Source organism: Ranitomeya imitator, chromosome 2 (assembly GCF_032444005.1).
Source record: "Ranitomeya imitator isolate aRanImi1 chromosome 2, aRanImi1.pri, whole genome shotgun sequence".
NCBI classification, from domain to species: domain Eukaryota; kingdom Metazoa; phylum Chordata; class Amphibia; order Anura; family Dendrobatidae; genus Ranitomeya; species Ranitomeya imitator.
Genome location: NC_091283.1, coordinates 51,767,135 through 51,839,223, shown reverse-complemented (window position 1 = coordinate 51,839,223; position 72,089 = coordinate 51,767,135). Strand labels below are relative to the sequence as shown.

Sequence of the window (72,089 nt, the reverse complement as noted above, 5' to 3'; positions counted from 1 at the left end):
TAACACGCCCGAAGGCCATTTTGAATACCTTGTGATGCCATTCGGACTCTCTAATGCTCCATCTGTTTTTCAGTCCTTCATGCATGATATCTTCCGGAGTTATCTTGATAAATTCTTGATCATATATTTGGATGATATTTTGATTTTTTCCGATGATTGGGAGTCTCATGTGCAGCAGGTCAGGATGGTATTTCAGATCCTTCGTGACAATGCCTTGTTTGTGAAAGGGTCTAAGTGTCTTTTTGGGGTGCAGAAGGTTTCCTTTTTGGGCTTTATTTTATCTCCCTCATCTATAGAGATGGATCCGGTTAAGGTTCAGGCCATTCATGATTGGATTCAGCCCACATCCGTGAAGAGCCTTCAGAAATTTTTGGGTTTCGCTAATTTTTATCGCCGTTTCATTGCTAATTTTTCCAGCGTGGTTAAACCCTTGACTGATTTGACTAAGAAGGGCGCTGATATGGCGAATTGGCCCTCTGCGGCTGTCTCTGCCTTTCAAGAACTTAAACGTCGTTTTTCTTCTGCTCCGGAGTTGCGCCAACCTGATGTTTCTCTTCCGTTTCAGGTTGAGGTTGACGCTTCTGAGATTAGGGCAGGGGCCGTTTTGTCTCAGAGGGGTCCTGTTGGTTCCTTGATGAAACCGTGTGCCTTCTTTTCCCGTAAATTTTCGCCTGCGGAACGCAATTATGACATCAGCAATCGGGAGTTGTTGGCTATGAAGTGGGCGTTTGAGCAGTGGCGACATTGGCTTGAGGGAACTAAGCACCGTATTGTGGTCTTGACCGACCATAAGAATTTGATTTACCTCAAGTCTGCCAAACGGCTGAATCCTAGACAGGCTCGATGGTCCTTGTTTTTTTCTCATTTTGATTTCGTGGTCTCGTACCTTCCGGGTACTAAGAATGTTAAGGCTGATGCCCTCTCTAGGAGTTTTTTGCCTGATTCTCCTGAGGTCTTGGAACCAGTTGGTATTTTGAAGGCAGGGGTGGTCCTTTCTGCCATTTCTCCTGATTTACGACGGGTTCTTCAGAAATTTCAGGCTGACAAACCTGACCGTTGTCCTGTGGGGAAACTGTTCCTGACAGATGGACTAGTAGAGTGATTTCTGAGGTTCACTGTTCTGTGTTGGCTGGTCATCCTGGTATTTTTGGTACCAGAGACTTGGTTGGTAGGTCCTTTTGGTGGCCTTCTTTGTCGCGTGATGTGCAGTCTTTTGTGCAGTCCTGTGGGACTTGTGCGGGCCAAGACTTGTTGCTCCCGTGCTAGTGGGTTGCTTTTGCCATTGCCGGTCCCTGAGAGGCCCTGGATGCATATTTCTATGGATTTTATTTTTGATCTTCCTGTTTCCCAGAGGATGTCGGTTATCTGGGTTGTTTGTGACCGATTCTCTAATATGGTTCATTTGGTGCCTTTGCCTAAATTGCCTTCTTCTTCGGATTTGGTTCCGTTGTTTTTTCAGCATGTGGTCCATTTGCATGGTATTCCGGAGAATATTGTGTCCGACAGAGGTTCCTAGTTTGTTTCTAGGTTTTGGCGGGCCTTTTGTGCTAAGCTGGGCATTGATTTGTCTTTTTCTTCTGCGTTTCATCCTCAGACAAATGGCCAGACCGAGTGAACTAATCAGACTTTGGAGACCTATTTGAGATGCTTTGTGTCTGCTGATCAGGATGATTGGGTGGCTTTTTTGCCATTGGCCGAGTTTGCCCTTAATAATCGGGCTAGTTCGGCTACTTTGGTTTCACCTTTTTTTTGTAATTTTGGTTTTCATCCTCGTTTTTCTTCTGGACAGGTTGAGCCTTCTGACCTTCCTGGTGTGGATTCTGTGGTTGACAGGTTGCAGCAGATTTGGGGTCATGTGGTGGACAATTTGGTGTTGTCTCAGGAGGAGGCTCAACGTTTTGCTAACCGTCGTCGGTGTGTTGGTTCCCGGCTTTGGGTTGGGGATCTGGTTTGGTTATCTTCCCGTCATGTCCCTATGAAGGTTTCTTCCCCTAAGTTTAAGCCTCGATTTATTGGTCCTTATAGGATTTCTGAGATTATTAATCCGGTGTCCTTTCGCCTGGCGCTTCCGGCCTCTTTTGCTATCCATAATGTCTTTCATAGATCCTTATTGCGGAAATATGTGGAGCCCGTTGTTCCCTCTGTTAATCCTCCGGCCCCTGTGTTGGTCGATGGGGAGTTGGAATATGTTGTTGAGAAGATTTTGGATTCTCGTTTTTCGAGGCGGAAGCTTCAGTACCTTGTCAAATGGAAGGGTTATGGCCAGGAGGATAATTCTTGGGTTTCGGCCTCTGATGTCCATGCCGCTGATTTGGTTCGTGCTTTTCATCTGGCTCATCCTGATCGGCCTATGGGCTCTGGTGAGGGTTCGGTGACCCCTCCTCAACGGGGGGGGGGTACTGTTGTGAATTCTGCTCTTGGGCTCCCTCCGGTGGTTGTTGATGGTAATGCAGTTGTGCCTGGGCGGCAGTCCTGGACAGGTGTTTCTGCTAATTGCAATTCTGGCTGGGGTATTTAGCTTTGCAGGACTCATTAGTCCTTGCCAGTTATCAATGTTCTTTTGGAAGTATTGGTTCTATGCCTGGCCTCTCCTGCTTGCTGCCATTTCAGCAAAAGATAAGTGTCTGCTTTATTTTCTTAGGCACACAGGCTGTGTCTCTAGTTTCTGTGCTGTTCATAGTTTCTATTTTGTTCCAGCTTAGACTGTCCTGTTGTTTTCTCAGTCTGGTTGGATTCGCTGGAGTCGCAGATATACTCTCCACATCTTTAGTTAGGTGGTGGAGTTTTTGTATTTTTCTGCTGTGGATATTTTGTAGTTTTTTGTGCTGACCGCTTAGTATCCTGTACTATACTTTCCTATCTAGGTAGAAGTGGCCTCCTTTACTAATCCTGTTTTCTGCCTGCGTGTGTCTTTTCCTCTCCTACTCACAGTCATTATTTGTGGGGGGCTGCCTATCCTTTGGGGGTCTACTCTGAGGCAAGTCAGTTTTCCTATTTTCCATCTTTAGGGATATTTAGTCCTCCGGCTGTGTCGAGGTGTCTAGGTCTGGTTAGGCACACCCCACCGCTACTTCTAGTGTCTGTGATAAGATCAGGGTTTGCGGTCTGTATTGTTACCACTACTCCAGCAAAGGTTTTTTTCATGCTGCTCCAAGGCCGCCTGATCATAACAACTTTTTCCCCCGACATGCTGCGGATGTTGCAGCAGTGGGAAAAGTTTCAAATGTGGGATCGCATATTGTATCAGAAGATATTGCTATAGCCAGAACTCAGTGTTACATGGCAGATGGTGATTCCCTCATCCTTGCTGTTCCAGATAGTTACAGTGGCTCATGAAAGAGAAGCTCACTTCGGTCCAGAGAAGACCTTCCAATGGTTGCAGTGCCTGGTTTATTATCCAAATCTGAAAGGTGCGGTGGAGAAAATCTGTCAACAGTGTCGGAGCTGTGAGTTGGCCAAACCACCTTAGCAGCGGGCTCCCATGCAGACTGTAATGCCATCCACCCCCCTGGAGCTGCTAATGATAGATTAAATGACAATTGGGCCAGCACATCAGGGTTATAAACACTGCTTAGTGATGGTGGATCACTTCACGAAATTTGCTGTTGTGACCCTAATGTGAGATCAGACCGCTGAATCCGCTGCTCATGCCATCTGTAAAAACTTTATCTAAGTGTATTGATGTCCCAAATGTATCCATTCTGACCAAGGTGTCTGTTTTCTCGGCAAAATGATGGAGGAACTTCACCAGTTATACAGGATTGGAAAGTCTCGGACAATGCCTTACCATCCACAGGGAAACGGAGCCTGCAAGCAATTCAACTTAACTCTGATCGAAATGCTGAGAACCCTGGAGGAGGAGAAGAAGGCATGATGGCCTGAATACATACCCGAGTTGGTGTGGGTCTATAACAATTGTAAGCACAGCACCACTGGCTTTACACCCTACTCCCTTCTTTTCGGGCGGCCAGGGAAAGAATTGACTGAACTGGAGTTAGAGCCTGAGGAGGACTAACCACGGACCAGGGTGTCCTCCTGAATTCGAGAACGCCGCCATCAGCTGCAGACTCTCCATCATCTGGTATGGACCAGATTACAAGAGATTGAACATTTTCCGGTCACCCCTCTGCACGGGACAGCTTTATGGGCCAGAGACCGAGTTTTGGTCAGGGAGAAGCGCCCCTGTGATCAACTGGAGTACCGATGGGAGACGAGCCTGTACAGGGTGAAATGGCAAGTCAAAGCGGAAGGTCCCATTTATGAGGTCCAGCCAGAAGCAAAGGAGGGTGCCCCCACTCATACACTGCATCGGAACATGTTGTGGGCTTGTCTGTCTCGGGATCCCGATCAAGAACAGAGAGTAACTGATGCCACACAGGCAGTTCCATCAGCCATTGTTGATTTTGAAGATGAGGAAGACTTACAGCTCCCTCTGAGGGACTCTCAAGATAGATTGGTGCCTGAGGCTGACAACCCTACTGTTTCTCCTGTGCAACTTGTCTTGACTACTCCTTCTGATTTACGGCGCTCTGAACGTTCAACTGCCAGCATACCCTCCAACCGCTATAATCAAGACCAGTTCGTTTGGCAACACATTGCTCAAGGACTGGAAGAATGTCAACTGGAGATGCGAAAGCTCTCGCCCGTGGAATGGCGAGTGAAAAGAGAGGGGATGAATGTGTGGACACAAATGGGGTTATCTCCTTTGCTCTGTGTCCGGAACCACAGGGGCAGATACCAGTGTTCCTGGGGGAAATTACCGGTCCTGGACCAACCTTACCATGTGACAGAAGGGGGCGGATACCGGTCAAAAGGTGCTGCACGCAGGAAGCTGACAGGAGTCTGGTCGGGAAAGTGCAGCGGGCAGGAATGTGAGCTGCTGGCTGCGCTGCAGTCATTGAGCATAAGGGCCCCCCGACCGGGGACTCGAGCAGAGAGGCTTGACACTGTGAGCGCCCCGTGAACTGACGCTGACCCGCCGGCCTCCGTGACTGGTGGAGACTCCCCTGACAGATGCTGGTGCGGGCAGGCCCGGTGAACTGAGTCGTAGGCCTGGGCCCCTGAGAGGAGTATTTAGACTGACTGAGGAGCGCAGTACCGTTCCTGTGGTGACTTGTTCTGGATGAAGCTTTGTGACTACAGGTTACGCCATCCTGTTATTTGCTTTGGGAACCGTATCTTCGCCGTGGACTGGGACCTGAGAGACTGGATTTTCTGATGTTGACGGGGTCAACGTTGGAGAATTAGACCCCTTCAATTAAGCCTTCTATGGACTGATAAGTTTACATCTGCCTCTGTTTATTTTATGAAAACACTGTTTAACTCATTACTTGTTGCATTCATTCCCCCCAAGTGCTGTTAACCTATTACCTGTTGCATTTATTCCCCCAAGTGCTCCTCCCTAGGGTTGAGCAAAACGGGTCGAAATTTTTCAAAAGTCGCCGACTTTTGGCAAGGTCGGGTTTCATGAAACCCGACCCGACCCCAGTGTGGGGTCGGCCATGAAGTCGGCGATCTTTTGAATCTAGAATCGGAATTCCGATACCGATTCCCGATATGTTTAAGATATCGAGAATTGGTATCGGAATTCAGATTTAAGTGTAAAATAAAGAATTAAAATAAAAAATATCGCAATTCTTACCCTCTGACGCACCCTGGTACTAACCGGGAACCTTCCTTCCTTAGAATCAGCCTTCCAGGACCCTGCGGTGACGTCGCGGTGACGTCGCGGCTTGTGATTGGCCGCGCGGCCGCCCATGTGACCGCTCGCGCGGCCAATCACAAGCCGCAACGTCACCGCAACGTCACCGAAGGTCCTGGAAGGGCTGATTCTTAGGAAGGAAGGCTGCCGGAAAGAAGCAGGGCGCGTCCGAGGGTGAGTATATTCCTATTAGGTATATACTCACCCTCGGACGCGCCCTGCTTCTTTCCGGCAGCCTTCGTGAAACCCTACTCCTCCCTGCTTGGAGTGATTGTACCTGTAAATTAACCTTTAACTTTTGGTCTGCCTCAAATCCGTGGTGACATTCTCCTTACATGCAGATTACTACACAATAAGGTTGAGCGACTTTTACTTTTATAGGATCGGGTTGGGTTTCACGAAACCCGACTTTTTCAAAAGTCGGGTCGAGGGAAATCGGCCGATCCTATAAAAAAGTCGGGGTCGGGGTCGGCCGAAACTCGAAACCCAATGGAGTGCATTGGGTTTCCAATGGTTCCCAGGGTCTGAAGGAGAGGAATCTCTCCTTCAGGCCCTGCGATCCATATTTAAGTGTAAAATAAAGAATTAAAATAAAAAATATCGCTATACTCACCCTCGGACGCGCCCTGGTACTAACCGGGAACTTTCCTTCCTTCGAATCAGCGCTTGCAGGACCTTGCGGTGACGTTGCGGCTTGTGATTGGTCGCGCGACCGCCCATGTGACCGCTTGCGCGACTAATCACAAGCCGCGACGTCACCGCAAGGTCCTGCAAGCGCTGTTTGTTAGGAAGGAAGGCTGCCGGAAAGAAGCAGGGCATGTCCGAGGGTGAGTATATTCCTATTAGGTATATACTCACCCTCGGACGCGCCCTGCTTCTTTCCGGCAGCCTTCCTTCCTAAGAATCAGCGCTTGCAGGACCTTGCGGTGACGTCGCGGCTTGTGATTGGTCGCGCAAGCGGTCACATGGGTGGTCGCGCGACCAATCACAAGCCGCGATGTCACCGCAAGGTCCTGCAAGCGCTGATTCGAAGGAAGAAAGGCTGCCGGTTAGTACCAGGGAGCGTCAGAGGGTAAGTATAGCGATATTTTTTATTTTAATTCTTTATTTTACACTTAAATATGGATTCCGATACCGATTTCCGATATTGCAAACATATCGGAACTCGGGATCGGAATTCCGATACCAGATTCAGAAGATCGCCGACTTCATGGCCGACCCCACACAGGGGTCGGGTCGGGTTTCATGAAACCCGACTTTGCCAAAAGTCGGCGACTTCCGAAAATGGCCGACCCGTTTCGCTCAACCCTACTACACAAGCATGCTGGGATGAGAACGATGGACATTTTCAATACCTGTTTTAAAACATCAGTCCAAATTTCAGTATGATAGATTGTCTCCTTTAAAAGTTTACAGCAGACTGTATATATGTTTTCACAAATATTTGAGCCCATGGATCCATTATATGTCCATTTTGCAAGCAGGCGAGAAAATGTCGTCATATGGATGTCATACGGATGTCACACAAATTCTTATATGTGAGAAAATCGCAACCTCGCCCTGCACACGGATGACCTACTCATCACTGTTCAGAGAACATTTCTGTGATTCTCATCTGTGTAACACGGACCGTTTTTTTATACATTGTGTGTGACTCCAGCCTTAATGTGATGATGCAGATTATGGTTGCTGTATGCCCTGAGCAAAACACTTGATGCAAGGAGCATTTATGCACATTTTATCCTAAGTGCATTTTCTTCATAATGCCTGGCAGTTATACATGACATCAATCTAACACTCATCTCTCTTCTTTTTATATAGGTTTATATCTCCTTCATCTGTTGCACATATATGCATTTTTTAGGTTATCGTCCCTGGGTACCCTCACTTATCTTCCCTTCTTTTAAGGTCCACACTGACAGACTTTACTGCCACCCTGCGAGTGGCAGTGGTGTATCGTCCTCCGGTCCCCTCCTGTAAGTTCATGGATCACTTTGCCCACTGGCTTCCACATTTTCTATCCTGTGAAATCCCCATCCTCATCATGGGAGACTTCAACATCCCCATTGGGGATCCCCTCTTCACATCTGCCACTCACCTTTTATCTCTAACCTTCTCCTTCAGCCTTTCACAGCTTACTAACTCTCCCACACATGAAGATGGAAAACCGCTGGACCTGGTCTTCTCCTGGCTCTGCTCAGTGTATGAATTTACCAACTTCCTGCTCCTGCTCTCTGACCACAACCTTCTTTCATTTTCTGTCAAGAACTGTCACCCCGCTCTGGACACCACCACTTTCCACACTTACACAAATAAACGTGCCATTAACACCCAGATACTTATGAAGAATTTGCAGTCATCATAAGCCCCAATCTCCTCCCTCTCATGTCCTGACTTTGCACTGAAATATTATAATGATACATTGCAGAGTGCCCTCGATGCAACTGCACCTCATACACATAGAACAGCTCAGCACAGATGGTGACAATCGTAACACGTGCTGCAAACACGTTTCCTACAGCAGTAATCCAGGTGCACCTAACGTCTGTGGAGAAAATCCAATCTGGTCGAAAATTGAATAAATTACAGTATAAGTTTATGCTTAAAACATACAACTCTGCTTTTTACCTCTCCAAACATATCTATTTCAACCCCCTCCTTACTTCACTATCCAAAAATCCTAAACGTCTCTTTGACACTTTTCATTCCCTCCTCAATCCAAGAGTACAGGCCCCAACCACTGACATCATTGCTGACAATCTGGCCAATTATTTCAAAGAACAAATTGACCATATCCAGAAAATTTTCTCCCAATTCCTTCATACCGTACACTGTCCTCTCTACCCCGCTGTATCTAACTCATTCTCTGTCTTTGAATCAGTCAAGGAAGAAGTGATCACGCTCCTTGCATCTTCTCATCCTACTACTTGCACCAGTGATCCTATTCACTCACATCTCCTCCAGTCCTTTTCCCCGGCTGTCACAACTCACCTAACAAAAATATTCAACCTCTCTCTTCTGGTATTTTGTCTTCTCATTTAAACATGCCAGCATACATCCATTACTGAAAAAAATCCCTTGATCAAAACTTTATAGTATTTAAACATTAAAGTGTTTGATGATTCGAGTGGTAGGTGTAACTCTGGTGTTCTTGTGTGCCTGCATTCACTCCCCCAGGCAAGGACGCTGACTTACTCACCACCCTAGCCATCCGTCCATGGCTCCTGCCTCCACTTCAGTTCCCTAGGGCAAATCTCCTGCCAGTGCACTTATAGTGCATGGGCACATGCTTCCTGTCACTTAAAGATACAGTGCACACTCTTCTAATGCATCCCCAGCCAATAGCTGGGAGACCTGTTGTGAATTCTGTTGTCGGGCTCCCTCCTGTGGTCATGAATGGTACTTCGGCTGGTTCTGTCCATGGACTTCCTCTGGTGGGTGTTTCTGAGTTTCCTTCCACAGGTGACGAGGTTAATTCGTTAGCTGCCGTTCTATTTAACTCCACTCAGATCTTTGCTCCACGCCACCTGTCAATGTTCCAGTGTTGGTCTAGTTCACTCCTGGATCGTTCTTGTGACCTGTCTTCCCTTGTATTTCTTGGGTTTGCTATTTTTCTGTCCTGCTGGCTATTTTTATTGTTGTCTTGCTTGCTGGAAGCTCTGGGACGCAGAGGGAGCGCCTCCGCACCGTGAGTCGGTGCGGAGGGTCTTTTTTGCGCCCTCTGCGTGGTCTTTTTGTAGGTTTTTGTGCTGACCGCAAAGTTAACCTTTCCTATCCTCGGTCTGTTCAGTAAGTCGGGCCTCACTTTGCTAAATCTATTTCATCTCTGTGTTTGTATTTTCATCTTTACTCACAGTCATTATATGTGGGGGGCTGCCTTTTCCTTTGGGGAATTTCTCTGAGGCAAGGTAGGCTTTATTTTTCTATCTTCAGGGCTAGCTAGTTCCTTAGGCTGTGCCGAGATGCATAGGGAGCGTTAGTCGCAATCCACGGCTATTTCTAGTGTGTTTGATAGGATTAGGGATTGCGGTCAGCAGGGTTCCCACGTCCCAGAGCTCGTCCTTATTATCAATAACTATCAGGTCATTCTGTGTGCTCTTAACCACCAGGTCCATTATTGTCCTGACCACCAGGTCATAACAGTACAGGTGGCCCAAAGTACTAATGCATCTCAATAGAGGGATAAGAGAAGTTCTGAGACCATTTTTTTTTTCTTTTCAGTGTGTTTTGTCTCTCTGTTCCCCTTTACCTCTGGGTGGTTCAGGACACTGGTGTAAACATGGACATTCAAGGTCTGTCCTCTTGGATGGATAATCTCACTACAAGGGTACAAAACATTCAAGATTTTGTGGTTCAGAATCCGATGTCAGAGCCTAGGATTCCAATTCCTGATTTGTTTTTTGGTGATAGATCTAAGTTCTTGAATTTAAAAAATAATTGTAAATTGTTTCTTGCATTGAAACCTCGCTTCTCAGGTGACCCTGTTCAACAAGTAAAGATCATTATTTCTTTGTTACGTGGTGACCCTCAAGACTGGGCATTTTCCCTTGCGCCAGGAGATCCGGCATTGCGTGATGTGGATGCGTTTTTCCTGGCGCTTGGATTGCTTTATGATGAACCTAATTCAGTGGATCAGGCAGAGAAAATCTTGTTGGCTCTGTGTCAGGGTCAGGATGAAGCGGAGATATATTGTCAGAAGTTTAGAAAGTGGTCTGTGCTCACTCAGTGGAATGAATGTGCCCTGGCAGCAATCTTCAGAAAGGGTCTCTCTGAAGCCCTTAAGGATGTCATGGTGGGGTTTCCCATGCCTGCTGGTCTGAATGAGTCTATGTCCTTGGCCATTCAGATCGATTGACGCTTGAGTGAGCGTAAAGCTGTGCACCATTTGGCGGTATTATCTGAGCATGGGCCTGAGCCTATGCAATGTGATAGGACTTTGACCAGAGCTGAACGGCAAGAACACAGACGTCGGAATGGCCTATGTTTTTACTGTGGTGATTCCACTCATGCTATTTCCGATTGTCCTAAGTGCACTAAGCGGTTTGCTAGGTCTGCCACCATTGGTACGGTACAGTCTAAATTTCTATTGTCTGTTACTCTGATTTGCTCTTTGTCATCCTATTCTGTTATGGCATTTGTGGATTCAGGCGCTGCCCTGAATTTGTTGGACTTGGAGTATGCTAGGCGCTGTGGTTTTTTCTTGGAGCCCTTGCAGTATCCTATTCCATTGAGAGGAATTGATGCTACGCCTTTGGCCAAGAATAAGCCTCAGTACTGGACCCAATTGACCATGTGCATGGCTCCTGCACATCAGAAGGATATCCGCTTTCTGGTGTTGCATAATCTGCATGATGTGGTTGTTTTGGGGTTGCCATGGCTACAGGTTCATAATCCAGTATTGGACTGGAAATCTATGTCTGTGTCCAGCTGGGGTTGCCAGGGGGTACATGGTGATGTTCCATTTTTGTCTATTTCATCTTCCACTCCTTCTGAAGTTCCAGAGTTTTTGTCGGATTATCGGGATGTATTTGATGAGCCCAAATCCAGTGCCCTACCTCCTCATAGGGATTGCGATTGTGCAATTAATTTGATTCCTGGTAGTAAGTTTCCTAAGGGCCGATTGTTCAATTTATCTGTGCCAGAGCACGCCGCTATGCGCAGTTATATAAAGGAGTCCTTGGAAAAAGGCCATATTCGCCCGTCGTCATCACCGTTAGGAGCAGGGTTCTTTTTTGTGGCCAAGAAGGATGGTTCTTTGAGACCTTGTATTGATTACCGCCTTCTTAATAAAATTACAGTCAAATTTCAGTATCCTTTGCCGTTGCTGTCTGATTTGTTTGCTCGTATTAAAGGGGCTAGTTGGTTCACCAAGATAGATCTTCGAGGGGCGTATAATCTTGTGCGTATTAAACAAGGCGATGAATGGAAAACAGCATTTAATATGCCCGAGGGCCATTTTGAGTACCTGGTTATGCCATTCGGGCTTTCCAATGCTCCATCAGTATTTCAGTCCTTTATGCATGACGTCTTCCGAGAGTACCTGGATAAATTCCTGATTGTGTATTTGGATGATATTTTGGTCTTTTCGGATGATTGGGAGTCTCATGTGAAACACGTCAGAATGGTGTTCCAGGTCCTTCGTGCGAATTCCTTGTTTGTGAAGGGGTCAAAGTGTCAATTTGGAGTTCAGAAGGTTTCATTTTTGGGGTTCATTTTTTCCCCTTCTACTATCGAGATGGACCCTGTTAAAGTCCAGGCCATTTACGATTGGACTCAGCCGACATCTGTGAAGAGTCTGCAAAAGTTCTTGGGCTTTGCTAATTTTTATCGGCGCTTCATCGCTAATTTTTCTACTGTTGCTAAACCGGTGACTGATTTGACCAAGAAGGGTGCTGATGTGGTCAATTGGTCTTCTGCGGCTGTAGAGGCTTTTCAGGAGTTGAAGTGTCGTTTTTCTTCTGTGTTGTGCCAGCCAGATGTTTCGCTCCCGTTTCAGGTTGAGGTTGATGCTTCTGAGATTGGAGCAGGGGCTGTTTTGTCGCAAAGAAGTTCTGATGGCTCGGTGATGAAGCCATGTGCTTTCTTTTCTAGAAAGTTTTCGCCTGCTGAGCGTAACTATGATGTTGGTAATCGTGAGTTGTTGGCCATGAAGTGGGCATTCGAGGAGTGGCGTCATTGGCTGGAAGGAGCCAAGCATCGCGTGGTGGTCTTGACAGATCACAAGAATTTGACTTATCTTGAGTCTGCCAAACGGTTGAATCCGAGACAGGCTCGATGGTCGTTAATTTTCTCCCGTTTTGATTTTGTGGTTTCGTACCTTCCGGGCTCTAAGAATGTGAAGGCTGATGCCCTGTCAAGGAGTTTTGTGCCTGACTCTCCGGGTGTTCCTGAGCCGGCGGGTATTCTCAAAAAGGGGGTAATTTTGTCTGCCATCTCCCCTGATTTGCGGCGGGTGCTGCAAAAATTTCAGGCTGATAGACCTGACCGTTGCCCAGCAGAGAAACTGTTTGTCCCTGATAGATGGACTAGTAGAGTTATCTCTGAGATTCATTGTTCAGTGTTGGCTGGGAATCCTGGAATCTTTGGTACCAGAGATTTGGTGGCTAGATCCTTCTGGTGGCCATCTTTGTCATGGGATGTGCGTTCTTTTGTGCAGTCCTGTGGGACTTGTGCTCGGGCTAAGCCCTGCTGTTCTCATGCCAGTGGGTTGCTTTTGCCCTTGCCGGTCCCGAAGAGGCCCTGGACGCATATTTCTATGGATTTTATTTCGGATCTCCCCGTCTCTCAAAAGATGTCGGTCATTTGGGTGGTTTGTGATCGCTTTTCTAAGATGGTCCATTTGGTACCTTTGTCTAAATTGCCTTCCTCCTCTGATTTGGTGCCATTATTTTTCCAGCATGTGGTTCGTTTACATGGTATCCCGTGAACATCGTTTCTGACAGAGGTTCCCAGTTTGTTTCGAGGTTTTGGCGATCCTTTTGTGCTAGGATGGGCATTGATTTGTCTTTTTCCTCGGCTTTTTATCCTCAGACAAATGCCCAAACCGAACGAACTAATCAAACTTTGGAAACATATCTGAGATGCTTTGTTTCTGCTGATCAGGATGATTGGGTGTCCTTTTTGCCGTTGGCTGAGTTCGCCCTTAATAATCGGGCCAGCTCGGCTACTTTGGTTTCGCCGTTTTTCTGCAATTCTGGTTTCCATCCTCGTTTCTCTTCAGGGCAGGTTGAGTCTTCGGACTGTCCTGGTGTAGATACTGTGGTGGATAGGTTGCAGCAGATTTGGACTCATGTGGTGGACAATTTGACATTGTCCCAGGAGAAGGCTCAACGTTTCGCTAACCGCCGGCGCTGTGTGGGTCCCCGACTTCGTGTTGGGGATTTGGTTTGGTTGTCGTCTCGTTATGTTCCTATGAAGGTTTCCTCTCCTAAGTTTAAGCCTCGTTTCATTGGTCCGTATAAGATTTTGGAGGTTATCAATCCTGTGTCATTTCGTTTGGCCCTTCCTGCTTCTTTTGCCATCCATAATGTGTTCCATAGGTCGTTATTGCGGAGATACGTGGCGCCTGTGGTTCCATCCGTTGATCCTCCTGCCCCGGTGTTGGTTGAGGGGGAGTTGGAGTATGTGGTGGAGAAGATTTTGGATTCTCGTGTTTCGAGACGGAAACTCCAGTACCTGGTCAAGTGGAAGGGTTATGGTCAGGAAGATAATTCCAGGGTTTTTGCCTCTGATGTTCATGCTGCCGATCTGGTTCATGCCTTTCATTTGGCTCATCCTGGTCGGCCTGGGGGCTCTGGTGAGGGTTCGGTGACCCCTCCTCAAGGGGGGGTACTGTTGTGAATTCTGTTGTCGGGCTCCCTCCTGTGGTCATGAATGGTACTTCGGCTGGTTCTGTCCATGGACTTCCTCTGGTGGGTGTTTCTGAGTTTCCTTCCACAGGTGACGAGGTTAATTCGTTAGCTGCTGTTCTATTTAACTCCACTTAGATCTTTGCTCCACGCCACCTGTCAATGTTCCAGTGTTGGTCTAGTTCACTCCTGGATCGTTCTTGTGACCTGTCTTCCCAGCAGAAGCTAAGTTTCAGCTTGTATTTCTTGGGTTTGCTATTTTTCTGTCCAGCTGGCTATTTTTATTGTTGTCTTGCTTGCTGGAAGCTCTGGGACGCAGAGGGAGCGCCTCCGCACCGTGAGTCGGTGCGGAGGGTCTTTTTTGCGCCCTCTGCGTGGTCTTTTTGTAGGTTTTTGTGCTGACCGCAAAGTTAACCTTTCTTATCCTCGGTCTGTTCAGTAAGTCGGGCCTCACTTTGCTAAATCTATTTCATCTCTGTGTTTGTATTTTCATCTTTACTCACAGTCATTATATGTGGGGGGCTGCCTTTTCCTTTGGGGAATTTCTCTGAGGCAAGGTAGGCTTTATTTTTCTATCATCAGGGCTAGCTAGTTCCTTAGGCTGTGCCGAGTTGCATAGGGAGCGTTAGGCGCAATCCACGGCTATTTATAGTGTGTTTGATAGGATTAGGGATTGCGGTCAGCAGAGTTCCCACGTCCCAGAGCTCGTCCTTATTATCAGTAACTATCAGGTCATTCCGTGTGCTCTTAACCACCAGGTCCATTATTGTCCTAACCACCAGGTCATAACAGAGACCCTTACTACTTAAGGCACCTCCCCCTGTTGAGAGGTGCCTGAGCAATGTTTGTGCAAAATTAGTTTATACTTGCCTGCCTGCTATTAGGTCCCCTTGTCTGCTTTGTCTAATCTGACCCTGCTTTCTTTAACCTGTACTATTAGCTGTTCTGTCTGCTATCTAAAAACTGCACAGTCTGAACCTGTTCCGGTGGCCGTACTGTCTGCTATCCAGAAACTGCACAGTCTGAACTTGTCCAAGTGGCTGTCCAGTCAGCTATCAAAAAACTGCACAGTTATAACCTGTACCAGCGGCCATCTTATCCTTTCTGGAACATACAATCCAAACCAGCATCTCTGTTCCCTGTGGTCAGCTGCTTCTGCTCCAGACACTGCCCAGAATTGGCAACTGGCAGCAAACTGCCGCACAAGCCTGACCTCACCATCACTTTTATAAGTTGATGCACATGGCAACGATTCCGAATGGCCATGTCCAATTTACTGAGTCCATTTCATGGGCATTATGCATTCTCTGTATGTCATAATATACATCCAAAACCCCTATATTCTCACTTAGTAGTAAAGCAAAAAAAATCCCCAAAATATAGCTTGTGATGAAGCCAGTAGCAGGCTAAACACTGCAATACAAGTTCTAAACAGAACTGATACATAATAAGCCTTCTGCATGACGTATAACTCTTGGACTTCAGATAATTCTACTGCACTTCATGGCACAGACACTTACCCATTTAGATTGAAATAATGGTGCATTTATTTTTAGAAGAAAACTATATTTTGCATAAACAAAAACTTTTTTTTCATTAGTAAATATGTTATATTAATATTTTATAAATTTTCATTTACCTACAATATGTTACATATATTTATATAATGTTAAATACTAAGTAAAATTGCTGCTTGTGCTAGTTCTAAGACCTGGAAAGTTGCTTAAAGGGGTTATCCCGGATCATTGTTGTTAATTATTCAGTAGAAGATATAGAAAAAAACAAACACCCCCATAATCAACCTCCTTAATTCATGTGCTGCCTCTCCACTGCTACTTTGGTCTTCTTTAACAGGCTGCAGTGGTGAACTCACCACTACAATGCATGTATGCATGTGACCACTGCAGCCAATGACGGGGCTCAGCATTTCTGCTCATGTAGATGTTCAAGCTCACTAATTGGCTGTTCGGAGTCACATGCACTTGAGAAGAAAAAAATATTTTTTGAGAAGAAAAATTTTTTAAATACCAGCTCACCCGTCAAAGCATTAGCTGAGCTTCGGGAGCACGGAACCACTGTGTCCAAGCGTGTATAATCCAGCTCCACCGAATCCGTGAAGACAAAAATGCATTGATATTCACACTTATTTGGCTTGTGCTGAAGTCTGTATCCTCTATGTCACAAGCTTTGTAAATAAAGAAACTTTGTCTTCACGGATTCGTTGGAGCAGGACATTTTTCTTCTTTGGGTCACATGCACTTTAGCTTTTATAAAAGTTGGGAGCAGCATCGGAGAGGAAGTGTTAGACCTTGGGAAGGATAGGTAATGGGGTATTTTTATTTTCTATGTCTAAAACTCCATAATATAAAAAAACATTTCCGGACAAGCCCTTTTTATAAACCCTTGAGAAGATCTTAGTAGCAGCATGACTGAGAAAGTGTTCAACATCCCACTCTAGGGTCAATATTTTGCTTTTCATGTGTTGCTAATACACAATGTCGTTTAATTAACGGGCTCTAGGATTAAGAGTCAACTTCTAAAATATCATTCTTGTCAAAGCCCCAATTTCAATCTTATGAATGCAAAAAGCGAAAATAAATGTAGTAACAATAGTGTGCAAGGAATCAGCGTGGGATGAAGGCTAACTGGTAATAACGAGGAAAATTTCCAAATCCACTCATTAATGGTGTTAAGTCTATTTCTGCTATGTCCACAGGTGACCGGAGGCTGAAGTTCTGTAAAATCGTTGTGAGAAACAGAAAAAGCTCCATTCTTGCGAGACCTTCTCCAAGACAGATCCGTTTTCCTGGAGAGTTAAGAAATAATTGAGTAAATCAACGATGCGTTTTCTGACTCAAAAACATTACAAGGTTTAGATCTCTTGCTAATGCAACAGCGCCAAAGATCAATGGATATCGGGGACAAGACTAGGGTTAGTCCGAACAGGGTGCAATGTTCTGCTTTTTTTTTTACTAATTAGTGTTTCCCTGAAGGAGAAGGAGGAGGTGAAGACCTTGTTTTACTGCTGGAGGTTGTGATGGGGATTATTTTAAGTTTTGCGCATTGGAACAAAAGCTTCTTTTGGGAAATTATGCAATTTTGATACAATTTTTGGTTAAATCTAATCAATTGTAAGTGAAAATGTTTCTCACACTTCACTAAATATAAATGAGGTCAGTTGCATTGAAATGAAACTATAGGATTTATTATAGGATTGAATTTTGGTCATGGGATTATTTTATCCCATTGATAATAGTTATACTAATATACAGCAAAAGTCATTTTTAAGTACTATCATCCAGACTTGTAATCTCATGATATAAATGCAAGTTTCATAAGATGAATTGGAGAATGCTAGCAAATTATATAAAAACTAGATGGTGGCTCGATTCTAACGCATCGGGTATTCTAGAATATGTATGTAGTTTATTTCTGAAGTTTTCAGAGTAATGCAATTTATACACAGGATCCGTCCGGCCACGACCAATTGGCGAAGCGTGGTTCAAATTCCACACCAATTCACGGGCGGACTGCGCCTGTCGCTGATTGTTCGCAGCCGGGCACGACCAATCAGTGAAGCCAGGGCCGGCTCCAAGTTTTTGAGGGCACCGGGCGAAAGAGTCTCAGTGGGCCCTCCTCTTTAACACATACCACGATTCATGATGCACAGATACAGCAGAGAAATATAGCTCAGCCAAGTAGCGTATAACACAGCCCACGTAGTATATAACACAGCCCACGTAGCATAAAACACAGCCACGTATTATATAACACAGCCCATGCAGTATATAGTACAGCCCTCATAGTAAATAGCACAGACACGTAGTGTATTGCCCAGCCACATAGTAAATTGCCCAGCCACATAGTATATAGCACAGACACGTAGTATATAGCACAGACACGTAGTATATTGCTCAGCCACATAATATATTGCACAGCCACGTAGTGTATAGCACAGCCACGTAGTATATAGCACAGCCACGCAGTATATAACACAGCCACATAGTATATTGCACAGCCACGTAGTATATAGCACAGCCACATAGTATATAGCACAGCCACGCAGTATATAACACAGCCACATAGTATATTGCACAGCCACGTAGTATATAGCACAGCCACATAGTATATAGCACAGCCACGTAGTATATAGCATAGCCATGCAGTATATAACACAGCCACATAGTATATTGCACAGCCACGTAGTATATAGCACAGCCACGTAGTATGTAGCACAGCCATGTAGTATATAGCACAGAGGAGTAGTATATAACACTGCCCATGCAGTATATAACACAGGCCATGTGGTATAGAGCACAGTGATGTAGTATATTGCCCAGTCACTTAACATATACCACAGCCACGTAGTATATAGCACAGCCCACATAGTATATAGCACAGCCCACATAGTATATAGCACAGAGATGTAGTATATCACACAGCTCACGTAGTATATAGCAATGTGGGCACCATATCCCTGTTTTCTTGATAGTATCAAGCCAATGGGTTGCTCTTCTTCCTCTTCGCCTTGTTCCTTACATTCTTTTGACCATGATGTCCTTTTCCAGTGATTACTCTCTTTGTATGATGTGTCCAAAGTAGGCAAGTAGTAGCCTGATGATTCTTGCTTCCAGTGACATTTCTGGCTTGTTTTGTTCTAAAATTGATGTGTTTGTTTTTCTTGCAATCAATGGTATTGATAACATCATTTTTGCAACACCACATTTCAAAGGTGTCAATTCTTCTGTGTTGTTTTTTTATTGTCCAGGTTTTGCATCCGTATGATACCACAGATAAGGCCAAACTATGAATGAGCCGTGTCTTTGCTACCAGTGAAATGTTTCTCGATTTGATGACCTTGTCCAGTGACTATATTGTTGTTTTAACCATAGCTACTCTCATTGAGATACTGTGTATAAATCCATCCTAAATTAATAGTTATACCCTCAACAACTTTAACCCCTTCACGACATGCGCCGTACTAGTACGGCACATGCCGTGAATCCCCCTTTGATGTGGGCTCCGGCGGTGAGCCCACATCAAAATCGCGACATGTCAGCTGTTTTGTACAGCTGACATGTGCGCGCAATAGTGGCGGGTGAAATCGCTATTCACCCTCCGCTATTAACCTGTTAAATGCCGCTGTCAAACACAGACAGCGGCATTTAACTACCGCATCCGGCCGGGCGGCCGGATATGACGTCATCGCCGACCCCCGTCACATGATCGGGGGTCGGCGATGCATCAGGAAGGTAACCATAGAGGTCCTTGAGGCCTCTATGGTTACTGATGCAGGCCTGCTGTGAGCGCCCCCCTGTGGTCGGCGCTCACAGCACACCTGCATTTCTGCTACATAGCAGCGATCTGATGATCGCTGCTATGTAGCAGAGCTGATCAGGCTATTCCAGCTTCTAGCCTCCCATGGAGGCTATTGAAGCATGGCACAAGTAAAAAAAAATGTTTTTAAAAATATGAAAAAAATATAAAAAATATAAAAGTTTAAATCACCCCCCTTTCGCCCCATCCTAAATAAAACAATAAAAAAAAAATCAAACCTACACATATTTGGTATCGCCGTGTTCAGAATCGCCCGATCTATCAATTAAAAAAAAGCATTAACCTGATCGCTAAACGGCGTAGCAAGAAAAAAATCCGAAACGCCAGAATTACGTTTTTTTGGTCGCCGCGACATTGCATTAAAATGCAATAACAAGCGATCAAAAGAACGCATCTGCGCAAAAATGGTATCATTAAAAACATCAGCTCGGCACGCAAAAAATAAGCCCTCATCCGACCCCAGATCACGAAAAATGGAGACGCTACGGGTATCGGAAAATGGCACTTTTTTTTTTTTTTTTTTTTTAGCAAAGTTTGGAATTTTTTTTCACCACTTAGATAAAAAATAACCTAGTCATGTTAGGTGTCTATGAACTCATAATGACCTAGAGAATCATAACAGCAGGTTAATTTTAGCATTTAGTGAACCTAGCAAAAAAGCCAAACAAAAAACAAGTGTGGGATTGCCCTTTTTTTGCTTTTTTTGCAATTTCACCGCACTTGGAATTTTTTTCCCGTTTTCTAGTAAATGACATGGTAAAACCAATGGTGTCGTTCAAAAGTACAACTTGTCACACAAAAAATAAGCCCTCACATGACCATATTGACGGAAAAATAAAAAAGTTATGGCTCAGGGAAGGAGGGAAGTGAAAAACGAAAACTCAAAAATGAAAAAGGGCCGCGACTTGAAGGGGTTAAAGTTCATGATGATCAATTCAAGCCTCACCATTGTTGCTTAACCCTCTAATATAATGTACTTACCTGATGAGAATGGCATGAATCCATCATTCCGAATGAATTTGCCGGTATCATCCAAGAAATGTCCCGGATTGAACTGATTCGGGTATTTAAAATGTTTTGGATCTCGTAGAACAGAACTAAGCACTGTGTAGATAGTTGTACCCTAGAAATAACAATCCAGTTACATAAATAGTGAATTTCTCAACTATCTATTCATCTCTATTTAATATCCTTAGATTATTGAGCTGTATCGTAGTTATTACTTATAAACATCGACAAGCATCTATTACTGATCACAGAGAGCAGCACCGTTTTACCTGTGGGATAAGAAAATCTCTAAACTTCAAGTCTCGGATCACTTTATGTGGGATTCCCAATGGTATGAGATCAATGTGTCTTTGAATTTCATGGATTACTGCATCCATATAGGGCATATGAGGACGATCCTCTGTACATGGAGCCCTGTTTCTTCCAATCACTTTGTCAATCTCTTGATGGATTCGTTCTGTAATGATGGAAGAAAACTGAGGTATATCCCTTTGCATCACAGACTTGGCCCCATCCTGGATCTCATCATACCTAACAGACCGGACATTCAGCGTCTCCCACTCACACACCTCCTCCTCACCTCGCCCCCTACCTGTCGGAGTCCCATAAGGTTCAGCCCTAGGGCCCCTGTTCTTCTCCATTTACACCTTTGGCCGGGACAGCTCATAGAATCTCATGGCTTTCAGTATCATCTCTAGGCTGACGACACACAGATCTACATCTCTGGACCAGATATCACCTCCCTACTAACCAGAATCCCTCAATGTCTGTCCACTATTTCATCCTTCTTCTCTGCTAGATTTCTGAAACTTAACATGGACAAAACAGAATTCATCATCTTTCCCCCATGACCCCCCAACGAAACTATCAATGACAGTAAATGGCTGCCCACTTTCCCCAGTCCCACAAGCTTGCTGCCTCGGGGTAATCTTTGACGCTGATCTCTCCTTCAAACCTCATATCCAAGCCCTTTCCACCTCCAGCCAACTTCAACTCAAAAATATTTCACGAATCCGTTCATTCCTCAACCAAGAATCTGCAAAAACCCTAGTCCTTGCCCTCATCATCTCTCGCCTTGACTACTGCAACCTCCTGCTCTGTGGCCTCCCCTCGAACACTCTCGCATCCCTCCAATCTATTCTAAACTCAGCTGCCTGACTAATCCACCTGTCCCCCAGCTATTCCCCAGCTTCTCCCCTCTGTTAATCCCTTCACTGGCTCCCCATTGCCCAGAGACTCCAGTACAAAACCCTAACCATGACATACAAAGCCATCCACAGCCTGTCTCCTCCATACACCTGTGACCTCGTCTCCCGCTACTTACCTACATGCAACCTCTGATCCTCACAAGACCTCCTTCTCTACTCCCCTCTTATCTCCTCTTCCCACAATCGTATACAAGATTTCTCTCGCGTATCACCCCTACTCTGGAACCCTCTATCACAACACATCAGACTCTCGCCTACCATCAAAACCTTTAAAAAGAGCCTGAAGACCCACCTCTTCCGACAAGTCTATAACCTGCAGTAACCACCGATTGACCAAACCGCTGCATGACCAGCTCTACCCTCGCCTACTGTATCTTCACCCATCCCTTGTAGATTGTGAGCCTTCGCGGGCAGGGTCCTCTCTCCTCCTGTACCAGTTATGACTTGTATAAACAGGGTACCAGACAACCACATAATGCTTTAGATATTGCGTACAGTTACGCCATAGGGAGCAAAGTTACCCCACTCCATATAAACATAGAAGATCGGAGGAAACAGGAGTATTTAGGGTTAAAAAAAAATAAGCCTTATTACAAAAACATATCAAGTCATATACAGTGGGGCAAAAAAGTATTTAGTCAGTCAGCAATAGTGCAAGTTCCACCACTTAAAAAGATGAGAGGCGTCTGTAATTTACATCATAGGTTGACCTCAACTATGGGAGACAAACTGAGAAAAAAAAATCCAGAAAATCACATTGTCTGTTTTATTAACATTTTATTTGCATATTATGGTGGAAAATAAGTATTTGGTCAGAAACAAAATTTCATCTCAATACTTTGTAATATATCCTTTGGTGGCAATGACAGAGGTCAAACATTTTCTGTAAGTCTTCACAAGGTTGCCACACACTGTTGTTGGTATGTTGGCCCATTCCTCCATGCAGATCTCCTCTAGAGCAGTGATGTTTTTGGCTTTTCGCTTGGCAACACGGACTTTCAACTCCCTCCAAAGGTTTTCTATAGGGTTGAGATCTGGAGACTGGCTAGGCCACTCCAGGACCTTGAAATGCTTCTTACGAAGCCACTCCTTCGTTGCCCTGGAGGTGTGCTTTGGATCATTGTCATGTTGAAAGACCCAGCCACGTTTCATCTTCAATGCCCTTGCTGATGGAAGGAGGTTTGCACTCAAAATCTCACGATACATGGCCCCATTCATTCTTTCATGTACCCGGATCAGTCGTCCTGGCCCCTTTGCAGAGAAACAGCCCCAAAGCAACTCAGTATTCTTTTTCCTCCAAACACGACAAGTTGTGTTTCTACCAAACAGTTCCAGGTTGGTTTCATCAGACCATAGGACATTCTCCCAAAACTCCTCTGGATCATCCAAATGCTCTCTAGCAAACTTCAGACGGGCCCGGACATGTACTGGCTTAAGCAGTGGGACACGTCTGGCACTGCAGGATCTGAGTCCATGGTGGCGTAGCGTGTTACTTATGGTAGGCCTTGTTACATTGGTCCCAGCTCTCTGCAGTTCATTCACTAGGTCCCCCCGCGTGGTTCTTGGATTTTTGCTCACAATTCTTGTGATCATTCTGACCCCACGGGGTGGGATTTTGCGTGGAGCCCCAGATCGAGGGAGATTATCAGTGGTCTTGTATGTCTTCCATTTTCTAATTATTGCTCCCACTGTTGATTTCTTCACTCCAAGCTGGTTGGCTATTGCAGATTCAGTCTTCCCAGCCTGGTGCAGGGCTACAATTTTGTTTCTGGTGTCCTTTGACAGCTCTTTGGTCTTCACCATAGTGGAGTTTGGAGTCAGACTGTTTGAGGGTGTGCACAGGTGTCTTTTTATACTGATAACAAGTTTAAACAGGTGCCATTGCTACAGGTAATGAGTGGAGGAAAGAGGAGACTCTTAAAGAAGAAGTTACAGGTCTGTGGAAGCCAGAAATCTTGATTGTTTGTTTCTGACCAAATACTTATTTTCCACCATAATATGCAAATAAAATGTTAAAAAAACAGACAATGTGATTTTCTGGATTTTTTTTTCTCAGTTTGTCTCCCATAGTTGAGGTCTACCTATGATGTAAATTACAGACGCCTCTCATCTTTTTAAGTGGTGGAACGTGCACTATTGCTGACTGACTAAATACTTTTTTGCCCCACTGTAAATATATTCCAAAAAGTGATACTAAAACCGGATGATGTGCCAGATCAATAGCGCCACCTATGCCCCAATATTACATAATACATAGTGAGAGGTAAAGGGGAAAGTATGTTCCAAAACAAAACAAAAAAAAAAAAAAAATATATATATATATATATATATATATACAGTTAGGTCCATATATAATTGGACAAAGACAACATTTTTCTAATTTTGGTTATAGACATTACTACAATGAATTTTAAACAAAACAATTCAGATGCAGTTGAAGTTCAGACTTTCAGCTTTCATTTGTGGGTATCCACATTAAAATTGGATGAAGGGTTTAGGAGTTTCAGCTCCTTAACATGTGCCACCCTGTTTTTAAAGGGACCAAAAGTAATTGGACAATTGACTCCAAAGCTATTTCATGGACAGGTGTGGGCAATCCCTTCGTTATGTCATTCTCAATTAAGCAAATAAAAGGCCTTTTATTTGCTTAATTGAGAATGACATAACGAAGGGATTGCCCACACCTGTCCATGACATGACCACAACCCTATTTGTCAAGGAAACGGATAAAAATAATCTTCTAATGTTCAACAGCCAACATCCTCGCACTATGGTGAGGTCAATACCCCTCAGCCAAATGCTGAGGGTACGTAGAATAGTAAAAGAAGAAGATGAGATAGAGGGAGTAGTGGATAATCTGGCACAAAAGTTTTTAAAGAGAGGATACCCGAAGGAGTTACTTAACAGAGTGAAGTATAGGACACTTAATAAAAATAGAAGGGAACTAATTGAAAAAAATACAGAGAAGAAAATGTTAAATAGAATCCCATGTGTAGTGACCTATACGGAAGAGAGAGGACCAATTTCGGAGGTGATCAGAAAACATTGGGGTATGTTGGGCAAATGCCTACCCAATATTAAAGAATTTAGAGAACCCCCACTCTTCTCATACCGCAGAAGTAAAAATCTTGGAGATCATATGGTAAAATCGGATATTGGCTCCCTCAAAAATACTGGCCAAACCACAATAGTAACATAGTAACATAGTAACATAGTTAGTAAGGCCGAAAAAAGACATTTGTCCATCCAGTTCAGCCTATACTCCATCATAATAAATCCCCAGATCTACGTCCTTCTACAGAACCTAATTGTATGATACAATATTGTTCTGCTCCAGGAAGACATCCAGGCCTCTCTTGAACCCCTCGACTGAGTTCGCCATCACCACCTCCTCAGGCAAGCAATTCCAGATTCTCACTGCCCTAACAGTAAAGAATCCTCTTCTATGTTGGTGGAAAAACCTTCTCTCCTCCAGACGCAAAGAATGCCCCCTTGTGCCCGTCACCTTCCTTGGTATAAACAGATCCTCAGCGAGATATTTGTATTGTCCCCTTATATACTTATACATGGTTATTAGATCGCCCCTCAGTCGTCTTTTTTCTAGACTAAATAATCCTAATTTCGCTAATCTATCTGGGTATTGTAGTTCTCCCATCCCCTTTATTAATTTTGTTGCCCTCCTTTGTACTCTCTCTAGTTCCATTATATCCTTCCTGAGCACCGGTGCCCAAAACTGGACACAGTACTCCATGTGCGGTCTAACTAGGGATTTGTACAGAGGCAGTATAATGCTCTCATCATGTGTATCCAGACCTCTTTTAATGCACCCCATGATCCTGTTTGCCTTGGCAGCTGCTGCCTGGCACTGGCTGCTCCAGGTAAGTTTATCATTAACTAGGATCCCCAAGTCCTTCTCCCTGTCAGATTTACCCAGTGGTTTCCCATTCAGTGAGTAATGGTGACATTGATTCCTTCTTCCCATGTGTATAACCTTACATTTATCATTGTTAAACCTCATCTGCCACCTTTCAGCCCAAGTTTCCAACTTATCCAGATCCATCTGTAGCAGAATACTATCTTCTCTTGCATTAACTGCTTTACATAGTTTTGTATCATCTGCAAATATCGATATTTTACTGTGTAAACCTTCTACCAGATCATTAATGAATATGTTGAAGAGAACAGGTCCCAATACTGACCCCTGCGGTACCCCACTGGTCACAGCGACCCAGTTAGAGACTATACCATTTATAACCACCCTCTGCTTTCTATCACTAAGCCAGTTACTAACCCATTTACACACAATTTCCCCCAGACCAAGCATTCTCATTTTGTGTACCAACCTCTTGTGCGGCACGGTATCAAACGCTTTGGAAAAATCGAGATATACCACGTCCAATGACTCACCGTGGTCCAGCCTATAGCTTACCTCTACATAAAAACTGATTAGATTGGTTTGACAGGAGCGATTTCTCATAAACCCATGCTGATATGGAGTTAAACAGTTATTCTCATTGAGATAATCCAGAATAACATCCCTCAGAAACCCTTCAAATATTTTACCAACAATAGAGGTTAGACTTACTGGCCTATAATTTCCAGGTTCACTTTTAGAGCCCTTTTTGAATATTGGCACCACATTTGCTATGCGCCAGTCCTGCGGAACAGACCCTGTCGCTATAGAGTCCCTAAAAATAAGAAATAATGGTTTATCTATTACATTACTTAGTTCTCTTAGTACTCGTGGGTGTATGCCATCCGGACCCGGAGATTTATCTATTTTAATCTTATTTAGCCGGTTTCGCACCTCTTCTTGGGTTAGATTGGTGACCCTTAATATAGGGTTTTCATTGTTTCTTGGGATTTCACCTAGCATTTCATTTTCCACCGTGAATACCGTGGAGAAGAAGGTGTTTAATATGTCAGCTTTTTCCTCGTCATCTACAACCATTCTTTCCTCTCTATTTTTTAAGGGGCCTACATTTTCAGTTTTTATTCTTTTACTATTTTACAATCACAGGTAATAAACAGCATGGTTGTTTCCCATGTTTATCATGTGTAAATTGTAAACACATGATGAAGGGATCTACTTTTGACCACCCAGTTACGAATAAACAATATACAATTCGGGAATATATTACGTGTAACTCTGACCACGTTATACTTGAATGCCCTTGCAAATTATGGTATATTGGGGAAACAACATGCGAGTTTAAAACCCGCATGAATAATCACCGTTTCTCAATAAGGAAAAAAAGACAAGACCTACCAGTCTCGAAACATTTTTTAGACTTTAAACATACGGAGAAAGATCTAAAATTCAGAATAATAGATAGAGTTCCGGCCCAAAGAAGAGGGGGGGACAGAATATGTCTCCTAAAAAAATTAGAACTCCGTTGGATTTATGAGTTAGATACACTAAAGCCAAAAGGCCTAAATGTAGAGTTTAAAATCCATCCATAAACGGTCCTACCTTAAAGGGATATGTTTATATGAATTGGTTGTATATACATTCCAGTTGTATGGAACATGCAGAATGAAGACTGTTCTACTGCTCCTATTTTAATAAGTGTTATGTTTGTATTTTTTTAGATGTATCTCCACTCCCACCGAAAAGGTCCTTGCCCTGCTGTTAATGGATTGGAAGTTCACAGAGGAGGATATAATTATCAATACACTTTAATTTTCGTATATGTTTAAATTATATATATTCCTCTTATTAGTTACCCGATGTTGGTGTGCTGGCCAGTTGAGATTATCTTTATATGATTTAAAATACTCCTGTTTCCTCCGATCTTCTACAGTTATGACTTGTATTGTTTAAGATTACTGTCCTTGTTTTTATTATGTATACCCCTCCTTACATGTAAAGCGCCATGGAATAAATGGCGCTATAACAATAAATAATAATCTACTATATAAAGCTGAATGTGTGTATGTGTGTTTGTGTATGTGTGTGTGTGTGTGTGTGTGTATGTCCGGGATTGGCATCTGCACCGTCGCAGCTACAGCCACAAAATTTTGCACAGTCACACGTCTGGACCCCGAGAGCGTCATAGGCTACGTTGTGAGGTGAAATTTTAACCCCGCGCTTTCCAATTCACCAAACAATTTTGCCCCTATCTATATAATGGGGAAAAAGTGAAATGAAAAGTGTTGGAGGCGTCGCAGCTACAGCCACAAAATTTTGCACAGTCACACGTTTGGACCCTGAGAGCGTCATAGGCTATGTTGTGAGGTGAAATTTTAACCCCGCGCTTTCCAATTCACCAAACTATTTTTCCCTTATCTACATAATGGGGAAAAGTGAAAGGAAAAGTGTTGGAGGCAAATTGACAGCTGCCAGATGTGAACAAGGGGGACTTAAAGAATAAGAGCAATGGCGCCAAAGAGTATATACCGATCAGTTGCTAAGGTGGGGCCCCGACATGAGATACTCACCACACATGGGGATATGAACACACACAAAATGCGCCACACACTACCACGTGCTTGAACACATATACCACCCTCAGCACACATTTCACCACACATACACCAACCTTGCACATAAAAGTCGAAACACAAAAGTCGCCGCTCAAAACTCACCACGCGCAAAACTCGCCACATGCAAAAACTAGGCTCACGCAAAACTCGCCACAAGTGCAAAACTCACCTCATGGAAAACTCACCACACGCAAAACTTGCACATGCGGAAAAATTGCCACATGCACAAAATTTGCAACACATGCAAAAGTTGCCTCACACAAAACTTGCACATACTCAAAAGGCACCAGACATAAAACTCACCACGCGCAAAACTCGCCATGCGCAAAACTTGCTGCACAAAACTTGCTACACTAACCTGTCACATGCAACTCGACACACAAAAAGTTGCTACACGCATGTTGCCACACAAAACTCATCTCACAAAAGTCGCTACATGCATGTCGCCACACACAACTCAACACACACAACTTGACAGACGAAACTCGCCCTAAAACACACACAAGTCTGGTATTAGCCTTCAAAAATAAAAATCTGATTAATAAGCAGACAAACTACAAGAGCAACAAATGTACCATATAGGAAATACAGCAGCTGTCAGTCACATGACCTGTCTATTATGTGTATGTGTGAGCTAATATATACTGCCAGGGGGAGGGCTTCCTGTTGGCTGGGGATTTATCAGGCTGCCAATTTATCTTACAAATACTGAGGTAAAAATACTGAGCAAATAACGTGTTAACGAGGTCTAATACAGGAGATCACACAGGTATATACTATATACAGGGGAGATGACACACAGATATATACTATATACAGGAGAGATGACACAGGTATATACTATATAGAGGAGGAGATGACATACAGGTACATACTATATACAGGAGGAGATGACATACAGGTATATACTATATACAGGAGGAGATGACACACAGGTATACACTATATACAGGAGCAGATTACCTACAGGTATATACTATATACAGGAGGAGATGACATACAGGTATATGCTATATATAGAAGATGACATACAGGTATATACTATATGCAGGAGGAGATGACACACAGATATATACTATATACAGGGGAGATGACACACAGGTATATACTATATACAGGAGGAGATGACATACAGGTATATACTATATACAGGAGGAGATGACACACAGGTATACACTATATACAGGAGCAGATTACCTACAGGTATATACTATATACAGGAGGAGATGACATACAGGTATATGCTATATATAGAAGATGACATACAGGTATATACTATATGCAGGAGGAGATGACACACAGATATATACTATATACAGGGGAGATGACACACAGGTATATACTATATACAGGAGGAGATGACATACAGGTATATACCATATATAGAAGGAGATGACATACAGGTATATACTATATATAGGAGGAGATGACATACAGGTATATACTATATATAGGAGGAGATGACATACAGGTATATACTATATATAGGAGGAGATGACATACAGGTATATACTATATACAGGGGAGATGACACACAGCAGGTATATACTATATACAGGGGAGATGACATACAGGTATACACTATATACAGGAGATGACATACAGATGTACAGTGGGGCAAAAAAGTATTTAGTCAGTCAGCAATAGTGCAAGTTCCACCACTTAAAAAGATGAGAGGCGTCTGTAATTTACATCATTGGTAGACCTCAACTATGGGAGACAAACTGAGAAAAAAAAATCCAGAAAATCACATTGTCTGTTTTTTTTAACATTTTATTTGCATATTATGGTGGAAAATAAGTATTTGGTCAGAAACAAAATTTCATCTCAATACTCTGTAATATATCCTTTGTTGGCAATGACAGAGGTCAAACGTTTTCTGTAAGTCTTCACAAGGTTGCCACACACTGTTGTTGGTATGTTGGCCCATTCCTCCATGCAGATCTCCTCTAGAGCAGTGATGTTTTTGGCTTTATCGCTTGGCAACACGGACTTTCAACTCCTTCCAAAGGTTTTCTATAGGGTTGAGATCTGGAGACTGGCTAGGCCACTCCAGGACCTTGAAATGCTTCTTACGAAGCCACTCCTTCGTTGCCCTGGCGGTGTGCTTTGGATCATTGTCATGTTGAAAGACCCAGCCACGTTTCATCTTCAATGCCCTTGCTGATGGAAGGAGGTTTGCACTGAAAATCTCACGATACATGGCCCCATTCATTCTTTCATGAACCCGGATCAGTCGTCCTAGACCCTTTGCAGAGAAACAGCCCCAAAGCATGATGTTTCCACCACCAATCTTTACAGTAGGTATGGTGTTTGATGGATGCAACTCAGTATTCTTTTTCCTCCAAACACGACAAGTTGTGTTTCTACCAAACAGTTCCAGTTTGGCTTCATCAGACCATAGGACATTCTCCCAAAACTCCTCTGGATCATCCAAATGCTCTCTAGCAAACTTCAGACGGGCCCGGACATGTACTGACTTAAGCAGTGGGACACGTCTGGCACTGCAGGATCTGAGTCCATGGTGGCGTAGTGTGTTACTTATGGTAGGCCTTGTTACATTGGTCCCAGCTCTCTGCAGTTCATTCACTAGGTCCCCCCGCGTGGTTCTGGGATTTTTCCTCACCGTTCTTGTGATCATTCTGACCCCACGGGGTGGGATTTTGCGTGGAGCCCCAGATCGAGGGAGATTATCAGTGGTCTTGTATGTCTTCCATTTTCTAATTATTGCTCCCACTGTTGATTTCTTCACTCCAAGCTGGTTGGCTATTGCAGATTCAGTCTTCCCAGCCTGGTGCAGGGCTACAATTTTGTTTCTGGTGTCCTTTGACAGCTCTGTGTTCTTCACCATAGTGGAGTTTGGAGTCAGACTGTTTGAGGGTGTGCACAGGTGTCTTTTTATACTGATAACAAGTTTAAACAGGTGCCATTACTACAGGTAATGAGTGGAGGAAAGAGGAGACTCTTAAAGAAGAAGTTACAGGTCTGTGAGAGCCAGAAATCTTGATTGTTTGTTTCTGACCAAATACTTATTTTACACCATAATATGCAAATAAAATGATAAAAAAACAGACAATGTGATTTTCTGGATTTTTGTTTGTCAGTTTGGCTCCCATAGTTGAGGTCTACCTATGATGTAAATTACAGACGCCTCTCATCTTTTTAAGTGGTGGAACTTGCACTATTGCTGACTGACTAAATACTTTTTTGCCCCACTGTATACTATATATAAGGGAGATGACAAACATGTATATACTGAGGTGAAAATGAGAGGTGTGAGGTGAAAATGAAAAGGTGTGAGTGCAAAATGAGAGGAGTGAGGGAAAATAGTGTAGTGATCGGAAAATGACAGATGTGAGGTCGAAATGACAAGTGTTAGGCGGGAATGAGAGGAGTGAGGGAGAAAATGAGAGGTGTGAGGGAGAAAATGAGAGATGTGAGGGGGAAAATTAAAGATGTGATTGGGAAAATGAGAGGCGTGATGGGAAAATAAGAGAAGTGACGTGCTATAACTAACCACAGATATTTACTATGCCCAGGCAACGCCGGGCTCTTCAGCTAGTAATAGTATAAAACTTAAAGAATACTTGAACTAATTAACAGCCATGGCAACCTTCCTCTTGAGTCACACTCCCAGTGGGGACATTGGCATGTGGTGAGGTCATCAATTGCCATAAAAGTGCCTAGTATCATGACTCTGGACAGGGTTATCCAGCCTGTGTCATGGTCAGGGTTAACTCAGATTGCCTCTCTCTGGTTCTAGGGCAGCTATTTAATGCTGGTGGTTCCTGGGTCAGGTGTCGGTGATACTTCCGTTTACTGAGTTTGTACAGTAGTTGCTGACCCAGGTAACTCATCTGTAATTGCTGTGCCTCAGTGTGTGTGACCTTTGTTGTGTATGATCTGGTTCTGTCCCCTGATCCCTGTCTCTGTTTTCTGCTCGGTAAGGATCTGTCCTTCCTGGTTCTCTGACCCCTTGGCTCGTCTCATTTTACTCTTCAGTCTTGTCCCAGGTACTTCGCTCTCGTCTGGCTGTTGACCCTCGGCTCACCACTGACTACGTTGTTGTTCTCTGTCCTGTGCTCCACGCACTCAGCTGTCTCCTGGTCCTCTTGCACGGCAGCTCCGCCGCTCTGCAATCACGTGACTGTCTAGTCTCAGGTCCTGTGCTTACTGCGTGCCTTAGGTTCTGGTCCAGTGCACACTGTGTGCCTGCTGGCACCATCTAGGCTTTCCACAATCACACTGTCTGTGTCACTACACCCAGTTTTTGCTGACTAAATTACTCTTTTTGTGCAAGCTTGTGTCAATTTTGAGACTATCAACCAGTGCATTTCACAGTGTGCAACAGTTATGAGTGAGCAGGCTACTGGCCACCAATTTTCTAGTAAAAGGTACTACTAAAAGTTCTACTAATTTTTCTATAAAAGGCCATCAAAATGTTAAACCAAATAAAAATCCTTATAGTCACCTCTCTCGCCCCTCCTTGTCACACACATTTGGTTCTCAAAGCATCTTCAGATCACCCATGCCAGCATTGAAATCCCCAGTGTCTAATGCTGGGAGGGCTCTGTGCAAGCACACAAAAGGTCATCGAGCTATAATGTTATGGCATGCCCAGCGACCTTGTGCGTACCTACGCAAAACTCCCCTAGACTCCATCAAAGCGGGATGTCCAGTTCCAGCCTGAAAAATTTTGGGATTTCAGTGCGAGCTTTAGGAATGGTCTGCACATCTATACTGATTAGTATTTCATGGACTTTACTAACCTTCAACATCTGGATGCTTGAGAAGAATCATCAGTCCATAACGCAGCGTTGTGCTGACAGTTTCCGTCCCAGCACCAAACAAATCAGATGTGGTATTGACTATGGCTTCCATGTGAAACTCAGTATCAGGTTTGCCTTTTTCCTGTGGAAACAAATATAAATATTAAACAATATGTTAGGAGTCGAGTTTCCTCTGCTGCACAGGGGGAATCTCGATCCGTGTCTGCTGCGGTCTCCCATTCGGTATCGGCCGCAGTGGGCTCTGCTCAGCGGAGACGTCGCTCCCAGCGTCTCGCTGGGGCTGATTCAGTGCATAGGGTCACTACTGCCTTTTCTGGCTTTCCTATGGTACCCTGCACTGATCTGCGGCGAGCGAGCCTCTCTGGGACTAAGTCCTTGTTTAGTCACACTGAGCATGCCCAGGGCAGGGTCTCCCATTGGAGGTCGAGGGCCACATGTTCGGTCACATGCTCAGGTGCTGCGGTACATTCCATTGGTCCTTCTGGAAGGTCCTGAAAGGGCAAAACATGCTCAGGTACTGCAGCACTTTCCATTGGTCCTTCTGGAAGGTCCTGAAAGGGCAAAAACTTCAGTAGCAGCTTCCTGTGCTGCAACTATATAAACTGCGCATGACCGCACGGCCATGCGCTAGTATCGTCTTTTGCTATATGCTTTGCGCCAATGTGGTCATGTGTTTGTATGTGTTCAGGGACCCGGCTGAAATAAGCCCCTAGAATGCTGGCACCTCCGGCGAGGAGATTGTGTATAAATGTGTTCAGGGACCCGGCTGAAATAAGCCCCTAGAATGCTAGCTCCTCCGGCGAGGAGATTGAGTATGCATGCATGACCACTCACTGCTCACATCTGGGTAGTTGGCCTGTGCCTCTGTGAAAGTCTAACAGGGCACAGAGCTCACCTCTCGCGGTTACTCTGTGAAGCTAACAGAGTTAGTGTATACCGCCATATAGAGCCGCCATTATTTAGCAGCAGGTACTTTCCTGCACGGTGGATCCCGAGTTGCGAACGCACCAATTCCTTTTAATAAACAATATATTTGGTGCGTTCCGCCAACCCTAACAGTATACTAGCGCCAGGATCTGGCTAAGTAATGGCGGATGAACAGCGATTGCAGGGGTACATCCAGCTGCTGGAGGGCCGGTTGGCGTCTCTTGAGCGTGCAACCTCGGCGGTGGATGTTACCGCAATAGCTGTTCAGGCTGCTAGCGTGGCTGCAGCAGCTTTACCCACTGCCACCTCTGTTCCGACCCTATCTCACCTTCCTTTGCCTGAGAGATACTCTGGGGACAGTAAGTCCTGTAGGGGTTTCGTGAGCCAATGTGGTATACACCTCGAGCTTCTGGCTGCACGTTTCCCTACTGAGCGGGCAAAGGTGGGATTCATAATCTCTCTCCTGTCGGACAGAGCGTTGGAGTGGGCTACGCCGCTGTGGGAGCGCAACGATCATGTGGTGCGGAGTGTTCCTAGGTTTCTGGACACTCTGAAACAGGTCTTTTTAGGACCTCAAGTCACCCATGATACAGCGCTCCAACTGCTGGCTTTGACTCAGGGTTCAACCATGGTCAGCCATTTTGCTGTTCACTTCCGGACATTAGCGTCTGAGTTGGAATGGCCAGATAAAACCCTCATTCCCGTATTTTGGAGGGGGCTGGCTGACCATGTGAAGGACGCTTTGGCCACTAGGGAGATTCCCGCCACACTGGAGGAGCTCATAGCCGTATCTACTCGTATTGACCTCCGTTTTAACGAGCGGAGGTTGGAGCGAGCCCAGTGTAGGCAGAGGTTTCGGCTGGCTCCCATCTTCGCCAAACCTTTGGAATCTCCAGTCCAGGCATCCGAGTCACATGAGGCCTTAGAGGTGACACGAGCGGGATCCAAGTCTCAGTCTGCCCGTGCACATAAGGTCCGTCATGTTTGCCAGCAGTCAGGACACCTTGCCTCCAAGGGTCCTCAGCGGTCGGGGAAACGTCAGCGTCTAGTGGCAGTTGGAGGAGGTACACTAGACACGGCGACGTTTGCCTCAAAGTTGTCCTTCAAGGGGACAATTACCATAGGCCCATCCACTCTTATGGTCGAGCTATGCGTGGATTCTGGGGCAGAGGGTAACTTTATGTCTTCCGCTTTTGCCCAGCGTCACGCAATACCCTTGGTGATGCTCGCCAAGCCGGTAACCGTTCGAGTGGTAAATGGGTCAACACTACCTTCACAGATTACCCACCAAACCATTCCTTTCACGCTATCTGTGTCTCCATCACATCAGGAGATAATCTCCCTATTAGTCATTCCTGAGGGAATTGATGAGGTCCTGTTGGGGATACCATGGCTTCGCTACCATTCTCCTCATATTGAGTGGTCCTCTGGGAGAATTTTGGGTTGGAGTAAATCTTGCGAGGGTAGATGTCTGAGGGAGTGCGTTCAGGTTGCTACTACACAGGTACCCGCACTATTGGCCCTATGCAGACGTGTTCTCCAAAAGAGCTGCGGAGACCCTTCCGCCTCACCGCCCCTATGACTGTCCTATTGACCTCTTGCCTGGTGCTGAGTCTCCCCGGGGTCGAGTCTATCCGTTATCTCTCCCGGAGACGGAGGCAATGTCCCAGTACATCCAGGAGAATCTGGCAAGAGGATTCATTAGGAAGTCAGTGTCACCGGCAGGGGCAGGGTTCTTCTTCGTACAGAAGAAGACTGGAGACTTACGTCCATGCATAGACTACAGGGGTCTTAACGCCATCACCGTTAAGAACAAGTACCCACTACCCCTGATATCTGAGCTGTTTGATAGGCTACGGGGAGCGAGGGTATTTACAAAGTTAGATCTGCGGGGTGCTTACAACCTGATTCGCATCCGTGAGGGGGATGAATGGAAGACGGCTTTTAACACCAGGGATGGGCACTATGAATATCTGGTGATGCCCTTCGGGCTCTGTAATGCCCCAGCCATTTTCCAAGACTTTGTGAACGACATCTTCCGGGATATGCTCACCACCTCGGTCGTAGTCTATCTGGATGATATTCTCATCTTCTCTCCAGATATTGACTCCCATCGGAGAGATGTTCGCAAAGTCTTCGACCTCTTATGGGCAAACTCCCTCTACGCCAAGTTGGAGAAGTGTGTGTTTGAGCAGGAGTCCTTGCCTTTCCTTGGTTATATCATCTCTGCCCAGGGTTTGGCTATGGATCCTGCCAAGCTACAGGCTGTAATGGACTGGCAAGAACCCCATTCTCTTAAAGCGGTGCAGCGCTTTATGGGGTTCATTAATTACTATCGGCAGTTCATTCCACACTTCTCAACTTTGGTAGCTCCCTTGGTTGCCCTCACCAAGAAGGGAGCAAATCCCAAGTTGTGGTCAGAGGAGGTCTCCAAAGCCTTTCTCTCGATCAAGTCACACTTCGCTAGCGCTCCCATCCTACATCGCCCCGATGTTGATAAGCCATTTATCTTGGAGGTGGATGCCTCATCCGTTGATGCTGGAGCAGTCCTTTTCCAAAAGGATGCTCAAGGTCGGAAGCATCCTTGCTTCTTCTTCTCCAAAACCTTCACACCAGCGGAGAGGAATTATTCCATCGGGGACAGGGAGTTGCTGGCCATGAATTTGGCTTTTTCGGAGTGGAGACATCTCTTGGAGGGAGCTCGCTTTCCCTTCCAAGTCTTCACTGACCACAAGAACTTGGTGTATCTGCAAACGGCCCAGCGGCTGAATTCTCGCCAGGCTAGATGGTCCCTGTTCTTCTCCCGGTTCCATTTTACACTCCATTTTCTCTCCGGGGAGAAGAACGTTCGTGCTGACGCTCTCTCCCGCTCCGTGGTGTCATCGGAGGAGGAGGAGGAGCCTCGGCTTATTGTCCCTTCTGAGAGCCTGAGAACTGTAGCTCTGGTTTCGCTAGAGTCTGTGCCCCCGGGCAAGACTTTCGTACCAGCTAACTTGCGACCGGAGGTTCTCTCTTGGGCTCACTCCTCCAGAGTGGGTGGGCATTTTGGGACCAAGAGGACATCTGAGCTTCTGGCGAGAACATACTGGTGGCCGCATATGGCCCGAGATGTCAAGGACTATATTCAGGCGTGCGTTTCTTGCGCCCAGAATCGGTCTCCTCGGCAACAGCCTGCTGGGTTGCTTTACCCTCTACCGGTGGCAGACAGGCCCTGGGAGATGGTCGGGATGGACTTTGTGGTGGGTCTACCCAAGTCGCGTGGCTGCTCCATTATTTGCGTTGTCACCGACCACTTCTCCAAGATGGTGCATTTGGTGCCGCTTCCTCGGTTACCCTCAGCACGGGCCTTGGCGGTGTTGTTCATTAAACACGTTTTCCGTTTGCATGGTATGCCTGATAAGATTGTCAGCGATCGGGGTCCCCAGTTCGCATCTCGGTTTTGGAGAGAGCTCTGCCGTTTACTCAGCATAGAGTTAAACCTCTCCTCTGCATACCATCCCGAGACGAATGGGTTGGTGGAGCGAACTAACCAGACTCTGGTGACATATTTGCGACATTTCGTCTCTGCTAGGCAGGATGACTGGGCATCTTTGCTACCTTGGGCGGAATTTGCCCTGAACAACGCCGTAGCCGATTCCACTGGTCAAACTCCTTTTCTCCTTAATTACGGCCAGCATCCGCGTGTCCCTGTGCCCATGCCCGTGTCATCCACCGATTCTAGGGTGGCAGACTGGGCGGTGGAGGCACATGACATCTGGGACCGCACACAGGATGCCATCCGGGCCTCCAAGGAGAGAATGAGGGTTTTGGCTGATACACACCGGCGCCCCGCTCCGGTCTTTGCTCCTGGCGACTTAGTGTGGCTCTCCGCCCGTAACATCAGGCTGCGAGTTGAGTCCACTAAGTTTGCTCCTCGCTACATTGGCCCGTTTAAGGTTCTGGAACAGGTCAACTCTGTGGTCTACCGTTTGGCTATTCCTCCACGCCTAGGTATCACCAATACTTTCCACGTTTCCCTCTTAAAGCCCGTTCATTTGTCCCGGTTTTCCGAGTCATCTGCTGGGACATCGGGTTCATCCACGGATGAGTTTGAGGTGAATGCTATTGTGGGGTGCAAGGTGGTACGTGGCAAGAAATTTTATCTGGTGGACTGGAAGGGTCACGGCCCAGAGGATAGAACCTGGGAGCACATTCGGGCTCCGCTGCTTATCGCAGCTTTTGAGCGTAGTGAGGCTCAAGGATGGGGGGGCCCTAGGAGGGGGGGTAATGTTAGGAGTCGAGTTTCCTCTGCTGCACAGGGGGAATCTCGATCCGTGTCTGCTGCAGTCTTCCATTCGGTATCGGCCGCAGTGGGCTCTGCTCAGCGGAGACGTCGCTCCCAGCGTCTCGCTGGGGCTGATTCGGTGCATAGGGTCACTACTGCCTTTTCTGGCTTTCCTATGGTACCCTGCACTGATCTGCGGCGAGCGAGCCTCTCTGGGACTAAGTCCTTGTTTACTCACACTGAGCATGCCCAGGGCAGCGTCTCCCATTGGAGGTCGAGGGCCACATGTTCGGTCACATGCTCAGGTGCTGCAGTACATTCCATTGGTCCTTCTGGAAGGTCCTGAAAGGGCAAAACATGCTCAGGTACTGCAGCACTTTCCATTGGTCCTTCTGGAAGGTCCTGAAAGGGCAAAAACTTCAGTAGCAGCTTCCTGTGCTGCAACTATATAAACTGCGCATGACCGCACGGCCATGCGCTAGTATCGTCTTTTGCTATATGCTTTGCGCCAATGTGGTCATGTGTTTGTATGTGTTCAGGGACCCGGCTGAAATAAGCCCCTAGAATGCTGGCACCTCCGGCGAGGAGATTGTGTATAAATGTGTTCAGGGACCCGGCTGAAATAAGCCCCTAGAATGCTGGCTCCTCCGGCGAGGAGATTGAGTATGCATGCATGACCACTCACTGCTCACATCTGGGTAGTTGGCCTGTGCCTCTGTGAAAGTCTAACAGGGCACAGAGCTCACCTCTCGCGGTTACTCTGTGAAGCTAACAGAGTTAGTGTATACCGCCATATAGAGCCGCCATTAATTAGCAGCAGGTACTTTCCTGCACGGTGGATCCCGGGTTGCGAACGCACCAATTCCTTTTAATAAACAATATATTTGGTGCATTCCGCCAACCCTAACACAATAGATGCCTACAGAAACAATTGCTTGAGAAATCTATAATGTTAGACAGACCATGCATATTAGATAAAACTTGAACAAAATGGCCAAATTTCACTTTAACGAATGACTGTGGGTTGGTTTGGTGAAACGCGTGATCATTAGTTTCGACCAACAATCACCCAATGAATGTCTGTCATCATTCAAAACATTGGTCAAAGCTGTTGGATTTTTTAGGCAATGATCCACATTGGAGACATCATCGGCAGAAAAATCCAACGCTAGCCGTTGTGGTCTCTCAAGTGTTTACAGTCATTGACAAATGATCGTTCATCCAACCACATAACTATTGGTCATGGGCACATTTTCATTTAACCCCTTCAAGACGCGGCCCTTTTTGTTTTTGTGCTTACGTTTTTCGCTCACCTACTTCCCAGAGCCATAACTTTTTTATTTTTCCATCAATATTGCCAAGTGAGGGCTTATTTTTTGCAGGACGAGTTGTAGGTTTTTGTTTTTATTTTGCTTTAATTATTGTATTGTTAACGTTGTTACTTATGACTTTTGTGTTTGAAACTGTTAAACTGTAAAGCGCTGCGGAATATGTTGGCGCTATATAAATAAAGATTATTATTATTAGGTTTGAACAACATCATTGGTTTACCATTAATGTTGAGCGATACTGTCCGATACTTGAAAGTATCGGTATCGGATAGTATCGGCCGATACCCGAAAAGTATCGGATATCGCCGATACCGATATCCGATACCAATACAAGTCAATGGGACACCAAGTATCGGAAGGTATTCTCATGGTTCCCAGGGTCTGAAGGAGAGGAAACTCTCCTTCAGGCCCTGGGATCCATATTAAAGTGTAAAATAAAGAATTAAAATAAAAAATATTGTTATATTCACCTCTCCGGCGGCCCCTGGACATCAGCGCGAGGAACCGGCGTCCAGCACGGCTTCTTTGTTCAAAATGAGCGCCTTTAGGACCTGCGGAATGACGTCGCGGCTTCTGATTGGTCGCGTGCCGCCCATGTGACCGCCACGCGACCAATCAGAAGCCGCGACGTCATTCCTCAGGTCCTAAAGGCGCTCATTCTAGGAATTTATCTGAGGAATGACGTCGCGGCTTATTGTTTTATTTTGAATGGGTTGAAAGGGGGGGTGATTTAAACTTTTATTTTTTTTTATTTTTTTCATATTTTTTAAAACATTTTTTTTTACTTTTGCCATGCTTCAACAGCCTCCATGGCACAAATGGATCAGCTCAGCTACATAGGAGTGACCATCAGATCACCCCTATGCAGCTGAATTACAGGCTTGCTATGAGAGCCGACCACAGGAGACCTCAGGTTGTCATGCCGATGCATTGCTGATCCCCAATCACATGATGGGGTCGGCGATGTTCACATTTCTGGCCTGATGGCCGGAATCGGTAGTTAAATGCCGCTGTCAGCGTTTGACAGCGGCATTTAACTAGTTAATAGTGGCGGGTGGATCGCGATTCCACCTGCCGCTGCTATTGTGCGCACATGTCAGCTGTACAAAATAGCTGACATGTTGCGACTTTGATGTGGGCTCAGCGCCGGAGCCCACATCAAAGAGGGAGACACGACATGCGCAGTACATGTACGGCGCATATAGTGAAGGGGTTAATATCTATGGAGACATATATTGGACAATATAATCAGTTTTCCTGCACATAGCTGAATGTTGCCAACCGTCCAGAAATTCGTGGTCAAGCCCTTAAAACTTATTTCTCTGTCTGCAATAATAAATCGATCTGTTTGTCATTTTATTGTAGTTGGAGAAATTTGTTTAGATTAATATGACTGTAATTATAATTTACAGGTTACTCTGAACGCTGCTAATGTCATCATATAAGAATTATGGGCTGTAGACAAGAATCATTTATAATTTTAATGATTTAATATGGCTTTTCGCTGTTGGTTATCTGTGATTTTTATTACGTGGTGCAAAAAAAACCCCAAAAAAACAACTTTGCCACACTGACGTAGCCTTGATATGGTTTAGACCAATTATTGGACACCAAACATTATTAAAAATCTTTACATTACCTAAGTTGCATAAGACAAAGTCAGGGTTAGATTCTGCATTATCCTGGGCAACAATTTGTATATCAATATCTTGGTCAAGGTTAGGAGAATTCTTGGTGCTCTTTCCCCACTTCCCACATAAATACTTTAGTACCCAGGACTTGGGCCATGTGCCCATCCAGTGCTCCCTCACCCAGGTTCCTAAGTACAATCTATGGAATGACCTTACCTGCTCCATCTTAATAAGGAAACAGTCAATAAAATCCCGAGGATCATTGGGGTCCAAAGTTTCCTTATGCATTTCCACACGTTTTGCAATAAATTCCTGAATGCCATCAATGGCATTAAAAAGTTTATGATGAGGCCCGGGGATCTTTGCTATAATTTTTGGGTAGACATTGTACATCTGAAATAAATTAATATAGTAAAGTCATAGCTTGTAGAGCTTTCCATTAGCATCTTTCAGGACTGGAAGTAAATCCTTCCTTACCTGTCCCCAAACGGAGCTAAAACCTTTAAAAATGTCATTCAGGAGGCCCAAAAGCTTCAGAAATTCTTTGTCCTCATATTCAAATCGATCTCCAAATACCACTGAACAGATGACATTAGAGACCGCTTTGGCAAAGAAGAATGTTGGATCCAATGGTTGGGCTGTTACGGGAGAAGAGGCAATTATATTTAGGACTTTATTTTGCTCTAGTTTTTGGGAACTTGCAGCAGGGTGTGTGATGGCTGCCATGAACAGAAGATTACAGAATGGTAACAAAATATTCCAATTTGCAGAAAATGATGGAGTAAAGGTTCCTCTTCTAGAAAGTAGGTAGTAGCAGAAGAGCTGTATGTCGAGTGTTTTCTGTGTGTATCGTGTCTCTATCTTACCTTATGTAGATAGTGTTAAAATATAGCTGTCAACCCACTCACTCTCTAACTATAGTAAGTTGTCTCTGCTCATTCTGTCCCAGTCTACACAGCAAATCTAATAAGTGAGCTATAGAGAACAGGGTGTCTCAGATTGTTAAATCTGCTTTAGCAGGGAATCTGGAAACTATTTCAAGTTTTTTTTACTTGAATTATCATCTAAAACTATAAATACTTATTAACATATTATATCTATTATAGAACAATTTTCTTCTAAGCATGTTTTCTTTATTGGTGCTGATTTTGATGTTGTTCTTACCTTTGCTCTTTCGAAATTCTTCCACTAGAAATTGGGCCTCTTCTTGAATTCTCTGTTCAATGCTTCTTTTACCCATTCCAAAGTTCCTTAGTGTCATCAGAGAAAAACGGCGCAGCTGTCTCCAGCGCTCACCATTACTACCTACCACCCCTGAAAAAGTAAATACTATTACTTGTAGCAAAATCAATGACTTACGGAAACTGTAAGAAAGCAATAAAAGAGAATGTTCCACCCTTAAGAATTTCATAGCAGCTCTGGGATCACTGACACTATGTCTCAGTACCCAGGCGGCATTAGGAGCTGGGCTTGTTTGCCATTTTCCATACCTGTAGCCCCGAATGAACAGATTCATTTATTCTCAACTTAAATATAACATCCTCCAGCCACCTCACCTAGTGGATGGTGAAATGGAACCGTATGTTTTCCACTGACATTTATAGCATATTCTTGGAATATGTGAAAAATATGTAAACCCTTATTTAATTGTAATGTGTCCTCAGAAAATTAAATATTATTTAAACTAGAATGTTAATTGCATTTTTTTTACCATATCACAATATTTATTAAAAACTAGGGATGGGCGAAACCGAACTGTAAAGTACACACATAGTGTTCGGTCACACGGTCCCGAACATGGGTTTCCATGGGAAACTCGTGTCACAGTTCGGGTCCAGTTTGGGCTGTAAAAAAAACAGCATAAAATTAATAAACATTATAATTATACTTACCTGTCTAGCGACGCGTCCTCCTGTCCCGCTGTCTCGGGCCGCATCTGCTTCCGGTATTCACTGCACTCGGCAGTCTTTGGCTTTTTCTGGCAGTGTTCATGTGGTGACGTCATCGCACGAAAACTGCCAGGAAAAGCCGAAGACTGCCGGGTGCAGTGATTACTGCCGGCAGTTAATGAGCGGCCCCGGAAGCAGATGCGGCAGGGAGACAGCGGGACGAGAGGATGCGTCGCTGGATGGGTAAGTATAACTATAACGTTTATTATTAATTTTCCGCCTTTTTTTACAGCTCCCCCTCCCCTCCCATATAGGTAAAGTCTGACTTCAGGGTTCAGGCACAAGTTCGTGTCATGTCCGTCCCCGAACTCAAACTTTACAAAAAAGTTGGGTAAACCCACCAATACCGAACATCGGGGGGTTCGCCCATTACTATTGAAAACTAAATTAGAAATTTAGCGGTTTTCACACTTGCCACTTTGGATATCTTAGATTCTAATTTCCTGTTAAGTTGAAAAAACCGCATGACCGTTAGCAGCAATAGAATCCCTTAGACCCTATCACTTGTAATGAAGTCTCTAATTTGGGAGGGAGGGGAATCAGGGAAGCTGTGATTTTGCATATTTTGAAATTTGGATCTTGTGTTATCAGCTGTGTATAGAGGTGTTAACTATCATTGTAATCCTGTCTGTGATGACAATGAACCTGCTGAAAGTTATTACTGAAATTATGAGTCTGAAGTAGCTCTTGTGGCTAGTGTGAAAATTGCAAGATTACCAAATTGATTTGTTTTATACAGATTGCAAAATGAAGAAAGTCTCAAATATTTTTTAAGAAATAGATTTAACACAAAAACTATTTTCTAATTATACATTCCCTTTAATGTTTGCATTTAGAGAATAAAAAAATCTTAAATAATTTAGATTAATATTAATATTAAAAACAAACCCTGCATATAAATCCTCGAGACTGAAACTATCTGCACCAAGAGCATACAAAGGTAATAACAACAGTATATTCTTATCAATACATAACAGTGGATAAAATGTAAGCTGTTAATTAGTGTTGAGCATTCCGATACTGCAAATATCGTATCGGCCGATATTCGCAGTATGGGAATTCCGATACTGAGTTCCGATACGTTTGCAATATCGAATGCCGGAATCGGAAGTTCCCATAATGCTATGAGCCAGTTTGATTTAATTCAGCAAATGAGGAATCTAAAGAAATGTAGGCACATCCTGTTATGCTTGTTAGGCATGTAACTACTGGCATGGCTGTGATTGGCTGCTGAAATGATCTCATGATACACTATAAAAGCCGCCGCCATTTTGGGTTCACTCTGCTGTGAATTCAGCTAGGGACAGGACGCTGCTGTTCTGACTGAGGGATAGTTTGAGATCGCGATTTGCTTCATTGTGCTTTACTCAGGCTACTGTAGCAACCGCTGTGTGAGAACCTTTTTTTTTGCCTTGCAGCACTGTTCACAGCTGTCTGCAAGGTCTCTGTGTGTGTGAGTGCAGCTCACGCTGCAGTGTGTTCTGCAGCCACATCTGGTTGTAGTTCCCTCAGCGTGCGTCACTGCCTCATACTGTTACATTGTCCTTTTTTGCATTTGTGCTGCTGCACATTTTTGCTGATTTCTCCTATTATTGTGTTTCCATCCGTATCCAGCTAGATAGTGTGCAAACACTATATAGAAGTAGATAGAGGAGCTTTTCTGCAGCTTTGCAGCGCCATTCACGGCTGTCTGCAAGGTCTGTGTGTGTGAGTGCAGCTCTCGCTACAGTGTGTTCTGCAGCCACATCTGGTTGTAGTCCGCTCAGCGTGTGTCTCTGCCTCCTACGTTGTCCTTTTTTTTTTATTAGTGCAGCCTATTTTTCCTGATTTCTCCTATTAGTGGTGTGTTTCCATCCGTATCAAGCTAGATTGCGTGCACTATATAAAAGTAGATAGAGGAGCCTTTCTGCAGCCTTGTGCCCTGCAGCCCCAGCCAGATTAGTATTAGCCTATTTTTGGAGCCTCATCTATTGCATTGTAGGTTACCTTCCTGCATTGTAATAGCTACAAAAAGTTTGTGATACTACTGTTTTGACATCTTTGGGCACATCCAGTGTCTTTTTGTCCAAAAAAACCCTAAATAAAGTTCACCAAACACTCCACTTAACAGTTGTGTAGGCCACATTAGCTCATATTAAAGTCTAGTTTATAAAATTAGTGTTTCTTATACCTGTTAGCAGCTGTTCAGGAATAAGTACACTAACCCCTTAGTACTTTTCTGCCTATCTTTATCAGTCTACCAAGATGAAGAAGGCAGGGAGTAAGGCACGTAGTCATAGGTGTGGAGTTTCAGCAGGGAGAGGATGTGAGGATTCTGTGCCTGCTGCGGGCACCAGTGACTAAGCATCCCCCAGTTTTACCAGGGAACAGTCCTTTATGCGCAGCTTTGTAGGAGCTCTACGTACCCACACCTGCGGGACGAACAAATTGAAGCCATTGTCGGATTGATGGCAGCTAATGCATCGACTTCAATTAGTGCCACATCCTCTCAGGTCCAGAGCCCATCTGTCTCTTCACCACCTGCCAAATTGCCCAGGTAGTCAGAGAGCCCTGGACAGGAGCCATCTCTACTTTTGTTCTCTGAATCTCTTGGCTTGGAAAGAGGGGGCCAGCCAAGCAGCATTCGAGAAACTGAAGAAGAGGCAGTATGCAGTGATGCGCAACTGCTTTGTCTCTCTGAATCTGAAAAGGCGGGTGGGCCAGTGCCTACGGTCAGCACACCTCAGTACGCATCTGATGAGACTCAGGTGCCACTTTCTGGTGCGTACTATGCTGCGAGACTACCCAGGAGAAGCAGTTGTTGGACAAGGGTAGTGTAGATGATGAGGTCCTTGACCCATCATGGCGTGAGGTACAGGAAGGTGGTGGGAGCAGCTCTGAGGAGGAGATTCCCCGAATGGCCCAAAAAGGAGGAAGAGGGAGGGGGCAGACAGGGTTGCCTGTAGCCTCCACTTCGGCACCCATTAGGAGCATGCCTCTTCCAAAAACCCAAAACAGGCGCTCCCAAGACTTGCAGTCCATGGTCCTTTTTTGACACAGCTGCAGATGACATTTGCTTTGTCAAATGCAAACTGTGTAATCAGAAAGTCAAAAGAGGGAAAAGTGTTAGCAACCTCAATACCACAAATATGTGGAAACATGTGCGGACCAAGCATGTGGTGGAGTTACAAAAACACCCTGAAGACCTAGGCCAACCTACAGCGCCACCTACCACCTCTTCAGCTCGTGTTGTAGTCTCTTCCTCCAGCTCACACACAGCTGGTTCAGCTTCCTCACAGGATTGCCATGGAAGAACCTCTGTCACTGTTGTACAGAGACCCAGTGTATTTCCACCCACAGCAACACGTTCCCTGTCATCCTCACACTCCCAGCCCAGTCTACAGCCATCAGTAGCACAGGCATGGGAGAAAAGGTGGCCACTCTCAGCAAACCACCCCCGAGCACTGGCTCTGAATGATGGCATTGCAAAACTACTGTCCCTTGAAATGCTGTCATTCAGGCTGGTGGAGACTGACACCTTCCGTAACTTCATGGCATTGGCAGTCCCACAATACAACGTGCCCAGCCGCTTTTATTTCAGCAGGCAAGCCGTCCCTGCCCTGCAAAAGCATGTGGAGGGAAACATTAAACATGTGCTACTAAACGCCGTCAGTAGCAAGGTCCACTTGACCACCGATGCATGGACCAGTCACCATGGACAGGGATGATACCTTTCCCTCACTGCCCATTGGTTAAATGTTGTGGAGCCGGGTACAGATCTTGAGAGTAGCGCTGTACCTGTTCTGCCAACTCCAAGGATTGCAGGAATCCAGTCTGTACACATTGACTCCTCCTCATACTCCAGTTCCTCTGAATCAGCACTGCAGGAGCCGTCACGGTCTACCTCCACATGGACCCGTGAATGCTTACCTGATCTGACCAATATGAGCACAGCCATGGCCAAACGTCAACAGGCCGTATTGAAATTAATTTCTTTGGGGAATCGAAGCAACACAGCGCAGGAGCTCTGGAATGCCATCAAGAAGGAAAGCGACGTGTGGTTTGTGCCAGCGAATCTCCAGCCAGGCATGGTAGTGTGTGACAATGGCCGAAATCTGGTGGCAGCTCTGGGCCTAGGCTCATGTGCTCAACTTGGTCGTGCAGAGTTTTTTGAGGGACTATCCGGATCTTGATGCACTGCTGCACAAGATCCGCCTAGAGTGCGCTCACTTGTGGTGCAACAGCATGGCAAGATCATGCATTGCAGCTCTGCAGCGCCGATTCCGCCTTCCAGAACATCGCATCATATCTGACCTACCCACCAGGTGGAATTCAAGATTACATATGTTGGAGCATTTGTGTGAGCAGCAGGCTGCAGTAATGGAGTACCAGCTGCATCAGGCGCAAACAAGTCGCACTGCGCGCCGTTCCCACTTCACCACCACTGAGTGGGCCTCTATGAAGGACATCTGCCACGATTTCCATGTCTTTGATGATTCCACACGGATGGCGAGTGCAGATGATGCACTAGTCAGCATGACTATCCCCCTTATCTGCCTGCTTGAAAAAACACTGCAAGGGCTAAGGTAGGAGGTTGTGGAAGAGGTGGAGGATGAGGAGTAACAAATGTCATCTGCTTCTGGACAGTCTGCGCAATGTGGTTCCTCACAAAGGCCTAGGCAGGGGACACTTTGTGAGGAGGATGAGAAGGAGTCAATGGAGGAGGAAGACATCTGTCTAGACGAACTCAGTCGAGGGGTTCAAGAGAGGCCTGGATGTCTTCCTGGAGCAGAACAATATTGTATCATACAATTATTAGGTTCTGTAGAAGGACGTAGATCTGGGGATTTAATATGATGGAATATAGGCTGAACTGGATGGACAAATGTCTTTTTTCGGCCTTACTAACTATGTTACTATGTTACTATGTTAGACGAGGGAGTTACACAATGCTCTAGTAGTCAGTATGTAGAGCGAGGGTGGGGTGATGCAGAGCAGGCAGAGATCACACCTCAAGCAGGGGACAGCGTTTCTTGGCCAGTTGGCAGTCTGCAGCACATGGTTGATTTCATGCTGCAGTGCCTGAGAAACGACCGCCGCATCTCCCACATTCTCAACACAGCTGGTTATTGGATGTACACCCTCCTAGATCCTCGCTACCGGGACAACTTACAAAGCCTCAAAACACCATTGAAGCGGGAGCATAAAATGCGGAAGTACCAAGACACAGTGGTGAATTCCATCATGTTCTCCATTCCAACCGAGAGCAGTGCTGCTAGTGCTTTACAAAGCAGCTCAGAGCGTCGAGGCAGTGGAGGAAGCTCTGCACAAAGAGGGAGCAGAAGCAGTGCCTCAGCACAAGGCTAGACCAGTATGGCCCAAATGTGGCAAAGTTTTGTGTGCCCGCCACAAATGTCTACACCATCACAGACGGATCCAGTCAGCAGGAGGCCACGTTTCCGTCAGATGCTGACAGACTACATGTCTTGCCCTCTCAGTGTACTCCCAGACAGCTCTTCCCCATTCAAGTTTTGGGTCTCTAAGTTGGATACATGGCCAGAGCTTAGCCAGTATGCATTGGAGGTGCTGGCTTGTCCTGCTGCTAGTGTATTATCGGAACGCATCTTTAGTGCTGCAGGTGGTGTACTAACAGACCGTCGCATGCGACTATTCTCCGATAACGTTGACTGGCTTATTTTTCTGAAAATTAATGGAAGTGGATGCATTCAAAAAATCCGTAGGTGCTTAGCGCCACATTTGCTTGGAGATTATTTTTCCTTTGAAGTCGCCACCTATGTGGATCCGAAGCAGGATCAACACATAGTTCTCCAAAGTGAGCTGCACACCTTATTGGATTATATAACATATGGAGAAGAGTTGTCTAAAGAATTGATTCCTTGAGAATCTCAATGTGCATTTCTTACCGATAAAAGGTGAGCATAACCACAATTAAAATAATTTTTTTTAACTGTTGGTAAAAACGTATTACACTCAGAGGAAGCGCCACATTTGTTTCTTTTTTCTCTTTCCCTAAACCAGGGTATTTCTAAAGATTTTCTGAAAATGAGCAAGGCCTGGATCTCACAGGAATTTGCCACTCCTCTTCCAGATTAAATAATTGGTTGGCAACAGTATCCAGGTCTCCTGTTGTGTTCATGTTTCTACCACCTGAACTGTAATCCCTGGACTCCAACACTGCCAGTTGCTGCTCAGAACAGCCATCTGCACAGTCATCACTTGCTGCCGTGTTATTGGGGTACAGTAACGCCAGCTGCTCCCCTGCTGTGTATCCGGCAATTTTTCCTGCTCCGTCCACTCTTACACTGCAAAAGATATTAAACTGCCTCCAATTAGGCCTCAGCCTACACTCTGTTTCTAGCATTGACCCTGGGCTCCAACACTGCCAGTTGCTGCTCAGAAGTGCCATCTGCACAGACAACACTTGCTGCTGTGTTATTGGGGTTCAGTAACGACAGCTGCTCCCCTGCTGTATATTCGGCAATTTCTCCTGCTCCATCCACTCTCACACTGCAACAGATATTAAACTGCCTCCAATTAGGCCTCAGCCTACAATCTGTTTCTAGCATTGACCCTGAGCTCCAATACTGCCAGTTGCTGCTCAGAAGTGCCGTCTGCACAGTCATCACTTGCTGCCGTGTTATTGGGGTTCAGTAACACCAGCTACTCCCTTGCTGTGTATCCGGCAATTTCTCCAGCTCTGTCCACTCTCACACTGCAACAGATATTAAACTGGCTCCAATTAGGCCTCAGCCTACACTCTGTTTCTAACAATGACCCTGGGCTTCAACACTGCCAGTTGCTGCTCAGAAGTGCCATCTGCACAGTCAACACTTGCTGCCGTGTTATTGGGGTTCAGTAACGACAGCTGCTCCCATGCTGTGTATCCGGCAATTTCTCCAGCTCTGTCCACTCTCACACTGCAACAGATATTAAACTGGCTCCAATTAGGCCTCAGCCTACACTCTGTTTCTAACAATGACCCTGAGCTCCAATACTGCCAGTTGCTGCTCAGAAGTGCCGTCTGCACAGTCATCACTTGCTGCCGTGTTATTGGGGTTCAGTAACGACAGCTGCTCCCATGCTGTGTATCCGGCAATTTCTCCTGCTCCGTCCACTCTCACACTACAACAGATATTAAACTGCCTCCAATTAGGCCTCAGCCTACACTCTGTTTCTAGCATTAACCCTGGGCTCCAACACTGCCAGTTGCTGCTCATAAGTGCTGTCTGCACAGTCAACACTTGCTGACGTGTTATTGGGGTTCAGTAACACCAGCTGCTCCCCTGCTGTGTATCTGGCAATTTCTTCTGCTCCGTCCACTCTCACACTGCAACAGATAATAAACTGCCTCCAATTAGGCCTCAGCCTACACTCTGTTTCTAGCATTGACCCTGGGCTTCGACACTGCCAGTTGCTGCTTAGAAGTGCTGTCTGCACAGTCAACACTTGCTGCCGTGTTATTGGAGTTCAGTAATGCCAGCTGCTCCCATGCTGTGTATCTGGCAATTTCTCCTGCTCCGTCCACTTTCTCTCTGCACAGATATTAAAGTGAACCTGTCCCCCCCAGGCGTTTGTAACTATAAGAGCCACCTTGTGTAGCAGTAATGCTGCATTTGGACAAGGTGGTCTTTTAGTTATGCTCCTTGCACACGCTGAACTAAACACTTATAAAATGTGCCCCTCATACCGTGAAACCGTCCCAGAGGCGGGACTTTCCTTCTTAATCAGACGCAGCCCAGCCATCATTCATACCCCCTTGGCACCGGGCGCCGCCTCCTCAGCGTTGTTTGAATCTGTCCCGGAGCCTGCGCTGGTATGTTATCCATTGGACATGCGCAGTTAGCACTGCCTGTCTCCTGACATCATTTGACGTCAGGCTGACTGCGCCTGTGCGGCCGTGCTGCCCGAGATCCCGCCCCGCAGTGTCCTCTGATTTATTCACACTGCGGGGCTGGAATTCATGGGCATGCGCTGTGCATATCTTCGCCTCTCACTCATCTCCCTCTGCCTTCAGACTATGCGGCGTCAGCTGATCCCTAATCGCCATGGCATGTGCTTAGGGATCAGCTGACGCCGCACAGTCTGAAGAAGGCGAAAGGAGATGAGTGAGAGGCGAAGATATGCACAGCGCATGCCCATGAATCCCTGCCCCACAGTGTGAATAAATCAGAAGACACTGCGGGGCGGGATCTGGGGCAGCGCGGCCACACAGGCGCAGTCAGCCTGACATCAAATGATGTCAGAAAACCGGCAGCACTAATTGTGCATGCCCAATGGATAACATAACAGCGCAGGCTCCGGGACAGATTCAAACAACGCTGAGGAGGCGGCGCCCGGCGCCAAGGCGGTATGAATGGCGGCTGTGCTGCGTCTGAGTAAGAAGAAAAGTCCCGCCTCCGGGACGGTTTCACGGTATGAGGGAGCACATTATATAAGTGTTTACTTCAGCGTGTGCAAGGAGCATAACTAAAAGAGCCACCTTTTCCTTGTGCAGCATTAGTGCTGCACAAGGTGGCTATTTTAGTTACCCCCAAAGGGGGTGACAGGTTCCCTTTCAACTTGCTCCAATTAGGCCTCAGCCTACACTCTGTTTCTCCTGTAATTCCTGGGCTCCAACACCGCCAGTTGCTGCTCGGAAGGGCAGTCTGCACACTCAACACATGCTCCAGTGTTTTGGGGTTCAGTAACGACAGCTGATCCCCAGCTGTGTGTGCGGCAATTTCTCCAGCTCCCTCCACATTCACACTACTACAGATATTAAACTGCCTCCAAATAGGCATCAGCCTACACTCTGTTTCTCCTGTAATCCCTGGGCTCCAACACTGCCAGTTGCTGCTCAGAAGTGTCTTTGGCACGGGTGCTCCCTCCTGCCCAGTCTTGTTCCAGAACACCAGCTGTTTCCGGGTAGTGTCAAGGTCACTTTGCCTCCAATAAATTGTCTTGTTGGGTTGCGGTCAGGTTAACAGATTCTATGGTGCCTGCAGTTTAGGTGCTTCCTATGTGGGCTGCGGGAACTGGCAATCAAGGCTGTTTCCGTAGTGCCAATAGGACAAGCTCCCCTTGTAGGACTGTGGGTTTTCGGTAACCCTGGCCGGCTCGCGGCCTTGCAATTTTTTTTCAAGTGGGCCTTCTGCTGCCTATCTGAGTTCCAGCACCATTAGCTGGTTCTTTAGAAGTCAATCTTGAATAGGTCCGCCTGGGTTCCAGTTCAGTCTGCTGGTTCCAGGCATAGCCTTTGGCTTAGGTGCCTCCTTCTCAGTATCCGAGTTCCACCAACGTCTGGTGGTCCTTGGTAGTGCTTTCTGGCACAGGTATCTCCTGCTTAGTAACCAGGTTCCAGTACCGTCAGCTGGTCCTCGGTAGTTCCATTGGCTCTTGTACCTTCTGCTACCCATCCGGGTTCCAGTACCGTCAGCTGGTTCTCGGCATTGTCTTTGGCATGGGTACTCCCTCCTGCCCAGCCTGATTCCAGCATCCCAGCTTTTTCCCGGTAGTGTCAAGGTCACTTTTCCTCTAATACGTTGTCCTGTCGGGTTGCGGTCGGGTTACCCCACTCTATGGTGCCTGCAGTTTAGGTACTTCCTATGTGGGCTGCGGGAACTGGCAATCAAGACTGTTTCCGTAGTGCAAATAGGACAATCTCCCCCTGTAGGACTGTGGGTTTTTGGTAACTCTGGCCGGCTCACGGCCTTGCAATTTATTTTTCATGTGCACCTTCTGCTGCCTATCTGAATTCCAGCACCATTAGCTGGTTCTTTAGAAGTCAATCTTGAATAGGTCCCCCTATTGTACCTTCTGCTACCCATCCAGGTTCCGGTACCATCAGCTGGTTCTCGGCAGTGTCTTTGGCTCTTGTACCTTCTGCTACCCATCCTGGTTCCAGTACCATCAGCTGGTTCCAGGCAGAGCCTTTGGTTTAGGTGCCTCCTTCTCGGTATCTGAGTTTCACCAACGTCTGGTCGTCCTTGATAGTGCTTTCTGGCATGGGTACCTCCTGCTTAGTAACCGGGTTCCAGTTCCATCAGCTGGTCCTCAGTAGTTCCATTGGCTTTAGTACCTTCGGCTACCCCTCCGGGTTCCAGTACCATCAGCTGGTTCTCGGTAGTTCCTCGGCCTTCTTGTACCTTCTTCTACATTTCCAAGTTCAAGATTTTTTAAATGGTTTTTGGTAATCACTCTGGATCTCCCTGACAACTACCCTAAAGACAACGACCCAAAAGACCACCCCGAAGAAGACGACGACCCCGGAGATGACGACCCTGGAGACGACGACCCTGAAGTCCACCCTAAAGAAGACGACGACCCTGAAGACCACCCCAAAGAAGACCAAGAAGCAGAAGAACAAGAAGCTGCAGAACAAAAAGCAGAACATTAAGCATACGACTAAAAATCAGAGCAAAAGATATTATCTAAATTATAAGCAGAAGAAGACTAAGCAGTGTATGGGGGTGAGTCCGTTCCTCCTTGTGGTGCCCCTGGAAAAAACCTGCTGCTGCAGGCCAAACTGAACATGGACAAATCCTGTTGTAAATCTTTTGTGACAGGCAGAACAGAAGGTGTAATCTTCAAACTTTTATAGACAACAACTACAGGAATGCCTGTCACAAATAAGAATATGATAAAGAAAAATAATATGAAGAAGATGAAGAAGTAGAATATGAAGAAAAATAATAGTTGAATAAGAAAAATATGAAGAATGTAAAAAAAAAAGAATAATAGGAAGAAGGTGAAGAAGAAGATGATGAATAAGGTGAAGAAGAAGTTGATGAAAAAGATGCTGCTGAGGATGATGAAGAAGAAAGTGTGGGAGAAGTAAAAAAGAAGGTAAAGAGCTTGGAAGTAGTGAAACATAAATATCTGACAAAATATGAAAAAGCTTAACATAGTCAATATCTTTGTAACTCCGAACATCTTAAAAAAAAAAAAATAATAATTCCTGCTATTCTATTTGATTGGGCTAAACCTCTATGCCTTTAATGTCTTCTCTACCTCCCCCAATACATTCTACATTATTCGTAGTTGTTTTCCTTCATGTTGAATTAACCTACAAGGAAAGAAAGGGCTTATTTTAATTCCGATATTTGTGTCCCATTGACTTGCATTGGTTTCCGGTATCGGTATCAGCGATAGCCGATATTTTTTGGATATTGGCCGATCCAATCCGATACCGATATTTTTGGATATCGGAAAGTATCGCTCAACACTACTGTTAATTCATTATTAGTGAGGTAAACAAATATAATAAATATAAAAAAATAAAGTTTTTCAATTTTTTTGTCTACCATATTACCATTTCCTTATTTTATGTGTTTTTTAATCAATTTTTCTGTCAATAAAATGTATTCATTAACCTTGACGCTTTTGGAGGACCTTTGTTTCTTTGTAGATCACTATCTATATACCAGCTAGATATGTTTTACTCCTGAAAGTTGCGTTGTTTCATAGAAAACATACATTCACAAACCAGAAGACCTGTCCATCGGAAGCTTCTCCCCGCCCCCACTCCTCTTCTTCCTTTGAGTGACAGGTCACTCCCTAAACAGACATGTAGGGAGAGATCTGTGACTTAAATGGAATAGAGCAGGGAGAACCGAAATTTCGGAGTAGTCACCTAAGTGTCTTTGGTCCCGCCCAGGTTTTAAGTGAATGTTTAATCTGTTATAATCATTGAATCTCCTATATATTTGGGTTTTGGTTTGTGGTATGCTATATAAGCAATATCTAGACTTGGTTCTTACCGTGCCCTCCAGAATTTAACCTGTCCAGTAGTGGCATGTGTCCCCTGGCACCAAAGTCCTCTGCATTGTCAATGAGAGCCTCCTTCACTGCGTCACAACTGCACAGCACCACAACCGGATCCATTCCCATGTGGAGCGTATATACCGGCCCATACTTCTCACTCAGCTAGAGAAAGAGAAGCAAACAGGTCAACTCCGTATTCTACAGTGAAATATTTGTCAAACATTAATTAATTACATCAGAAATCCCTTGAACATATATAATGACCAGGCTGAACATTCCCTGCTATCCACCCCCACACAGTGTCCGCAGCCGAAGGAATTATGACACACACGGGTTATGGGGATAACAGTTGCTTTTACTTCAGCAGGAACGGGAATTATAACTTGGAACAAACACGGAACAGTCTCTCATTGGTAGTCCATGGCAATTACAGTTCACACTTAGATGCTGAGATGTGATTGGGGTCTGGAGCTTTAAGAGCACTGGACAGTGTCTTTTGATAGCTTACAGAAGGGGGTAGACGCAGCATTGAGAGGTTACAGAACTGTACTCGGGGTTAACTCCACAGTGTGTCATGGCCCATGCACACACATGTACTTAAAGGTGAATGTAAAAACTGAGGTGATTCCAGTCAGAAAGACTTTAGAATGATGTCTGTAGAGGTTTTAGAGGGATCCCAGGCTCTTAGGCCTGCAGGAGGTCTTGTAGTGAAATCAGCCTCCATGTGTCTTCTGCTCTCCCTGAGGGCATCCCTCAGACTAAAGAACATTCTAGACTTGCCTGGGAAACAGCTCCTCTTATTGATCATGTGACTAGGAGCTGGCCAATAGGACACCGGATTCAAATCTCAGATCCTTACAAAACAATAATTATGAGTCTTTGTACACTTTCACCATTAAATGACGCCAGATCACAGCAAATGAGAAATGCATTGCATCTGAAATGGAGGTGACTAGAAATGGAGAACTACAGCTCACAAATGCAGGGGATAATGTAGAGGGGCAGTTAGAGAGTGAGCTGTAGTGTACAGAAGCTACTGACAATGCAGGATTACTTAATGGGAAGGACACACTATCGATTGGGTTACTACACATGTAACTAAGTTTAAATTTCAAGGGAATGTGTCACTGGAAAATTACCTATCATTTAAATCACATTTGAATCAATTTATTTTATATAAATCATATTTTTTTAAATTCTATCTATATCACTGTCCATATACTGTAAAACAAATCAGAAATTTATCAATTTTAACACTGGCGTCTAGGTGTAATACCAGATACATACTTTCTGTTCTGTGCAGCTGACTTTTCAGCAATCTTGTTATCATCAGACACAGGCTTACAATGACTGATAACACCACTGTATACAGTAGATAACACAGGATCTACCATTCACAATAGGTGATATCACAGATCACCTCTTCCTCCTGTACAATGACTGATATCAACACTGTATACAGTAGATAACACAGGATCCACCATTCACAATAGGTGATGTCACAGCTCACCTCCTCCTCCTGTACAAAGACTGATCTTAACACTGTATACAGTAGATAACACAGGATCCACCATTCACAATAGGTGATGTCACAGCTCACCTCCTCCTCCTGTACAATGACTGATATCAACACTGTATACAGTAGATAACACAGGATCCACCATTCACAATAGGTGATATCACAGCTCACCTCCTCCTCCTGTACAATGACTGATAACACCTCTATATACAGTAGATAACACAGGATCCACCATTCACAATAGGTGATGTCACAGCTCACCTCCTCCTCCTGTACAATGACTGATATCAACACTGTATACAGTAGATAACACAGGATCCACCATTCACAATAGGTGATGTCACAGCTCACCTCTTCCTCCTGTACAATGACTGATAACACCTCTATATACAGTAGATAACACAGGATCCACCATTCACAATAGGTGATGTCACAACTCACCTCCTCCTCCTGTACAATGACTGATAACACCACTGTTTACAGTAGATAACACAGAATCCACCATTCCCAATAGGTGATATCAGAGCTCACCTCCTCCTCCTGTACAATGACTGATATCACCTCTATATACAGTAGATGACCCAGGATCCACAATTCACACTAGGTGATATCACAGCTCACCTCCTCCTCCTGTACAATGACTGATATCAACACTGTATACAGTAGATAACATGGGATGGAGCCAATCACAATATGTGATGTCACAGCTCACCTCCTCCTCCTGCACAATGACTGATAACACCTCTATATACAGTAGATAATACAGGATCTACCTATCATAATATATGACGTCACAGCTCACCTCCTCCTCCTCCTGTACAGTGACTGATAACACCTCTATATACAGTACAGAAGATAACACAGGATCCACCATTCACAATACGTTAAGTCACAGCTCACCTCCTCCTCCTGTACAATGACTGATATCACCACTGTATGCAGTAGATAACACAGGATCTACCTATCATAATATATGACGTCACAGCTCACCTCCTCCTCCTCCTGTACAGTGACTGATAACACCTCTATATACAGTACAGAAGATAACACAGGATCCACCATTCACAATACGTTAAGTCACAGCTCACCTCCTCCTCCTGTCAATGACTGAAACACCTTTACATACAGGAGATAACAGTTTCCACTATTCACAATAGGCAATGTCACAACCGAACTCATCCTCCTATTCAATGACTGATAACACTGCTACATAGAGTAGTTCACACAGGATCCACCATTCACAATAGGTGATATCACAGCTCACCTCCTCCTCCTGTACAATGACTGATAACACCACTATATACAGTAGATAACACAGGATCCACCATTCACAATAAGTGATGTCACAGCTCACCTCCTCCTCCTGTACAATGACTGATAACGCCTCTATAGACTTTGGATAACTCAAGATCCACCATTCACAATAAGTGATGTCACAGATCACCTCCTCCTGTACAATTACTAATGATTTATCTCTATATGGTAGATATAGATGGAGCATCCCCAAGGGCAGCAGGGGACTCGGATCCCAGGTCCTTCGGTTCACAGGAGGATGTCACGGTGGCTGACCCGGTCCGTGGCCCTTGGGACGTCCGTGTAAAAGGGTATGGTCTTTAAAGGGATAGTGTTCATGACCCAACAAGTGGTATTCGGTTAGAGTGACCTACACTGCTTTAAGGGGTCTGCTGCGGTGATGTTATGGCAGCTAGATGGTATACCTTTCCACAGGTGAAGTATGTCCCCAGGGCTTCCCAGTGTGTAGATGGTGGATGGTGTGAGGCGCAGTGAAGAACGAGGACACAAGGTTGCAGTCTCTTTACCTTTCACTGAATGCTTCAGCATCCACAGTCCAGAGCACTAGATCACAGGGCAGGCAGAGTCCGGCCGGATTGGAGGCAAATCAAGCGTCCCCTTGTCAAGGTACAAATCAGTAGCCTTCCTCTAGCACCGTGGTGTTGTAGTACCTTAATGCTAAGCCTCTCATAAGGTCCTCACAGATGTTGTAGATGTTATGTCTCTCTCTCTGTCCCCCAGATGGATTGGACAAACCCATATGACTGGTGGCTTGAGGCGTTTTACAGGGACTCTATCATGCACCAGCCTCTAAGCAGTGCCACCTTGCCTCCTGGGTGTAGGGGCAGATCAGTAATGTGAAATTAGCTGTCCTGCCGGTCTCTGGAGCAAGGCATAAAGTACAGTTGCTCCCTCGGTGTTCCGGTTACCGGGATCCTGCACCTCAGAAGGAGGCAGCCTGTGTCGGGCAGAACTCCTCCTGGTATCCTCTCCTTTGTTATGACTTCTTCACCCTCTCTATAATACAGTTCTCTTTTCGTGTCTCTTTCTTAGAAGCTGCTGCACATAGGGCTGGCACAGCCCCGTGTCATTCTGTCTCAGCCTCTGACAGGCTCCCACCCCTGTCAGGGACCAACTACCCAAGCCAAGCTAAGCAAGCTACTACCTAAGTGTGAAGAGTGCCCTAATAAATAGGAGCATAGCTCCCCCTGGTGGCCTGGAGTGCGAAATGTGTTGCATGTTTGTGATACCTGGATTCGTTTGTCCTTCTTTGCCTCCAAACGTAATGTCACTCCCCCTAGACGACATTACTGCAATGACCAGGACCCTGGGGCGCTGCACTGAGAGTCATGCCCACTGGCAGGGAGTATGTATAGCTCATACATATCCTCCAGTATCGGGTCTGAAACCAGCGAAACGTACTTTTATACAAGTGTTTGGAGCGAGGCCGTGCCCAATGGCCAGGAGTACGTATCACACATACATACATCTAAAATACCCACAGCGCACAGTATGTTCCCTGGGAGGATCCATAAATCTGGCGTCACACAGGGTACAAATTTGGACTGGACAACCCCTTCAAGCAATAGGTCATTTTCTGATAACAGATTCCCTATAGTGGAGGAGGAGGAAAAACTGTTAACATGTTTTTTCTCTGTCCTTTGAATTGACTGCAGATAAGAACAATATTTTTGTAAGTAATATTAGGATTGTTTTCTACCTTGTAGTCAAGTATGGCTGCAAATGTGACCCCAGAGCAACAAAGCTCTTGTTTAACCCTGCTTACCTCTACTCCAATTGTTTTGAACCTTAAACACAGAAAGTGGCAACCAAATTATAAAGATCACATTATATTTTTCTACTATCCCAATTTTTAAATCCAATTTTTAAAGGAGATCCAATTATAGAAGAGGGTTGTGATTTTCATTTCAAAAAATTTTTTTTTAGTGCTTATATAGTGGGTGGAGCTACTCTTTAATGGCTTTAATGGGCCAATCAGCATTGCAATGGTATAGTGCTCCATAAGGTGAAATAACTCATATTCCATTGATAATTAAATCTCAGCACTGTCTAGAAGCAAATAAATTAACATAGCACACATGGCAATTAGGGTTGAGCGAAACGGGTCGAAATTGTTCAAAAGTCGCCGACTTTTGGCAAGGTCGGGTTTCATGAAACCCGACCCGACCCCAGTGGGGGGTCGGCCATGAAGTCGGCGATCTTTTGAATCTGGAATCGGAATTCCGATCCCGATTCCCGACATGTTTAAGATATCGGGAATTGGTATCGGAATTCAGATTAAAGTGTAAAATATAGAATTAAAATAAAAAATATTGCAATACTTACCCTCTGACGCGCCCTGGTACTAACCGGCAGCCTTCCTCCTTCGAATCCGCGCTTCTAGGACCTTGCCGTGACGTCGCGGTGACGTCGCGGCTTGTGATTGGCCGCGCGGCCGCCCATGTGACCGCTCGCGCGGCCAATCACAAGCCGCGACGTCACCGAAGGTCCTGGAAGGGCTGATTCTTAGGAAGGAAGGCTGTCGGAAGGAAGCAGGGCGCTTCTGAGGGTGAGTATATACCTAATAGGAATATACTCACCCTCGGAAGCGCCCTGCTTCCTTCCGACAGCCTTCCTTCCTAAGAATCAGCCCTTCCAGGACCTTCGGTGACGTCGCGGGTGACGTCGCGGCTTGTGATTGGCCGCGCGAGCGGTCACATGGGCGGCCGCGCGGCCAATCACAAGCCGCGACGTCACCCGCGACGTCACCGAAGGTCCTGGAAGGCTGATTCTAAGGAAGGAAGTTTCCCGGTTAGTACCAGGGCGCGTCAGAGGGTAAGTATAAGGATATTTTTTATTTTAATTCTATATTTTACACTTAAATATGGATCCCAGGGCCTGAAGGAGAGTTTCCACTCCTTCAGACCCTGGGAACCATGGAAACCCAATGCACTGCATTGGGTTTCGAGTTTCGGCCGACCCCCGACCCCGACTTTTTTATAGGATCGGCCGATTTCACTCGACCCGACTTTTCCAAAAGTCGGGTTTCGTGAAACCCGACCCGATCCTATAAAAGTGAAGGTCGCTCAACCCTAATGGCAATTATTGAGGATTTAGAACCAAGGATTATATACATTCCCTGACAGAAGTTATGTCGCTTATCCATGTTATGTAAATAAAAGCTTACAACCTGACGTTAAATTCATCCATTGGTTGTATAAATTATTCATTTGAAAGCTGAAACCCTCCGTAGTGTGGTTTAGGTTAAGAAAATAAATTGGCATCAATGCAGAAATATTAATCAGTTAATGTACACAGAATGGTCAGATTTTGGCAAGACAAAAGTTATGTCGCCTGGTCATATAATGCACCAAATTCTAGTTTACATCCTCAACTGTGCACAGTAAATGATCGGTTAATTAGTGTGTGCGTATAAAAAGAAACCCAGCACCCCAGACCTTTACTTGAACTGCAACTTGAGCTGTGACAACATGCCAAAAATCCACCGTGTGACCAAAGCCTGGATTATCAAGAGACTGAAGACCAGCTCCACTGCAGAGGTGACTGGCACCTTTAATGTGTCTCAGAATCAAGTACAAAGAATTAAAAAAATATTTGAAGAGACCGGAGATGTGTTTGACAATCACAGGTCCGGCAGACTCCGCAAGACAACTGCTCAGGAGGAACGTTTGTTGGTTAGAAAATCCAAAGCAAGCCCCTCTTCCACTGCACAGAGCTCCAACAGGCCTGGTCACCTCAAGTTCCTGTGTCAACTAGAACAGTTTGTAGGATTCTGTCTCGAAATGGCCTCCATTGTCAAATCAGTGCCCAGAAGCCAGCACTAAACATAAGGCAAATAAAAAAACATGTGGCATGTGCAAAGTCCCACAGCCTGCTAAACAGATGAACGTTGGAAAAGTGGAAGAAGGCGGATTTCTCTGATGAATCTTCAGTAGAATTACACCACAGCTGCCTCAAATTCTGCAGGAGACCTACTGGAGCCCGTATGGATCCAAAATACACCCAGAAAACAGTTAAATTCAGTGGTGGAAAGATCATGGTATGGGGTTACATTCAGTATGGGGGTGTGCAAAACATTTGCAAGGTGGAAGGCAATATCAATAGCCTAAAATATCAAGAAGTATTAGCTACCTCTTCTTGCAAATCATAAAAGGGGTCAAATTCTGCAGCAGTATGGTGATCCATCTCATACATCCATCTCTACAACAAAGTTACTCCAGGCAAAAAAGATCAAGGTGCTCAAGGACTGGCCAGCCCAGTCACCAGACATGAACATCATTGAGCATGTTTGGAGTAGGATGAAAGAGGAAGCTTGGAAGACAAAACCAAATAATCTAGATGAACTCTGGGAGGCATGTAAGACTGCATTCTTTGCTATTCCTAATGACTTCATTAATACATTGTATGAATCATTGTTGAACCACATGGATGCAGTCCTTCAAGCTCATGGAAGTCACACAAAATATTAAACATGACTAATAGCACCACAACTTCATTCACCAATGTTATGCAACATATATTTGTATTTTAAGTTAATTATTTGTTTGAATATCACATTACTTTCTATGGGAGACAAAACTTTTGTCTTTCCAAAATCTGACCATTCTGTGTCCATTAACTGATCAATATTTCTGCATTGGTGCCGATTTATTTTCTTAACCTAAACCACATTTCGGAGGGTTTCAGCTTTCAAAAGAATAATTTATACAACCAATGGGTGAATTTAACGTCAGGTTATAAGCTTTTTTTTACATAACATGGATAAGCGACATAACTTCTGTCAGGGAGTGTAATCTAACAACTTTTGTTATGTATTTTAATTATCTCTGTTCTAGTTTGTTTTAATTCCATTCAGTTAAGCAAATAAATCTGCTGATGTAACCTGGAAACAGTCACCAGCTGCCAATGACAGATCGATGATTGTCTTTTTTGTTGTCTTTGCTTAGCACTTTCAGTACATATAGTATTATATTTCTGCTATGAATGAGTAGTATGTATAATTGTATTTTTTACTCTTTAAGTTGGATCATATCTTTACATAGGACATGGACAGGTAAACTAGACTTTGGGTTCTCAATGTTCTTTAAGGGTTATTCCCAACATTGTTAAGGATTTCCAAAGAATAGTCAAGCAGTGGAGTTCCGAACAGATGGACCGCCATCTATTCCGAGATCAGTGTTCTGAAATGTCCTTCAGGAATAGAGCAGATATCCATCTATTCTCTATAAGATTGCTTCAATGGGGCATTTCAGAGCCTTGTTCTTGGTATAAGTTGATGTCTGAGTGGTTGAGCCCTACAGATCCATCAGTTAACTTATCACATACCTTGTGGTTAAGTGATAGATAGTGTTAAGGTACCTTCACACATAACGATATCGTTAACGATATTGTTGCCTTTGGTGACGTTGCAACGATATCGTTAAGGAAATCGCTATGTGTGACAGCGACCAACGATCAGGCCCCTGCTGGGCCATCGTTGGTCGCTGAACAAAGTCCAGAACTTTATTTAGTCGCTGGATCTCCCGTGGATATCGCTGGATCGGCGTGTGTGACACCGATCCAGCGATGTCTTCACTGGTAACCAGGGTAAACATCGGGTAACTAAGCGCAGGGCCGCGCTTAGTAACCCGATGTTTACCCTGGTTACCATCCTAAAAGTAAAAAAAACAAACAGTACATACTTACCTACCGCTGTCTGTCCCCGGCGCTGTGCTCTGCACTCCTCCTGTACTGGCTGTGAGCGTCGGTCAGCCGGAAAGCAGAGCGGTGACGTCACCGCTCTGCTTTCCGGCCGCTGTGCTCACAGCCAGTACAGGAGGAGTGCAGAGCACAGCGCCGGGGACAGACAGCGTTAGGTAAGTATGTAGTGTTTGTTTTTTTTACTTTTAGGATGGTAACCAGGGTAAACATCTGGTTACTAAGCGCGGCCCTGCGCTTAGTTACCCGATGTTTACCATGGTTACCGGCATCGTTGGTCGCTGGAGAGCGGTCTGTGTGACAGCTCTCCAGCGACCAAACAGCGACGCTGCAGCGATCCGGATCGTTGTTGGTATCGCTGCAGCGTCGCTTAATGTGAAGGGGCCTTTAAGAGCTGGGAATAATCTTTTAATTCAATTATAATTCCTCTAATCTGTTTCTATCCACCAATTTCCATTGTAGGGATTTATTCTCTTGGCCTCGAAATGAAACAAGGAAACTATTTAAGCCACCCGAAACCATGATGTTAATACTACAATTGCACCCTCTATATTACCCCATTTCACATTCTTTTTTTGCAAACAGGCAGAAGTCTCAATGTGTCCTATGAAGCTTTTTACCCAATCACATCACTAACAAGTAACTTCAGTTATCATTAACTTTAATTTAAGGCATCTTTCACAAGAGCACCCCCTTTATTTCTGTCAATCTAGACATCTACAAAAATTCTTTAACTTTTTATTTCATAACATATTTCTTACCCAGATCATTGTTGATACATGGCCTGGAATTATTTAAACTTACCTTATTCAGTGACTTAAATACTTCTTTACCATTGATTTGAAGAATATTTCCCAGGATGGGCAATGGTGTTGGCCCTGGTGGCAATTTACCTTTACCCCTTGCTTTCTTGGCTTGCATGATGCTTAGAAGAAGGAATATCACACAAGCTATCAGCAACAGAGTTGTTACTCCGAAGAAGTCCATTTTGACAATGCTCTCCAGAATTACTTGTAATATTATGTGTATCATCACTATTTATAGAACTGGTCCCTCAAGAGGGTTGTATTTGACAGACTTGATACCAGGTTACCTAACAGCCACCTTCATACTTATTTCTCTGATAGGTGATCATTTGTGTAGGATCCAATGACACTGCCATAACAGAGAAACATGTGGTAGGAGCGTGACTCATTGTATTGTAAGTGCAGGGATTAAGGAAAACTTAATTAACCTGTTTCTGGAAGTCTGGTGGCATTTTCATAGTTAAAAAGTACATTTTTTACAACCATTTATATTATTTTTAAAAATCTGTATTTCTATATTAAAATGTTAGAAATGGGTTCATTATCTTTTTTTAATTTTAGAGATATAGTACTCTAAATTGTTATTTTACATATAGGCTTAAGGCTCCTATGAAGATTTAGGAACCATGGTAGCTGTCATGATCTGCTTAGTTTGTGGGATTAGGTAGTTCAGAGGTTAATCTGGACAGCCTCACTCTGGGAATCTGGGAGGCTTCTTACAGCCTCATTGTGGGGTCATTCCTTGTCGCTTATACTTTGACCCTTGGCCGAGTGTGTGTGACCCTGTTCTGCCTGTGCCTGTGCTGCTTTATGCTTGTCTGGTTCAGACCTGGTTCTGTCCCCATTTAGAGTTCCGCCTGTCCCTCCATTACTGTGCTGCCGTCTCCGTTTATGACACTTTGCCTACATTCTGACTATTCTCTGCTGGCCCCTCCTGTACCGCACCACCCTCTCCATGTTTGACCCCCCGTTTGTCCGACCTGAGTTCCCCTGTCCTCTACTTCAGGGTCCCTGTAGCATCCTACCCTCATATCCAGCAGCAGGACGCTAAGCCCTGTCCCTTGTGGTCACATGATTGCAGGTCCTTCTGCTTTCTGCTATCCTCAGCATCCCCTCTCACCACGCTGCTCAGCTCCCATCCGCCTGAGCTTTCCCAGCAGCATCTGACCCCAGGCTCTCCCGTAGTGCGGGTGAGTGACCCTGCTCAGCCATGGTAGTTTCCTGGTGATGACAGGATCCTGATAGTAACAGACTACAAACATAGTCTGTGTAGTCTAAATCAGCAGTCAGACTTAATTTTATTTTTTTCTAATTTTTTCCTAATTTACAATCGGCACATTAAAGGGATTTTGATAAATTTATTAAAATAGCTTGTAATTCAAATAGCAGCTCATCTCAGTCACATGTCAGCACAGGCTACAGGCTGGATAAACACAACTGTGTCTTAACTGACAGAGGAGCTATAGCGCAAGCACGGGTATCGGAGCTGCCAGTGAAGTGACAGAAGAAGAAATAAAGCTTCTCCTTGGGTGATTGAGCACAGAGGACATTGTGCTCCTTTGTTCTCAGTCAGCTGTGGAGAAGATTTATTTCTTCTCATGTCACACACTTCTCTAGCAGCTTTTGTATGTGTGCTTACCATATTGGTCATCTGTCAGTTGAGACACAAGTCTTAGGAGCTGTGTTTCTTCGTACTGCTGTGTTGCTTCATACTGCTGTGTGTCCTGACACATAACTAGAATGGGCTGCCATTTGAATTGTGTAACAGGAATATTTTATTACATTGTTAGAAAACCCCTTTAACTAGTATTTGTGGCAGGAGGATGACTAAAAGTCTGCTGGATCAGAGAATAGAGGTTTTGTGTTTAGTTTGTTAACATGGAAATATAGATCTGCATACTGTATAAGCAGTAGAATGAAACCTGTAAACTTCATTTGTTTCCAAGTCATTTGTGCTGGGTAAAAATAATAATAAAGTAAAAGGTTGTAAAACCGTACATACTGTAGCTATATGAGGCCAACAAAGTGTGGACCCAGTGGGTCACTAATGTTACTAATGGCATAGAGGTAAAAGTCTGGAGTTTTAAAATCTTTGTTGTGCCATTGTGCACTTAGGAGTCAGAATGCTTAAAGGGAACCTGTCACCCCCCCAGGCGTTTGTAACTAAAAGAGCCACCTTGTGCAGCACTGATGCTGCATTCTGACAAGGTGGCTCTTTTAGTTCAGGTCCCTGGCACTGCTGAATAAATCAGTTTTGAAATTTGTTCCGTGAAATCGCCAGGGAGGCAGGTCTTTCCCCCCCGAATCCAGACGCCTCACAGCCATCAATCATGGCCTCCGCGCGCCGGGCACTGCCTCCTCTTCCTTCATTAGCATCCCCGGCGCCTGCGCTGTTATTTTTTTTATGGCATGCGCAGTTGCGCTGCCCTTCGAACTTACAGCGCAGGCGCCGGGGACGCTGATGAAGAAAGAGGAGGCGGCGCCCGGATTGCAGAGGCCATGATTGACGGCTGTGAGACGTCTGGATTAGCCAGGAAAGACCTGCCTCCGTGGCGATTTCACGGTATGAGGAACAAATTTTAAAAAACGATTATTTCAGCAGTGCCAGGGACCCGAACTAAAAGAGCCACCTTGTCAGAATACAGCATCAGTGCTGCACAGGGTGGCTCTTTTAGTTACAAATGCCTGGGGGGGTGACAAGTTCCCTTTAAATGTCCTCCCTGGGTTCCTGTTATCAATGGCCTAAGAAAAGCAAAGCACCTTCACCAATTTTCTAAGTAAATATAATTCTAAAGGTGCTAAATTCTCACAAGATGTTTGAAACAATCCATCCTATCGACACAGGCCAAGAAATCATACCATAGATGTCCATAAATTAAGTTATGTGTAATAATGAGAAATGACATAGGGAAAAAGTATTCAACACTAGGGTTGAGCGAAACGGATCGTTCATTTTCAAAAATCGCCGACTTTTGGCAAAGTCGGGTTTCATGAAACCCGACCCGACCCCTGTACGGGTCGGCCATGCAGTACGCGACTTTCGCGCCAAAGTCGCGTTTCAATGACGTGAAAAGCGCCATTTCTCAGCCAATGAAGGTGAACGCAGAGTGTGGGCAGCGTGATGACATAGGTTGTGGTCCCCACCATCTTAGAGAAGGGCATTGCAGTGATTGGCTTGCTGTCTGCGGCGTCACAGGGGCTATAAAGGGGCGTTCCCGCCGACCGCCATCTTACTGCTGCTGATCTGAGCATAGGGAGAGGTTGCTGCCGCTTCGTCAGAAGCAGGGATAGCGTTAGGCAGGGTCCATTAACCACCAAACCGCTTGTGCTGTAGCGATTTCCACTGTCCAACACTACCTTTGTTTGCAGGGTCAGTGGAAGCTACATTTTTTTTTCCTCAGCGCTGTAGCTCATTGGGCTGCCCTAGAACGCTCCCTGATAGCTGCATTGCTGTGTGTACGCCGCTGTGCAAACCAACTGCTTTTTTCAAAGCACAAATCCTGTTGTTCCTTCCTTTCTGCACAGCTATCTTGTTTGTTTGTCCACACTTTTTATTTCATTTGTGCATCAGTCCACTCCTTATTGCTGCCTTCCATACCTGGCTGAGATTACTGCAGGGAGATAGTAATTGTAGGACAGTCCCTGTGTGTTTTTTTTTTATTTTTTATTTCTCCCTAAAAAAAAAAGGTGTGGGAGATTAAGATTGGCATTTCTGCTCGAGTGCCATCCCTGTGTGTGCCATCTCACATAGTCGGCCATAGAAAGCCTAATTTTTTTTTCTGTTTTTTTTTTTGTGTGGTTTCTAAATTCTCCCTGACAAAAAAAAAAAAGAGTGGGAGATTAATATTGGCCTTTGGGCTTGTGTGCCAGTCCTGAGCGTGCCATCTCTCTCTCAAATAGTGGGCCATAGAAAGCCTATTTCTTTTTTTTTTTATTGGTTTTATAAATTCTCCCTGAAAAAAAATAAACAGTGGGAGATTAATATTGCCCTTTGGGCTTGTGTGCCAGTCCTGAGCGTGCCATCTCTCTCTCAAATAGTGGGCCATAGAAAGCCTATTTATTATTTTTCATTGGTTTTATAAATTCTCCCTGAAAAAAAAAAAACAGTGGGAGATTAATATTGCCCTTTGGGCTTGTGTGCCAGTCCTGAGCGTGCCATCTCTCTCTCAAATAGTGGGCCATAGAAAGCCTCTGTTAGGGCTAGCGGAACACACCAAATAATAAGACAGATAGTGTATGGTGCGTTCGCAGCCCGGGGTCCACCGTGCAGAGATGGAACCTGCTGCCAAGTAATGACGGACTATATGGCGGTACTCATAAGTATACACACGTGGGTTAAACTTCACCCAGCGTGAAGGAAGCGATCCTGTTGCGTCACAGGATCGCGGTACCGCAAATAGAGGGCGAGCAAGTAGTCAGCGAACTCAACCCTAACTAGGATTGAAGTCCGATTAGACCCTTGCTGGCACAACACCGCAACTGGGTGTGTAAGGAAGCTGAATAACAATATTAGGGCACAAGAGTGCATGCGGTGCCGCACTGACGTACGCCACTAACCACCCAGGCTTGGGTAAGGAAAGCACAGAGGAAGGTCACGGCGCTGTACTGGCGGTCACAGCAACTGGACGCTGTAACGTGTGATTAGTGCTGTAGGATAAGTCGGGTGCTAGATAGCAACCATACACCTTCCGCGAACAGACATTCAATAGGGAAGGGGTATCCAAGGACGACTTGCACTCACAACATACACACGTAAGCAAATGTACACTAGCGCATGGCCGTGCGGTCATGCGCAGTTTATATAGTTGCAGCACAGGAAGTGGCCACAGAAACTTTGCCCTTCCAAGACCTGCCAAGAGGACCAATGGAATGTGCTGCAGAGCCTGAGCACATGACCCTCGATCTCCAACGGGAGATCTTGCCCTGGGCATGCTCAGTGTGTGCAGACAAGGACTTAGTCCCAGAGAAGTCTGCTCGCTGCTGACCAGCACTGGCTTTAATGGCAGAAGCTGAAAAAGCAGCAGTAACTCTCTGTACAGAGTGAGGCTGAGCAAGACGCAGGGACCGAAGTCCCTGCTGAGCAGACTCCACTGCGGCTGGAAAAGAATGGGAGACCGCAGCGGAGATGGCTCAAGATTACCCCTGTGCAGAAGTGGAAACTCGAGACCTAACAGCCTATTTATTTTTTTTTTATTGGTTTTATAAATTCTCCCTGAAAAAAAAAAAACAGTGGGAGATTAATATTGCCCTTTGGGCTTGTGTGCCAGTCCTGAGCGTGCCATCTCTCTGTCAAATAGTGGGCCATAGAAAGCCTATTTTTTTTTATTGGGTTTCTAAATTCTCCCTGAAAAAATTAAAAAAAACAGTGGGAGATTAATATTGGCCTTTGTGTGCCAGTCCTGACTCCTGGGTGTGCCATCTCTCTCTCTGATAGTGGGCCATAGAAAACCTATTTGTTTTTTTTTTTATTTGGTTTCTAAATTCTCTCTGAAAAAATTACTTTTTTTTAATTTGTTTTCTAAATTCTTCCTTAAAAAATCATTTTTTTGGGGGGGGTTTCTAAATTCTCCCTGAAAAAATAAAAAAAAACAGTGGGAGATTAATATTGGCCTTTCTGCTTGTGTGCCAGTCCTGACTCCTGGGTGTGCCATCTCTCTCTCTCTCAGATAGTGGGCCATAGAAAGCCTATTTTTTTTTTTTGTTTCTAAATTCTCTCTGAAAAAAATCACTTTTTTTTAATTTGTTTTCTAAATTCTTCCTTAAAAAAATCATTTTTTTTTGGGGGGGGGGGGTTTCTAAATTCTCCCTGAAAAAAATTAAAAAAAACAGTGGGAGATTAATATTGGCCTTTCTGCTTGTGTGCCAGTCCTGACTCCTGGGTGTGCCATCTCTCTCAGATAGTGGGCCATAGAAAGCCTATTTGTTTTTTGTTTTTTTATTTGGTTTCTAAATTCTCTCTGAAAAAAATCACTTTTTTAAATTTGTTTTCTAAATTCTTCCTTAAAAAAATCATTTTTTTTGGGGGGGGGGTTTCTAAATTCTCCCTGAAAAAATAAAAAAAAAACAGTGGGAGATTAATATTGGCCTTTCTGCTTGTGTGCCAGTCCTGACTCCTGGGTGTGCCATCTCTCTCTCTCAGATAGTGGGCAATAGAAAGCCTATTTGGTTTTGTTTTTTTATTTGGTTTCTAAATTCTCTCTGAAAAAAATCACTTTTTTTAAATTTGTTTTTTAAATTCTTCCTTAAAAATCTTTTTTTGGGGGGGTTTCTAAATTCTCCCTGAAAAAATAAAATCAAACAGTGGGAGATTAATATTGACATTTGTGCTTGAGTGACAGTCCTGCTTGTGTGGCATCTCTCTCATTTGGTGTCACCAAAAACAGAGTGTGTAACATTGTGCCTGCTTTTCCTTGCGGTCTCACCCACCTGTAAAGGGGTATCTAAATCATACTGAAGTTATAGCTCACCGTGTAAAGGCCCCTTCACATTAAGCGACGCTGCAGCGATACCGACAACGATCCGGATCGCTGCAGCGTCGCTGTTTGGTCGCTGGAGAGCTGTCACACAGACCGCTCTCCAGCGACCAACGATGCCGGTAACCAGGGTAAACATCGGGTAACTAAGCGCAGGGCCGCGCTTAGTAACCCGATGTTTACCCTGGTTACCATCCTAAAAGTAAAAAAAAAAAAAACAGTAGATACTTACCTACAGCCGTCTGTCCTCCAGCGCTGCGCTCTGCTTCTCTGCTCTCCTCCTGTACTGGCTGTGAGCACAGCGGCCGGAGAGCAGAGCGGTGACGTCACCGCTCTGCTTTCCGGCTGACCGACACTCACAGCCAGTACAGGAGGAGAGCAGAGCACAGCGCTGGAGGACAGACGGCTGTAGGTAAGTATGTACTGTTTGTTTTTTTTTACTTTTAGGATGGTAACCAGGGTAAATATCGGGTTACTAAGCGCGGCCCTGCGCTTAGTTACCCGATGTTTACCCTGGTTACCAGTGAAGACATCGCTGGATCGGTGTCACACACGCCGATCCAGCGATGTCAGCAGGAGTCCAGCGACGAAATAAAGTTCTAGACTTTATTCAGCGACCAACGATCTCCCAGCAGGGGCCTGATCGTTGGTCGCTGTCACACAGAACGATTTCATTAACAATATCGTTGCTACGTCACAAAAAGCAACGATATCGTTAACAATATCGTTATGTGTGAAGGTACCTTAAGTTGTTTGACAGCAACAAATACCGTTAGTTTGGTTACGTTTTTAAAACAATGAGGAAGTCTGGTGGAAGAGGTCATGGCCGGGGGCGTTCATTGTCAGCGGGTAATGAGGGTAGTGGTAGTGGAGGAGCATCAGGTGGTCGTGGGAAAAAAAATATTGCACCTAAGTCTGGAGCTGTGGAGCCAGGTTCGTCGTCTGGCTACACAAGGCCTCGAACGCTCCCTTTTCTGGGAGTAGGAAAACCGCTTTTAAAGCCGGAGCAGCAAGAGCAAGTTTTGGCTTACCTTGCTGACTCAGCCTCTAGCTCTTTTGCCTCCTCTTTTGAAACTGGTAAATGTAAAAGCAGCGCGTCGTTAGTGGATGTTCACGGTCAGGGACAAGTCGCTTCCTTGTCCTCTTCAGCAAAAACAACAACAGAGAAGGATGCAGCAGGTGACACAACGGGTTACTCCATGGAGCTCTTTACACATACCGTCCCTGGCTTAGAAAGTGAAGCAGTTAACAGGCCATGCCCATTACAAGTTGAATCTGACATGGAGTGCACTGATGCACAGCCACAGCCAGACTACTATGCTGGTCCTTTGACTCAGACCACAACATTGCCCTCGCAGGGTACTGATCCAGAATCAGACCCTGATGAGACTATGTTGCCCCGTCACGAACGCTCTACCACCGAATTACATGGTGACACAGACGAAGTTGCGCATGAGCTAGAAGAGGAGGTTATAGATGACCCAGTTGTTGACCCCGATTGGCAGCCATTGGGGGAACAGGGTGCAGGCGGCAGTAGTTCTGAAGCGGAGGAGGAGGG

General features: G+C 45.1%; 1 protein-coding gene across 1 annotated transcript; it reads right to left on the bottom strand.

The window, feature by feature from the left end:
* Nucleotides 1-15,572: 15,572 nt before the first annotated feature.
* On the bottom strand, nucleotides 15,573-64,260 carry LOC138661798 (cytochrome P450 2C19-like). Its single transcript, XM_069746723.1, has 9 exons — nucleotides 64,057-64,260; nucleotides 54,719-54,884; nucleotides 42,196-42,345; nucleotides 41,509-41,669; nucleotides 41,248-41,424; nucleotides 32,858-32,999; nucleotides 20,664-20,851; nucleotides 20,368-20,509; nucleotides 15,573-16,855 (listed from the first exon to the last, which is right to left on the bottom strand). The coding sequence occupies exons 1-9, from the start codon at nucleotides 64,237-64,239 to the stop codon at nucleotides 16,674-16,676; spliced, it is 1,491 nt and encodes a 496-aa protein (XP_069602824.1). The 5' UTR covers nucleotides 64,240-64,260; the 3' UTR covers nucleotides 15,573-16,673.
* Nucleotides 64,261-72,089: the final 7,829 nt, after the last annotated feature.

What these genes read in the sequence shown, in the direction of transcription:
- LOC138661798 (XM_069746723.1), bottom strand. Translation starts at nt 64,239, where the DNA reads ATGGACTTCTTCGGAGTAACAACTCTGTTGCTGATAGCTTGTGTGATA. An exon ending in AGAATTTCGAAAGAGCAAAG is followed by an intron (nt 41,670 to 42,195) that starts GTAAGAACAACA and finishes CTCCCGTAACAG; the next exon opens with CCCAACCATTGGATCCAACA. An exon ending in ATTCATGCCATTCTCATCAG is followed by an intron (nt 16,856 to 20,367) that starts GTAAGTACATTA and finishes TTAACTCTCCAG; the next exon opens with GAAAACGGATCTGTCTTGGA.